Consider the following 62,939-nt stretch of genomic DNA (forward strand, 5'->3'; position numbering starts at 1 on the left):
CATGGAAAAATTGGCATGAAAAAAGACAAAAATGGTAAGGACTAGAGAGAAGCAGAGGAGATTAAGATGAGGTGGCAAAAATACACAGAAGAACTATGCAAGGAAAATCTAAATATTATAGATTATCATGATGGCATAATCACTGATCTAGAGCCAGACAACCTGGAGAATAAAATCAAGTGAGCCGTAGGAAGCATTGTTAATAATAAGGTTAGTGGAGGATGGAATTCCAGGTGAGCTATTTAAAATCCGAAAAGATGATGCTGTTAGAGTGCTACATTACACTCAATATGCCAATAAATTTGGAAACCTCAACAGTGGCCACTGGATTGGAAAAGATCAGTTTGTGCCCCAATTCTAAAGAAAGTCAATGCAAAAGAATGTTCAAATCACTGAACAATTGCGCTCATTTCATGTGTTAGAAAGGTTATACTCAAGATTCTGCAAGCAAGCCTTCAGCAATGTGTGAACCAAGAATTATCAGAATTTCAGGCTGGTTTTTGCAGAGGAAAAGGACCTAAAGACTAAATTGCCAACATTCACTGGATTATGGAGAAAGCAATGGAGTTCCAGAAAAAAAAATCATCTATTTCTGCTTCATTGACTACATTGAAGCCTTTTACTGTGTGATCACAACAAAATGTGGCAAGTCCTCAAAGAGAGGGGAGTACCAGCTCATCTCACTTTCCTCCTAAGGAACCTGTATGCAGACCAAGAAGCAACAGTTAGAACCAAAAATGGAACAACTGATTGGTTTAAGATTAGGAAAGAAGTATGCCAAGGCTGTATATTGCCACCTTATTTATTTAACAAAGTTATTTATTTTCAGAGTACATCATATAAAATTCTGGGCTGGATGAGTCAAAAGCCAGAATTAAAATTGATAAGATATACAATAGATACCACTCTGATGACAGAAAGTGAAGAATTAAGAAGCCTCTTGATAAGGGTAAAAGAGGATAGTGTAAAAGCTGCTTCAAGATGAACATAAAAAAATCTAAGATCATGGCCACTGAACCCATCACTTCCTGGTAAATAGAGAGAAGAAATGGACACATTTATAAACCTGAGCTGAAATATCAATGCAGATGGTACTACAGCCATAAAATTAAGATACTTTCTCCTTGGAAGGAGAGCTATGGCAAATCTGGGCAACATACTAAAAGCACAGATATTATCTTGCCAAAAAAGGTCCATATACATATATATATATATATAATGTACACAAGAAGACAGAGGTAAATGCTGAAATCTAGTAGAGAATAGTCAAGAGGCAGACAAGTGGTATTATGGACAGAGCCTGTCAACACTCTGCCTACAGGTGAATGCTTCCTTTATGGGACTGCATTACAACATGGGAGGGTATGGGAAATGGGAAGGGAACAAGAGAGAGAGAAGAGTAAGAGATATCAGGGGCTAGCAATCAGGGGAATGTGACCTTTGTAATTTCAGAAAGAGATGAGCCTACAGGGAGTAGGTGAGAGAGGTGGTGGGAAAGATTGAAAAGGGGAGGAAAGGAAGGAGGCCTTACTTTGGAGGTAGGATGGGGTTCCACTAATGAATGCTTCTATGGGTGAAGGGAGATGAGGACCTTATGTTTCAAGAGGCTGGGGGATCTGGTGCCTGTAAAGTCTACTTGTCCTGGGAAGAAAGGTGGTGAAACCCCTGGTAGCAACTGGCACCCAAAAGAGTGGAAGAGATTTCCAGGCAAATGTAGATAAACAAAAAGTTAAGAGAGGGCATAGATCATTGAGGCCAGAGAAGATGCCCTACCATGGGATAGTATCCTTTCTGAGTCCTGCCATAATAGGCATTGTTCTGAAAGTAAGGCACAAGGGAAAGGGGGAATCCATGGGGTAAGCCCTACAAGGCAATGGCAGAAAGCATCTAGAAGTCAATGCTTGAAATGGATACCTCAAAGATTGCATGAAGAATACAGAGGAAAAAAAGAGAGAGACCAGATGATTATAGGAGTCATGAATCAGAAAATGAGGGTCTATAGTAAACAGAAAGAGAAGACGCATAATGAAGACAGTGAAAGAAATCCTTTTTTGAAAGCAGTGCCAATTTTTTTTTAAAAAGTAATGAATAGGATGGGCTAAAGAGGTAGAGAGGAAGAGGAAATCTACTTCTCTGAGAGTAAAAAGGAGAAGAAATATGTAAACAGATAAAAACAGGAAAAAGAAACTAATAAACAAAATCCTAAAGGGAAAGTGGTAACAAATGAGAAGACGAGGTCAACAAGGAGAGAAAGAGAGCCAGTGGGAACAGGAACACCTTTAAAACAATTAAAGCAAATGATCGAACACAACTCTGTGTTTATGGCGAAGGAGGGGCAAAAACCACAACCTGAAAAAAAAATCCCAATTTTAGAGATAGATGGTGGGAAATATAAACCCGACTCTTCTACCATTAAATGTGAATCGATTAAATAACTCAATAAAATGAAAAACAACAACAGATTGGATAAAAAAAACAAACAAAAGCCTATAATCTGTTGCTTACAAGAAACACATTTAAAAATCAAAGACATACACACAATAAAACTGAGGGAATGGAAAACATTTACTATTAATTAAATCAATTTTTTTAAAAAGAAGTTGTTGCCATCATTCTATCAAGAAAACAAAAACAAACATTTAAAAAATAAAAAGGGATAAATGCGGAAACTATATTATGCTGAAAGGAACCATAGAAAACAAACCAACATCAGTAATAAACTTATATGCTCCAAATGTCTCAGCGTTCAAATTCATAAAGGGAACATCACCAGAACTTCAAGAAGACATAGCAAAACAATACCGATAGGAGACTTTAATACTCCTCTATCAGTTTTGTGTGAATCCAACAGAAAGATAAAAAAGAGCAGAAATGTGGAACTGAACAAATTTCTGGAGAAATTAGAGTTAAAAGATTATTGGTGTCCTCTAACTGAGGCAATAAAATACATATTCCTCTGCATTACATGTAACTTTTACCAAAATTTACAGTGTACTAGGGCACAAAAATACCACAAATGAAAGTAAAAAGACAGGAATAATCATGCTTCTTTTACAGACCATAACACAACAAGAATAGAAATTGGTTCAGGGACACAAACAAATAATAAAGACCCAAATGGAGACTTAAGAATGAATTCTTAATTAATGAGTGGGTCAAAAGTCAAATCGGAGAAACAACTAATAACTTTGCAAAGCAAAATGATAATGAAACATACCAATATTTCTGGGATATACCTAAATTAGTCCTCAGGGTTTAAATTATATTCTTATAATTATGCATTATTGAAATAGAAAAAGAGATTAATGAACTGAATATGCATTTGAAAATGAGAGAGTAAATAAACCTAAAATAAGCCCCAAAAGGGAGATATGAAAAATTAGAGGGGAAATAGATAAAGTGGAAAAAAAACAGAAATGATAAAGAAAAGTAAAAGCCAGTTCTTTGAAAAGGCTAATAAAATTGGTAAACAATCTAATTAAAAAGAAAGGAACAGAATATCAAATCAATAAAACTGCAAATGAGCAAGGTAAAATCAAAGCAAACCCAGAAAAAATGGCATAATCTTAACATATTAGGCACAATTTTGTGTTAACATATCTGAGAACACAAAAGTAATAGAGTACCACCAAAAATATAAAATATTCAAACTATCAGACATCTTAAACTCTAGACATCTTAAATAACCCTATCTCAAAAAAGAAACAGATCTAGCTATAAAGGAAATACCAAAGGGGGAAAATTATATCCTGATGGATTCATGGGAGAATTTTATCAAACTTTTAAAGAACAGTTAGTGCCCATTCTTCACAAATTATTCTCAAAAAATGAGAAAGAACCCTACTAGAATCATTTTATGAGATGAATATAGTCCTATTGCCCAAACCAGATAAATATAAAACAAAGAAAGAAAACTCTAGGCCAGCAACATTCATGAATACTAAAACTGTTTTAAACAAAATCCTACCAAACAGAGTAAGGCAATTTATTGAAGAAATCATTCATTATGATCAAGTGGGATTTATACCAGGGATGCAAGAATGTTTCAACATTAGGAAAATAACCAATACAACTTATTATATTAAAACCCCAAATATCCCAAACTACATGATCATCTACATAATGCATAAAAAGTCATTGACAAGGTACAACACTGTTTTTGCTAAAACCTCTACATAGTACAGGCATAAAAAACCTTTTAAATACATACAAAATCAAGCATTATATGTAATAGGGATCCATTAAACAAAAAAGTGAAGCGAGGATGTTCACTCTCCTCACTACTAGACCATGTCAACATAATGAAAATGACAATACTACAAAAATTAATTTACAATTTTCATACTATACCAATCAAATCAACAACATGGTATTTTACAAAGCTTCAGAAAATAAGTAACAAAATTCATCTGCAAAAATAAAAGATCCAAAATATTAAGGAAAATGATGAAAAGAAGTAAGTTTGAAGGGAAAATAGTACCTCCAGACCTCAAACTATTTTGTAAAGTAGTAGTCATCAAAATCATCTTGTATTGCTTAAAGATTGAGATAGATCAATGGAAAAGACTAGATAAGAGAGATTCAGAAACAACAGAACCCAAGAACTTCCCCGATAGGGATTTGTATCCAAGATATATAAGCAATTAATAAATATGTATACTAGTAATCATTCCCCAATAGATAAATGGTCAAAGGATATGAACAAACAGTTCACAAGACAATGGCGAAGCATTCACAGCTCTGTGAAGAGAAAACTCCAAATCACTAATAATAAGAGAAGTGCAAATCAAACCTACTCTGAGATTTTATCATGCACCTGCAAATTGAAAAAAATGGTCAAAAAATATAAAAAGTCAGTGCTGGAGGAGGTGTGGGAAGAGATGTACACTAACAAATTGTTGGTAGAGCTGTGAAATGGCACACCTGCTTTGGAAAACAATTTGGAATTATGCAAATAAAGTACCTAAAATCTCCATACCTTTTGAACCAGAGACTACATTACTTGGCATATTCCCCAAGCAATCCACTAGTAATAAAAAAGTAGCCATGTACTCAAAAATATTTATAACCAAATGTTCTGTGATAGTTAAGAATTAGAAACAAAGTAGTTGTCCACTGCGGGAATGGTGAAACAAATTTTAGTATATGGATATAATGGAATACTGTGGTGCTATGAGAAATGATTTGTGTGAATACCAAGAACTATGGAAAAATCTATATAAATTCATGAAAAGTGAAGTAAGCAGAGCCAAGAAAACAACATACACAAAACTATAGCGATTTAAATAAACAACACACACACAAATCAAAAGTAAATATAATAAAATTATAAAGATCAAGTAGGAGTCAAATGAAAAGATAGGAGAAGACATTCCAAATTTATCCCTTCATAGAGGGGGGAGGTACACAGGTATCAAACTTTACACATTTTAAGATTTTATATATTGATCAGTTGTATTTACTCTTTTTTCTCTATATAAAAATACTATTTGTCTTGGGATGGCTCTCAGGAAGGGAAAAGGGGACAGATATACAGGATACCATGGTGATGTAAGAAACAGAAAAAAAATCAATAATTTTTAATGTTTCTAAATTCTTTAAGAATCAATGTTATGCTTAGGCTCACGGTTCCCAAACTATGCCACACCCTGGGAGGCTGCCCCAGAGCACTCCAAGTCATGGCTCATGATATTTCAAATTTTCAAGGGAAACTCAGCAATACTTGGCATCTGTTAGATACTGCATGAACAAGTAGTTCTAGGTATTTCACACTTTTAAAGTTAGAGCATGCTTTGTTCTTTTTGAAGACACTGTTGATATTCTGATGTTTTTGTTTGCTTATACTTTTGGCTATGGCAGTAACTTTTTAAATTATTTATCTGTTTTTAACATTCTTTTCTTTTTAAATTTTGAGTTCCAAATTTTCTCCCTCCCACACCCTCCCACGCCTACTGAAAAGGCAAGCAATATGATATCAATTATACATGTGAAATCATACAAAACATATTTCCATGTTAGCCATGTTTTTTAAAAAGCAAGAAAAATAAAGACACTCTGGATAATGTTTTTTCATCATGAGTTCTTTGGAATTGTCTTGTATCATTGTATTGATCAGAGTAGCCAAGTCTGTCACAGCTGATCTTCATTAAAACATTGCTGTTATTGTACCCAGTGATCTCTTGGTTCTTCTCGCTTCACTCTACATCAGTTCATGTAGTTCTTACCATGTTTTTTCTCAAACTACCCCCCCCAGTATTTCTTATAGCACAATAGTACTCCATCACAACCATATGCCATAACATGTTCAGCCATTCCCCAACTGATGAGTATCCCCTAGATTTCCAATTTTTTGACACAACTAAAAAAACTGATATAAATATTTTGGCATATATGAGTAATTTTTCTTTTTCTCTGATGTCTTTGGGATATAGACCTAGTATTTCTGGGTAAAAGGGTATGCACAGTTTTATAGTCCTTCGGACATAGTTCCAAATTTTGCTCCAGAATGGTTGAGCCGGTGTGCTACTCCACTAGTAGTTCATTAGTGTGCTTATTTCCCTCACCCCTTCCAGCATTTATCATTTCTGAGAGGTATGAGGTGGTACCTCAGAGTTCTTTTAATTTGCATTTGTCTAATCAATAGTGATTTAGAGTATTTTTCATCTTACTATAGATAGCTTTGATTTCTTCTTCTGAAAACTACCTATTGGTATCCATTGACCATTTATCAATTGGAGAATGGTTCTTGTTTTTGTAAATTTGACTCAGTTCTATACTCGGTTTATATTTGAGAAATGAGGTTTTTATCAGAGAAACTTAAGGTAAAAATTTTGGGTATTCATTATCTTTGGTACCTTTTAAAATAATGATGTTTCCCTGATCATATCTTTTAATTATGTCTTTTTGCTTTTACTTTGAGATCATGATTGCTACCCTTGCCTTTCTTACTCTAGCTAAAGTGTATTAGATTCTGCTTCAGCTTTTTATTTTAACTCTGAAGGTATCTTTCTGTTTTAAATGTATCTCTTGTAAACAACATATTATTGGATTCTGGTTTCTAATCTATTCTATCTGTTTCCATTTTGTGGGTGAGCCCATCTATTCACATTCATAGTTATGATTACTAACTGTGAATTTCCCTCCATTACTTTTTCTTCTGTTTCTCCCTCTGTCTCTTTTTTATCCTTTCTCTCCTCAAAAGTCTATTTTACTTCTTACCACTGTCTCCCTTACTTGGCCCTCCCTTTTATCCTAACCCCTTTCTCTTATCCTTTTCCCCTCCTATTTCCCTATTAGGTAAGTTACATTTCTATATACCATTGAGTTTGTAAATACACACACACACACACACACACACACACACACGTGTGTGTATGCATACATACATATGCATGTATATATGTACATATGTATACACACATATGTCCTTTCTTCTTTAAATTAATTCCAATGAAAGGGAGGTTCAAGCATTGACTGCAACTCCCCTCTATTGTAAAAGCTCTTCCTTGTGCCTCTTTTACGTAAGAAAAGTTTTCTCCATTCTACCTCTCCTTTTCCCCTTCTCCCAGTGCATCCCTCTTTTTCACCCCTTCATTTTTTGGAGATCATTCCAAGATAATCAATTCAAATCTGTCTATTTAAACTCCTTTTAACTGTCCTAATAATGAAAAGTCCTTAGAAGTTACATGTTATCATTTTCTCATGTAGGAATGTAAACAATTGAACTTTGTTATATCCCTTATGATTACTCTTTAATGTTTACCTTTTTATGCTTCTCTTGAGTTTTTGGTTTGAATATCAAATTTTCTATCCTGCTCTGGTCTTTTCATCAGGAATGTTTGAAAATCCTCTATTTTGATTAAATATCTATTTTTCCCCTGAAGGATTACATTTAGTTTTGCTGGGAGGTTATTCTTGGTTGTAATCCTGGCTCCTTTGCCTTCCCAAATATCATATTCCAAGCCTTCTTCTTCTTTAATGTGGAAGCTGCTAAATCTTATGTGATCCTGACTATGGCTCTACAATACTTGAATTGTTTCTTTCTGGTTGCTTGAAGACTTTTCTCTTTAACCTTGGAGCTCTAGAATTTGGCTACAATATTCCTGGGAGTCTTCATTATGGGATCTCTTTAAGGAGGTGATCACCGGGTTCTATCAATGGTAGTAACTTCTTGAGTTTTCTTATTTGCAATGTCGTATCTTTGCAAAGCTGAATTTGCAGTGGTTGCTATGGTAAAAAGCAAGTACTGTGAGAAAGTATATGGAACAGGAAGTGAGAGTGGTAGTGTTGATTCTAAGGTTTATGAAGTTGTACAATGCCCAACAGGTTCACACATCCCATTAGTTAGTAATTGTGCTTACTAATAATGAAATAAGAATATTCTTTTTTCCTTCAATTTATGTGTATTTTTAAAACAGCTACTAAGTTGTTAGAACATAAATACTAATTAAATTGTCTTTATCTTATAACTTAATAAAAGAACTAATAGTTATTTCTTTTTGCCTAAGTGTATGATGAAAAAATTACTGAGACAATGAGGGTGCGATGACCCAAGAAAATGTGGGAAGCTCTTGTCTACAAAATTGTGAGCAAGATAATGTCTGAGATAATAGTACAGTTCCAATGCCATTTGTAGGTTGGTTTCTCAAGGAGAGTTTTAAAATTTTATTTGTAACATGGGGATGTCATCTGTTGTATGTGGAAGAAGTCAAACTATCTTAGCTGTCATATTTTCTTTAGTAATCTATATTGCTGCTTAAGGAAAAAAAAACTTTCTATAGTTTCTGGTGGCAATGAGAGATAGGTCGCAGACAGGCCCTGAGTAGAACCCAGCAAGTGAATAGCCTGGAATCCCATGCTGCCACAGCAGAAGACCCCAAACAGCATTTAAGCAACCTGGGCCCAAATCACGGCAGGAGATAAGGCAAAAATTCCTTTAGAAGGTGAGGCGTGGTCATAATCACTAAATTCAGGACCAAGTAGGGACTGACCCAACTATCCAGGAGGTACAGAAGCAGAGCTTGAATATATCACAAGCCCCAAGCTAGACACTGAAGCTGGTGGTAAGAGCAAATCAAAGACAAGACCAAAAACAATTAATACCTTGTTTGAGAGATGACCAAAGGGTAAACTCCACAAGTGTAAGGAAATCCTCAGAGGAAAAGGTGTCCTGGCACAAAGACTGTAAGAATAGATAGAAGAAATGAAACGTAATTAAAAATGGAATTTCTTGGAGGGAAAGATTGGAAAGAAGGATGGATATTTAAAGCAGGCATTGGGAAACCTAACCCAAGAACTGAATGTCTTGCAAATTAGAATGGGGCAAACTAAAACTATGACTCAATGTAAGAACAAGACATATTAAAACAAAATTTAAAAAATGAGAAAAATAACAGAAAAGAGTAGGGAACATAATATAAAAACAACTGACATGGAAAAAAATAAGATCAAGAAGAGATAAACTAAGAATCATCCAAATACCTAAAATTAAGAAAGAAAACTTCTCAGAACTATTAGATCTAGATAGCCAAGTGAAAATAAAAAGATAACACCAATCACTTTTTTGGGGGAAATACCCAAAATGAAAACTTCTAAGAACATACTTGCCAAAATCCAAAGTTTCCTCACCAAAAGAAAAATATATATATATATATACACACATACATACATACTCATACATACATATAAATATATGTGCATGTATACATGTGTGTATATACATATATGTGGCATGTATCTATATGTACATACATACATATACACACATGTGTGTGTTTAGCAGGCAAAAAGAAGGAATCAAAGTACCATGAAGCCACTGTCAGAATCACATAAGACTTGACAGTTATCACTATAAAGAAGATTAGAGCTTGGAATATGGTATTCCAAAAGGCAAAAAAATAATAATGGCTTATAATAAAAAATAACATGATTGACAAAACTAGGGATCATCCTGAGGGAAGAGGGAAAGGGATGGATCTTTAATAATACAGAGAATTTCTGAATATTTCCAATAAAAAGGCAAGAGCTAAGTAAACATTTTGAAATAGAATTATTGGAATCAAAAGAAGTGTAGAAAGGAATACAAATTTGTTCAATTACATGGACTTTGCAAAGCTAAATTGTTTATATGCTAACAGATGATAAGAAACAAGTGTCTTCTTAGAAGTCACACATCTTCAAGGATTATAGAGAAAGTTAAATAAGACAGATGACCTGAATATAGTTTTATTCTGTTTTAATGGTCACAAGAAATAAATGGGAGAAACAAGGGACTATAGTGGGGGAAGCAAAGAGAAGAAAGAGGAGGGAAATTATTGTCTCACATACACATAAAAGAGGGGAATAAGATGAAAAGTATTCAAACACAGAGAGGATGATAGGTATCCCATAAACCTCACCTTCATCTAAATGGGACATAGAAAGGTTGAACATAATCACACACACACACACACACACACACACACACACACACACACACACACACGTTTTGGTACAAATATATATTAAATTCAAAAGAAAAGTAGTAGGGGACCTTGAGAAAGGAGACGAAGAGGGAGGTCAAGTAAGGGAATATTTATAAAAAAAAAACTCCAGCATCAGAGGAGATAGTGTGAAGGGATTAATTAAAAAAATAAAGGGAGAGAAAAACGATCTGAGTTCATAGGCAATGAGAATAGAAAAGGGACAATGGAGTAGAAACAGATGGCTTTATTTATAGATCATAAGTGTTAGGCAAATAACCTTTCTTTTATTCCCCAGCCCCTTTTTATTTGTAATGGGTGGGACAAGGATAAAGAAAGGGAAAAGAACAAGAAGAAAGGATGGAGGGAAATAAACAATTAACAATCATAACCATGAACATGAATGAGATGAACTCATCTATAAATCAAAAGAGGATAATGAAATGGATTATAAAGCAGATTCCAATAATGTGTTGTTTACAAGAAACCCCTGAAACATAAAAACTCTCATAGTGTTAAAATGAGGGGTCTAGAATGAAATCTATTGTACTTCAGCTGATTTTTTTTTAAAAAATCAAATATAATAATCCTGATTTCAGACAAGGCTTCAGTAAATATAGACATGATTAAAATAAACAAGGAAATAATATTATGTTTTAAAGTACCATGAATGATGGATCAATATTTAATATTTACTTAATAGTATAGTATCTAAATACTTAAAAGAAAAATTAATTGAATTGCAAAGAGAAGTAGACATTAAAATTACAGTGGAGGACCTCAATGTACCCCTTTCTAATAGACAAATCTAACCAAAAGATTAACAAGAAAGAAGTGCTGGACTCGAGTAAAACTTTAGAAATATTAAAGATGATAGATCTCTGGTAATTCCTGAATGGAAAATGAAAAGAACTTGCATATGTCTCAGCCATGCATTTCACCTTCACAAAAATTGTTCTTGTGCTGGGGTATATATTCATCACAAAATACATAAAATCAGAAATACTAATCACATTATTTACTGATCATAATGCAATAAAAATGCATTGAGCAAAGGGCCTTTAAAGAAATAACAAAATTAAATAATTTAATCCTAAAGAATCTATGTCAAGACATTTTAGAAAAAACTAGGAAAATTCATCAAAGAAATTGAAAACAATGAAGTGATGTAGCCAAATTCATGGGATGCAGTTAAAGTCATTAGTTGAAAATGTAGATCTCTAAATGGTTTCACCTATCTAAGAGAGAAAAAATAAATCAATGAAATGGGTGCACAACTGAAAAAAAAGGACAACAACAAAGAAAAAACAACTGAACAATGAATTAGAAATTTGGAAAATCAAAGAAGAAATTAATAAAATTGAAAGCAAGTGATCCAATTGGTAATAAAAATAAAATCTTTTTTCAAAAATTTAAATAAAATACTTGAAATTAGCTTAGAAATAGGGAAAAAATACTAATTTCAAAATGAGAAAGGAGAATCATAATTGAACAGAAAAATAAAGAAATTATCAGAAAAGTATTTTGCCCAATTTTGTGGTAACAAAACTGATAGCTTAGAGGAAATGGATGAATTCTTACAAAAATATGAAATATACAGAATAACAGAAGAAGAAACAGATGGCATAAATAAGTCAATATGATAAGAAATAAATTGAATATATCCTTAGTTGAACAAGTCATAACGGAATTCTCCTTCCCACACAAAAAAGCCTCGAAGACTGGATGGACTTACAAGTGAATTCTATCAAACATTTGAAGAAAAATTAACTCCTATATCACATAATCTATTTGCAAAAATAGGAAAAGAAGGAATCTTTTTATGATACAAATATGGTCTTCATATTCAAATCAGGAAGAGGCAAAGCAGAGAAAGAAAACTATAGACCAATATCCCTAATTAACCTTTACACAAAATTTTTAAATAAAATATGATCAAAAAGGCCACAATATTTTTTAAATTACACATTATGACCAGATTGGATTTATATCAGCAATGCAGAGTTGGTTTCATGTAAGGAAGGATATAAACACATTAAGCCAAAATAATAATTATTATATCAATAAATGCTAAAAAAAACCCCTTTTTATAAAATCCAGCATCTGTTCCTTTTCAAAATACAATAAAGCTTAGAAATGAATGGACTTTTCCTCATATCAAATGCTATCTCCTTAAAAAACAACCAAAAATATTATATACAATGGAAAAATTTTATAGACCTTTCCAAAAAAATCAGAGGTGAAGCAAGGATGTCAGTTATCATCAATTGTTGTTGCCCTTCAAATTCAAAGAGCATTAAAATGTTATCATGATGTCAGGGTCAATGCACAGTGTGTCCAATGATAGCTGATCAAACCAATAATAGAAGGCTGTCTCAGAAGTTGGGCACAAATAATCCATATGAACATTTGGGATGAAGAAGTCTCTAAATTTGTGCATCTCATGTTTCTTTTGAGCTACTGCAATTCTGCTTTGTTCATATGGCACAGGGCCTTCCTTGATACAAGCATGTCATGTTGGATGTCCTGTGCCAGTGTCTCCCATGTCTCACAATCAATACTAAGGTTTTCAGAGACCTTGAAAATATCCGTGTATCGTCAGATTTTCGTCAGATTTCCATGTGAGCACTTGTCTTATGTGAGCTCACCATAAAATAATCTTTGAGGCAAACATACATTCTGCATTTGAATAATGTAGGCTATCAGAATTTCACTCTGCAGTAGAGTTTGAATGCTTGGTGGTTTAGTTCAAGAAAAGATCTCAATGTTAGTACCTTATCTTGCCAGGTGATAGAATCTTCCTAAGAAAATTCAAATAGAAACTTTAATTTTCTGGCATGTACTGGTAGACCGTCAGGTTGCACAGGCATATGACAATGAGGTTAGATTAGCAGCTGTGTAGACCTTCAGTTTGGTAGGCAGCCCAATACCTCTTTTCTCCCATATTTTCTTTTGGAGCCTCTGAAATGCTGAACTAACTCTGGCAGTGTATCCATCAACCTCATCATCTGTGTGCACATCCCTGGAAGGTATAATGCTAAGGTAAGTGGACTTATTCATAGTATTCAAAATTTCTCCATTTGCTGTTAACTGATGGTCCCACATCTAGATAGTGTGGTGCTCACTGCTAAAGAATTTTTGTTTTCTTAGTGTTAATTGTCCAGTCAAAATTAGTACAAACGGCTGAGAATCAATTCATATTCTGTTGCATGTTTGCCTCAGAGGCTATGTTGAATGTACAATCATCTGCAAGCAAAAAGTTGCACACCAACTCTCCCACCACTTTAGTTTGTCTTGTAGCATCTTCAAGTTAAAAAAAAGTTACTCCCAGTGTGGTAACTGACCTTGATGATTTTGGCTGAGTGTCATCCTTATTTCTCAAACTGCAGCACTTCAGAATTTTCTGCAAACCTTGCCCAAGTAGAAAGCCCCAAAGAACCTCACAGATAAGGAAAACTTAAGGAGTCTAAACCATTTTTCTCCCAATAGGAAATTATTGTTATTATCATTATCTACATTAAGCAAATATACCCCCATTCAACATCTAACAGCTTTCAAACATTTTTACCACAATCTTTTAACAGATCAGTTCATAATCTAACAGCAACCAGATTAAAGAGAAGTTATTTTTCTGACAATATTTCTGATACAATGGTTTCCCAAATTTCACAAAATTTAGAAACACAATATCACATATGTAAACTATAAAGCAAAATTTTTGCCAATTAAATGACATCAACTTGATTAGTAGGGGGGTGGAGCCAAGACAGCAGCTGGAAAGTAGGGACTAGCATGAGCTCCCTGCCAAGTCCCTCCAAAAACCTATAAAAAATGGCTCTGAACCAATTCTAGAACTGCAGAACCCACAAAATAGCAGAGGAAATCAGGGCTCCAGCCCAGGACAGCCTGGATGGTTGTGGGGTGAGGTCTTTTACACACGGAGCTGGGAGCCAAGCAGAGCCCAGCATGGGCCACGCAGACCAACCAGACCAGAAGCCGGGCAGAGCATGCCTTAGCGCCCTGAATCAGTGAGCTGCGGCAGTTGCCAGACTTCTCAACCCACAAACACCAAAGACAACAAAGCAGTTAGTGGGAAAAGCTGCTGGGGACAGGGGGATAGAATTCTCGGTTCAGCCACTGCCCAGGAGGAGGTGGAGGTGGGGCAGCTACAGAACTACAGCTGCAGTTGCTTCCAGCCCCAGGCCCAACTGGTGGGAGGAATTAAGTGGCAGATCAGAGCAGGAGTGAAGAGCCTGCTGAAGATCTAAGTCCAGTCTGGGTTGGGGGTTCTTGGGGAAGGAGGAGTGCTGGTGTGGCAGAGCTGGCTGTAATAGCTCTGAAATCAACAATGCATCCTCCCAAGCTTGGAACATAGTACTCTTTACTCTACAAGCAGTCATACCCCAATGAAAAACTCAAGGGTCAAGTAAGTTGGCTGGAAACATGGCCAGGCAGCGAAAATGCACCTAGATTCAGTCTCAGACTTTGGAATCTTTCTTTGGCGACAAAGAAGACCAAAACATACAGCCAGAAGAAGTCAACAAAGTCAAACAGCCTACAACAAAAGCCTCCAAGAAAAACATGAACTGATCTCAGGCCATGGAAGAGCTCAAAAAAGATTTGGAAAAGCAAGTTAGAGAAGTAGAGGAAAAATTGGGAAGAGAAATGAGAAGGATGCGAGAAAACCATGAAAAACAAGTCAATGACTTGCTAAAGGAGACCCAGAAAAATACTGAAAAATATACTGAAGAAAACAACACCTTAAAAAATAGACTAACTCAAATGGCAAAAGAGCTTCAAAAAGCCAACGAGGAGAAGAATGCCTTGAAAGGCAGAATTAGCCAAACGGAAAAAGAGGTCCAAAAGACCACTGAAGAAAATACTACCTTAAAAATTAGATTGGAGCAAGTGGAAGCTAGTGATTTTCTAAGAAATCAAGATATTATAAAACAGAACCAAAGGACTGAAAAAGTGGAAGACAATGTGAAATATCTCATTGGAAAAACCACTGACCTGGAAAATAGATCCAGGAGAGATAATTTAAAAAGAATTGGGCTACCTGAAAGCCATGATCAAAAAAAGAGCCTAGATATCATCTTTCAAGAAATTATCAAGGAGAACTGCCCTGATATTCTAGAGCCACAGGGCAAAATAGAAATTGAAAGAATCCACTGATCACCTCCTCAAGTAGATCCCAAAAAGAAATCTCCTAGGAATATTGTCACCAAATTCCAGAGCTCCCAGATCAAGGAGAAAATATTGCAAGCAGCCAGAAAGAAACAATTTGAGTATTGTGGAAATATAATCAGAATAATCCAAGATCTAGCAGCTTCTACATTAAGAAATCGAAGGGCTTGGAATACGATATTCCAGAGGTCAATGGAGCTAGGATTAAAACCTAGAATCACCTACCCAGCAAAACTGAGTATCATGCTCCAAGGCAAAATATGGATCTTCAATAAAATAGAGGACTTTCAAGCTTTCTCAGTGAAAGGACCAGAGCTGAATAGAAAATTTGACTTTCAAACAGAAGAATATACATATACATATACACACACACACACACACACACACACACACACACGCACACACACACACACACAGAGAGAGAGAGAGAGAGAGAGAGAGAGAGAGAGAGAGGACACAGGGTGAGTTGCTAATCAGGCCACAGGAGGAAGTTAGTTTAATTTACCAAGATACAAAGCACAGATAATATGATAAGACAGAAGACACATAGAAGCATGTGCTGACAAAGTCCTCCTTTTTATCTCCCACTGCAAGTTTAATCAAAAAGTCTGTAATAGAAAATCACTGCTTGATATTATTGACCACTGGGAGAAATGTTTTAAAACTCCACCTTTCTAAGCTCCCGGAAGAAAATGCCATGATCATTTTTTTTCTTACATTATGCCTTTTGTTGAGGTCTTCTTAGGTCTCTATACTTGATTATCATCTTCTGAATGGAAAGCATCTCCCATTCACAGACCAATAAGAACTTCTCTTACTAGCTTACTAGACTCAGCACACACTCACCTCTAAGGAGGTGCCCATCTGGATGTGTATTGGTGGGATTTGGGGTTCTGCAGATGGGAAGTCCTTTACCAAGGGTCCATCAGTAGAAATCTTACCAGAGTACCCTTGTTCCTCTGGCAAAGGTCTGGTTATCATATGGAGACTTGCTGCCTCAGTCCCTTCTGGGTCACCATAACAGCTATAGTAGAATAAAGAAACCAAGTTTCATCCAGAGGAACAATTTATTTAGCAAGGTATATAGTTGCAGAAGCAAACTATTTCCAAGACTCCCAATAAATGTAAGAACCCTGGCCCTTGGTTTTTACAATTGTAGATGGAAGCTTGAAGCAGGTAAAACAACATGTAGGGATTAAGTAACCTTATTTCTTATTGGTGGAGAGCACCTGGACTTTCCCCAAAATCAGGTAAGTGGAGAGAGGGGAGCAGGTTTACAATTTTCCTAAAATTTGCTGACAGTGGGGAGGAGATAGTTTTATGATTCCTCCAAAGTCATTTGGTTCACAAGAAACTTAAATTCACAAAATGGTGGATTTTATATATGTATATATATATATATATATATATATATATATATATATATATATATATATAATATTTATACATACATATATACATACACATATAAACATATATACTCATACATGTACATATTATATATATATATACATACACACATATATATGCAATGAAAGTAGTATTTCCCTTGTGATATAAGCTATAAATGTTTTGTATAAAGTGCATAAATATAACTGAGCTATATTTGGAAGAGTCATTGATGTTTTCATCCTTTGCCAGTAGGTAATCCATACATTATGAATTTAATAAGCTTAAGCCACTACATTATGAATCCCCACAATTTTTCAGTTTTTCAGAGTTTCAGTTACTCTTCTTGATGTAACTGTTCTGTTGCTCATTGTACTGATGGACCATAGACTTCCTGTTCTTCATTTGATCTTACTTGTATTCTTGTTATGTTATGAGGGGCTGGCAAACTATGGTCTGTGAGCCAAATCCAGCCTCACTCCCATGTTTGTGTGGCTTGCAAGTTAAGAATAGTTTTTACATTTTTAAATGGTAGGAAAAAATAAAAAGAATAACATCTCACAGTACATAGAAATTATATTAAATTGAAATTTCAGTGTCCACAAAAAAAATTGATTGGAACACATCAATTATTTACAAATTTCATGTGGCTTCTTTCTTGCTACAATGACAGAACTGAAAAGTTGCAATAGAGACTGAATGCACTGCCTTTATCACTTTTCACTGCTGTTCTGGTACACTATAGATCTCAGTGATGTAGTTATAACTCAATAGCATTTCAAGTGCTGTAGTTTGACATTTTTTATTACCAGTACATAACTATCATGTCGAAACACGAAGAGACAAAATGTTTTATTAATGATTTTTTGTGCTCAGGGTCAAGATTGAATTTTTTATGAATGAGAGGACTCACCATTAACCACTATTATTAAACATAGAATGGCTTGGAAAATAAGCTTCTGCTGCAGATTTGATAATGTTTTTCAATGAACTCAGCTTAAAATTACAAGGCAAAATAGTGCTTGTTGGCAAATTTACATTGTGGTAAAGTCCATTCAATAACATGTAATGTTTGAATGACAAGTAATGGAGAGATACTTTGTATGCCTCCTATATTGTCAAAAGTTAGAGGAAGGAGAAAAATCTCTATTTCCAACCAAATTTGCAGAGGATGTATTTCTGAAGCTCAAATTACAGTTCCAGTAGCAGTTTTTGTATTTTGATGCAAGTGCGAAATAAATACCTATATTTTAAAATCCATTTAACTATGTAATTGAAGAGCTTCCATGTAACTTTCAATTGGAAGTGATTAGTCTGTACTATAATTACATGCTAAAAGACAAATATCAAAAGAAAAATTTAATATAATTATATAGATGGCTTCCAAACAGTGAATATGATCAGTAAAAATCATATGCTCATGGACTGATTTTAGTATTTGGCACTACCTATCTTTGTGAAGACATTTTCAAAGAGGAATTATGTAATATCTTATTACAGATCAGCATTAACAGGTGAACATTTGTATTCAATTTTGATGATAGAGAACAATAGCTTTGAAATTATAACTCAATCGAGCACAATGTTATCTCTTCTCCAAAAAGAATTCCTTTTTTCTTATTAGTTTCATCAATTAAAAATTTGTGGAAATTTGTTTTTTTTTCTCTCATTACATAAGTGCTCTCATGAGATCCTCTACTTTGCCTCATGATCCACAAAGACTAAAATATTTACTATCTAACCCTTCACAGGGAAAAAAAAAAGGTTGCTGAACCCTGATATAGATGATTAGAAATTTTCTACTTCCTCCTTCTTTGGTGGTGTTGTAGAGACTCTGATTTCTTTTCTTTTTCTTTTTTTTTCATAGAAAACTCTGATTTCTTTACTTCTGAAACTTCTGAACTGGAGGCACACTCTTCTCTATAACACCTCACTCTCTGGGTAGAGTGGGTTCCTACCTAAAGTGATGGCTACAAAATATTTTCCCCATCAAGTTCCCTTTTGAATGTAACAGCCAGAAGGATGAGGTTGCTCACTTGTTCAAGCAGTTAGAGTTGGAGGCTTCATTTCTCTCAGAGCTCAGCTTCCTGAAAACTGGCATAGACTCCAGTTCCTGGAGCTTTGGTATTGTTTCAACCTTTCTAAAAAGTTTCATTAAAGTCTGTTCTGTTTCCAATACTCCTTCATCTAAGGCAAGAAAGAATTGATGCCACAGGAATGAAAGCAACAGCACAGCCATGTGCTTATAGCTTCATGTTGATCCAGAAGGGGAAGGTAGGCTGCCAGGATTCTCCCTACCCAGAGACTGGGATGTATGAAGAGCTAAGGGAGGATTAGCACCTCTAGTGTGAAGGCTTGCCAGCCCTTTTCAGGGTTACTCATCCACTTTAGGAAAGTATCAGTTCAGAAGTGGCAAATACAAAGAAATTGAAATGTAAGAAAGGAAGCAATCTGCATCTCTAAAGTGGTCTGAGACTTGAAAAACTCAACTGCCCAAGAAGAAGCCAGCTAGACATTGACTAACCCTCAGGCAATTGACCTAATCATTCACTTTGTTCCCAGCTTGTTGATCAATAGCAATTTACCAAGCACATCTATGTTCAGTCATTCTGCTAAGCACTGTGGTTGCAAAGAGAGACAAAAACAATTCCTGATCTCTAGGAGCGTATATTATAATGAAGAAAGTAACGTGTAAACTACTAGATATACAGAAGATGTATACAGTGGAGATTGAAGGTAATCTAAAAAAGTGAGGCACTAGGAGCTGGAGGGACAGGGAAAGGACAGAGAAGGTAGGACTCAATCTTGAAAGTAGCCAGGGAAACCAAGAGGCAGAGATCAGTACAGAGAGCATTTCAGGCCTAGGTCTTAGCTAATGCAAAGGCACAGAGATAGGATATGGAGAGCAGGGTGACAGAAACTGCTAGATCTTTGAGTGTATTGAGAAAAGTAAATAGAAAAAGACTGGCAAGGTAGGAAGGGGCCAGGTTAAGAAGAGCTTGAAAGGCAGAACAACGGACTTTATATTTGGTGCTGGAGTGGGGGCTACTGAAACTAATTGGGGTGGGGGGGAGAGGTATCAGAAATGGCCAGACCTATCCTTTAAAAAGTTACCCTGCAACTGAGTGGAGCATGGATTGATGTGGTGAGAGATTTGAGAGGCAAGAGATGATTTAGAAGGCTTTTGTTATAGTCCAAGTGAGAGATGATGAGGGCCTGAAAATGGGTGGCAGCTATATGAATGGGAAAGGGGGGATTTGTATAAAAGTTGCTGTAGAGGTAGAAATGACAAGATATGGCAACAGATTGGATATGTGGGGTGAATTCAAGTAAGGAGATTGTGAGCCTGGGTGACTGAGTTGATGGTGATATCTTTAACAGTAATAAGAAATTTTGAAAAGGGGAAGGTTTGAGGGTAAAGATAATGAGTCTATTTTAGAAATGTTGAATTTCAGATATTTTCAGAACATACAGTTTGAGATATCCTACAGGTAATTAGTGATATGTGACCCTAGCTAAGACGAGATGTTAGAGCTAGATGCATAGATCTATGAATCATCTGCATAGAGAAAATAATTGAACCTATGAGAGCTGACAAGATCACCAAGAGAGGTAGTATAGAACAAAAAGAGAAAAGGGCCCAGGACAGAACCTTAGGGGACATTCATGGCTAATGGGCAGGACATGGATTAGGAACTAGCAAGGAGACTGAAAAGAAGTGGTTAGACAAATGGAAGAAAACAGGAGAGAGCAGTAACATGAAAACCCAGAAGGAAGAGTGTACTCAGGAGGAGAGGCTGCTCAACCTTGTCAAATGCTGCAAAGTGGTCAAGAATGATAAGGATTAACAAAAGCCTCTTTGAATTGGCAATTTGGAATAAAAAAATAATACTGGTTCACATAAAGCCTTTGGCATCACAGGAGAGTCAATATGAAAAATTACTACTGAGAAGTTCTACATTAATTGCATTATAACCATTGAGTCACTTTTTCCATCTGATGACTTGTGAGAGGAGAGGTTTTTGTTTGTTTTTATAAAACCTTAACAGGAATCTAGGATATGTAGCTGACCAATCACCATGAATAAGGGTAGAGTACCTCATTGAGGGAACCTCCTTTGAACCAGGATGGACTGTGGAACAAGAGAGGCTAGAGCTCTCCTACCTCCTGCCTTCAGATAACAAACTTCAAAGTGAAGGTCCTGGAGGAGTCAAAGAAGGAAGGCTTCTTCTAATCTTTGGCCAAAGATTGTTGCTCTTGCAGAAAGAACACAGTAGCACTCAAGCTAAAAAGAGTATTGTAACACTTACAGCACTGTAACACTCGAGCTGAAGAAGACACAGTAATACTCCAGCTAAAGAGTGTCAAGCCAGAGGCAGAAGGGTGAAGAGTACAGTTGTCTATAGATGAGTAAGTCCAGGGAGTCCACTGGATCAACCTAAGAAGTAGAGATGACATACCTTGTGAAGAGCCCAACAACTTCAGACTATGATAGAAAGATAAAAAGTATCTATGATTACATTTTTAAGTATAATGCATGCAAAGAATGATTTCTATAAAGAGATGGAAACCTGGGCATGTTTGTAGGCAGCATGGAAGGAGTCAGTAAATTGTTGTTGCTCATTCAGTCATGTCCCACTCTTCATGGCCCCATGGACCATAATATACCAGGCCCTTCTCTACTCCACCATCCCCTGAAGTCTGTCCAAGATCATGTTCATTGCTTCTATGACACTATCTATTCATCTTAAACTCTGCCATTCCTTCTCTTTTTACCTTCAATCTTTTCTAACATCAGGATTTTTTCCAATAAGTTCCATCTTCTCATAATGAGGCCAAAGTACTTAAGCTTCAGCTTCAATATTTATCCTTCCAACATTGAGCTGGAATTAATTCATTTTAAGTGCTTACTTATTTGATCTCCTTACTGTCCAAGGGAATGTCAGAAGTCTTCTCCTGTTCTACAGTTTGAAAGCATTTATTCTGCTTTCCTTATAGTTCAACTCTCACAGCCATACATTACTACTGGAAAAATCATAGCTTTGACTAAGTGGGCCTTCCTTGGCAAGGTGATATCTCTGCTTTGTAGTATGTTGTCCAGATTTTCCATAGCATTCCTTCTAAGGAGTAAGTAGCTTTTGATTTCATGGCTGCAGTCCCATCTGTAGTGATTTTTCAGCCCAAGAATATAATATCTGACACTGCTTCCATTTCTTCTCCCTTTATTTGCCAAGAAGTGATGAGATTAGTTCCCATGTTCTTAGTTTTGGGGGTTTTTTATGCTAAGCTTGAAGCCATCTTTTACACTCTCCTCTTTCACCATCATCAAGAGACTTCTTAATTCTTCACTTTCTGTCATCAGAGTGGTATCGACTATATATCTAAGATTGTTGGTATTTCTCCTGGAAACATTAATTGTGGTTTTTAATTTGTCCAGCCTAGAATTTCACATGATGTACTCTGCATATAAGTTAAATAAGGTGACAATATGCAGCCTTGTCATACTCCTTTCCCAATCTTAAACCAATCAGTTGTTCCATTCTTGGTTCTAACTGTTGCTTCTTGGTCTGCATACAGGTTCCTCAGGAGACAAATAAGATGAACTGGTACTCCCATCTCTTTGAGGACTTGGCCCCATTTTGTTGTGATCCACACAGTCAAAGGCTTCAGTATAGTCATTGAAGCAAAAATAGATGTTTTTTTCTGGAACTCTCTTACTTTCTTCATAATCCATTGAATGTTGGCAATTTGGTTTCTAGTTCCTCTGCCTCTTCAAAAACCAGCTTGCATTTCTGATAATTCTTGCCGAAGCATTACTTGCAGAATCTGAAGCTTAGCATTGCTGATGTCTGAAATGAGTGCAAATGTTCAGTAATTTGAATATTCTTTGGCAATGACCCTCTTTAGGATTGGGATGTAAACTGATCTTTTCCAATCCAGTAGCCACTGTTGAGTATTCCATGCTTACATATTGAATACAATACATTAACAACATCATCTTTTAGGATTTTAAATAACTCAGCTGGAATCCCATCCTTCTACTAACCTTATTGTTAGCAATGATTCCTAAGGCCCAGATGACTTCATTCTCTAAGATGTCTGGTTCTAGATCAGTAAGCACACCATCATAGTTATCAACGATGTTAAGATCTTTCTTGTATAGTTCTTCTGTATGTTCTTGCCATCCCTTCTTAGTCTCTTCTGCTTCTGTTAAGTCCCTAACATTTCTGTCTTTTATCATGTCATTTTTGCATGAAATGTTCCCTTAATATCTTTAATTTTCTTGAAGAGATCTCATGTCTTTTCCATTCTATTGTTTTCTTCTATTCCTTTGCATTGCTCATTTAAGAAAACCTTCTCATCTCTCCTTGCTCTTCTGGCACTTTGCATTCAGTTGGGTATATCTTTCCTTTTCTCCTTTCCCTTTTGCTTTTCTTTTTTTCCTCAGCTATTTATAAAGCTTCATCAGACAGCCCTTTTGCCACCTTGTTCATCTTTTTCTTTGGAATATTTTATTGTTGTTGTTTCTGCCTCCAGTACAATATTGCAAACCTCTGTACATAGTGCTTTAGGCAATCTTTCTAATGGATCTAATTCCTTAAATCTATTCATCATATCCACTTCATATTCATAAGATATGTTATTTAGGTCATACTTATGTAGCTGATGGTTTTCCACACTTTCTTCAGCTGTAATCTAAATTTTACAATAAGAAGCTCATGATCTAAGTCACGGTCAGTTCCAGATCTCATTTTAAATGACTGTATAGAGCTCCTCCTCCTTTGGTTGAAAACTATATAATCAATCTGATTTTGAAATTACCATCTGGGGATGTCCAAATGTAGAGTCACCTTTTGGGTTGTTAAAAAAAAGAGTGTTTGCTGTGACCCATGAGTTATCTTGACAAAACTCTATTATTCTCTGGCCTGCTTAATTTTGTACTCCAAGGCCATAATTGCCTGTTATTTCAATTATCTTTTGATTTCCTATTTTAGCATTACAATTCCGTATGTTGAATTTGACATCTTTGGGGAGGGGTTGTTGTTTCTAGAAGATGTTGTAGGTCCACATAAAACTGTGCAGCTTTCATCTCTTCAGCATCTGTGGTTGGAACATAGACATAAATTATTGTGATGTTAAATGGTTTGCCTTGGATTTGAACAGATATTTGTCATTTTTTTAGATTATACCCCAGTATTGCTTTTCTCACCCTTTTATTGACAATAAGGGCTACTTCATTTCTTCTAAGGAGTTCTTGCCCACAGTGCTAGATGTAATTATTACCTGAATTAAGTTCACCAATTGTCATCCATTTGGGTTCACTAGCACCCAAGATACTGATGTTTAAACTTTCCATCTCCTGTTTGACTACATGCAGCTTAATGTGGCTCAAAGATCTTACGTTCTTGGTTCCTGTGCAATATTGCACCATTTTTGCAACACCAAACTTTCCTTTAGTCACAAGACACATCCACAGCTGAGATTCCTTTCAGCTTTGGCCCACACATGTCATTCCTTCTGGGGCTACTTGTAGTTGTCCTCTGCTCTTTCCCAGTAATGTGTTGGATGTCTTTGGACCTGATGTGCTCATCTTCTGATATCATATATTTTATCATTTTAATACTGCCCATGGGGTTTTCTTGGTGAAGATATTGGAGTGGTTTGCCATTTCCTTTTCCAGTGGATCACCTTTTGTCTGAACTTTCCACTACGACCAGTCCACATTGCGTAACCCTGCCAGCTCATAGTTTCATTGAGTTATGCAAGCCCCTCTTCCATGACAAGGCAGCTATCCAGAAAGGGAGTCAGCAAGTAAGGAGCAATTTAAGATGGTATAGCGATAGCATAAATAAAGTTAAGTTTCTAGAGAAAGGGGAGGCTGAGATAAAGGACACAAATAGTGGTGATCCTTAGAGCAAGAAGGGTCAACTCTTGGCCAAAGAATAGAGCAAAAGAGGAGAGGAGGGGAAGGGGAGAATGAAGTTGTTTTTTTGAGGTGTTGAGAAATGACAAGTGGAAGCTCATGGCCTCTCTATTTTCTCAGTAAAATGGGTGCATTTTGCTTAACCATACTTATTTATTACAAGGGACAGCTTCAATTTTGGAGGTGAGTGAAGTAGTGTGAAATAATAGAAATGCATAAAGAATAGAAAAGAGTATTACCCAATCATTAGAAAAATACACAGAAGGAAATGAAGAATGTGCAGAAAGGGACACAAAGAGCAACTTTGTTATTACCTTGTGAAATTTATTATGCCCCTTTAAAAAAACACAATTTTTTTATAATGAAAGTGCATGGATTCATATACAATCCCTCTTTTGTGTTTATTGATGATTGCTAAATTTATGGTAAGGATTAAAAGAAAAAATAGAAGGTGAGGTCATTTAAGAAGGAGGTGGGCAGGAGTGGTGTAGAGAGCTTGAGGAGAGAAGAGAAGATTTAGAACTGTTTCTGTGGTAAATGAAATAGAGTCAATCAAGAAAGAATGAAATGATTGTTGTATGGTGATAAGGGCCCAGCTAAGATTAGAAAATCTCAGTTTGTAATTTGGCCCCAAGTAGGTGCAGTAGTGACTTCTGCCAGTGATATTCAGCAGCACCTGAGAGGTTGGAGAGACCATTTCTCTTCTGGGAGTGACTTCTGCCTACCCAGTGCAGGCAGTTTGTGGCTCCTGCAAGATTCTGAATCATATTCAGAGACGCCACATTTTGTCTCCCCTGACCACCCCCTAAGCCTGAGCTCCCACATCTGATCTGATGACAAGAGCAGGGATTTCAGCCAAGAACATAGCTTTGGGAAGTAGGGGGGGGCAGTGAGCAGTAGTTAGAGTCAGGACTTTAGGGGAAAATATTTATAGGGAAAGGACTCAGCAAATTTGCTGACGGTAAGGGATGGAGAAGCTCTCTTCAGGAGTCTCTAAGGGAAATGGAGTGTTGCCCTTGGGGGCACTAGTAGCAGAGGGGTAAAGAAGCTCGGCAGAAAATGTAAGGATGTGTCTGAGACCTGGGGATGGCTTAGGGTGAGTTAGGAAAACAGATTACCCTGACTGTTTCCCTTCCCATCTCCTACCAACCCAAATCCAAAGCACAGAAAGACCCAGTTCCTGACTTTCAGATCAACTATTATCTTTGATTCTAAAATCTGCCTCTTGGGAAAGGTGTTTGTCCCTCTGACAAAGGGCTTGTCTTTTCCTGCATCATAGCACTGAAAGAGCCCTATATGCCCAGTTAAGGCATAAGCACTCTCTTTTACCTCCCCCTCATATATACTGTCTACCGCCCTTTCTAGCAAGGTGCTCCTTTGGGCTGGCAGAGCATTGGTGGTCAGTCCAGTCCAGATGAGCAGCCCTGTTATTACTAATCTAGAGGTTCCCAGAATCACTGGCAGAAGAAAGATCCATCTCAGTGTTCTCTGAGCCTCAGTGTAAGAATCTTCCTGGGCTTCAGTTTCTTCATCTGTAAAATGAGCTATATATACTAAATATCTTTGAAAGGTCCCTTTCTTCATCTAATGATCCTAAGTGTCTGTTTCTGTGGACTTTAAGGGGTAATAATCCTTCCCTCAGCAACTCTAAGGAGATACGGTGTGAAGAGGCGTTTTCTGGGCCTTCACCTCAATTTTGTAGGTGCTAAGGTGTTTGGCTATATTTCCCAGAGCCCACCCCCTGGGGTTCTGGATTGTCTGGGTCTGCCTCAGCCTTGGGACCTAGGCTGGGCAAGAGAGAAGTAGACCCAGTGTGATACTAAATTCCTGCCAGTGTTCAAACCCTTAAAAAGACATTCATTTGTCTGTGAATCTGTTTATATGCCTGGCTCTCTCTCTGTGTTAGATAGTACACTGTAGAAGAAAAAAGCATTAGACTGAAAGTAAAATGATTTGGATTCACAACCCCACTAGAATGACTAAATAGCTATAAGCAAATTAATTAATCTTTCTGAGTTTATATTCTTTAATTTGTATAATGGTGCAAAACTCCATGAAAAAAAACACTAATGTTCTATCCAGGTTGCCCTATGGTTGTGAATCTTTGAACATCAAAATCTCCAAAGAATCAAGGTTACTAGTGACCAAAAGGCCAACGGGAAAATGTATGGCAGATACCAGTGAGCTACAGCATATTTCTCAATGACAATAGATGCACAAGGAGTGACATAAGGGACATATCATTGCAAATGTATAATCAGAAAAGGAGGTGGGCTGGTTATATGGTGAGAGCATAATATAAGAAGGTTTGAATGAGTTGCAATCTGTCCCACTGGAGGGAGAACACAGAAAAGATCACAAATCATTGAATAAGTTGAAGTAGAAAACGAGTTTAATGATACTGACACTACATGCGTCATAGGGTAGTTATGAGGGAAGCACTTGCAAACCAAAAAGCCTTACAGAAATCTGAGCTATTTTATTGCTTTTTGACTGTTTTTCAGTCACCACTGAGTCGGAGGTAAGACTAGAGGAAGAGTCAAACTCCAGTCCCATTCCAGCTGCCACTTACTACTTTGCCATGTCTCTTTCATCCTTTCTCTCCACATCTTTAACTATCTGACACCATCTTTTTCCATTGCCATGCCTTCCCACCCATCATTATTCTTGATGCTTCTTTTCCATCTCCATTTCTCTGATTATCCTTCTCTATCTCTGATCATTTGATTATCTCTCCTAGTCTCTCCACACCCAAGGCTAAGTCCTCCTTTTCTTGCCCTCTACTCTCCCCAACATCAATCACTAAGTTTCTGTCTAGTAAAAAACTTCAGGACCAGAGATTACAAAGGTCAACCGGTCCAGATGTTGAGGGGTGGGGGAGAGCAACATGAGGCATGTGGGACCTGGATTGCAAACTGACGGATAGGGCCCAAGGGTATGGTCACGAAGACTCTAGGGAAGCCAGCTGGAGGGGGTAAGAGTGGGCAATGACTCGGGTAGGTGACGGACAGGGGAGGGAATTCGCTCTTCCCTCCCCCGCAAGGCCAGAGATTTGACTGCTGTTCTCCCAACTCCCAGCCCAGCCGGCCACATCTGGTAACTGCCCCTTTCCCATGTTTCCGCTGGATCTAGACTTCCTCTTGCGGTGGCTGGAGGCTGCGCATCTGGGGGTTTAAACATACAAAGGAATTGCTGGGACCAGCAAAAGGGCAGGCGGCGCGGAGCGGAGTGGAGTAGAGGGGAGGGAAGGAGAGGGGAGGGGAACGAGCGAGCTAGCTGCTCGGGCTGGAGACGGCGTGCGGGCTGGAGACGATGCGCGGTTGAGAAAGAAGGCGGAGACGTGGACTGGAGACTCATTGAGCCCCCCTCTTAGATCGCGACAGCACAAACACTTTGAGGAACGACAATGATGACTCCAGCGGCCCCCGGGGTCCTGGGATTCCTCCTCCCGGCCCTCTGGCTCCACTCCAGCGTTTTCCACCAAACTTGGGCAGCCCCGTCCCCAATCATCAAGTTTCCGGGCGATGTCTCTCCCAAAACAGACAAAGAGTTGGCTGTAGTGAGTGCCTCGGTTGGGCTTCATCATGGTGGGGGTTGGGGGGAGGGGAGGGTAGCTGAGGGGGTCCTGCAAACAGCTGTGGGGAGCTGGCTCCCTCAGCTTCCCGGGAGGTGAAGAGGGGGAGGGGGAGAGGAGACAGCTGGAGGGTGGGAGGTCTGCTTGGGTTGGGGAGGGGCAGGGTGTCCCGAGAGAAGGGAATTGGCAAAGTCAGCCTTTTGGATGTAGAGTCTACGGCCAAAGAAAGTTTCCTAGGACTTTAGAGAAGTGAGGCTGGCGAGCGGCAGGAGGGACGATAGGGGGAAGGAGAGAGGAAGGGAGGAGGGATGGAGGCGCGAGGCTCGCTGGGGTTTCCTGCAACTCCTAATGATCACCAGCACACAGCTAGGGGAGAAAGAGGGAGGGGGAAGCAGGGAGCCCCCGAACGATTCCTGGGGAACTGAGCCGGCCGGAAAACCCCTCCCCCAGAGCCTGGACCGCTCCTTGAAGCAGCTCAGATGTTGTTTTCCGTGCATTCACCACATCGTTGCATAAGCAGAATTGGAGGGACAATTACTGTGCGGCTCAGGGACTGCTGAGCCTCTGGCTTTAATGAGCACTTTGGGCTTGGAGCACTAGTCCCCGCGGTCAGAAAGGGATCTTCTGAAAGTTGCCGGGGTGGAGGGGGGGTGGGGGGGTGTCGGGGGGAAGGGGAAGGGGAATGTTACAGGGGGTTGGGAGGGAAAGTTTAAATTGAGGGTCTTCTTCCTGACCCCGGAGCCTGTTTCTCTTGGAATTCGTTTTAAAGAATTAATAAAACCCAGCCCCAGGGTTGAAGGAACTTTCAGAGGCCACCTACTCCAATCTGTACCGAACAAGAATCACCACTATAGCATCTCAGAAAAGTGGTCATTTTAGTCTCTGCTGGAAGCCATCCAGGGATAGGAAGGCCATTCATCACCCACTAAAGCCACCCATTCCAGTTTGATCTTGCTCTAATTGATTTTCCTTTCATCAAGTCCCAAACTGCCTTTCTACAACTTAAGTCCGTTTGTTCCTAGTTCCACATCTGGGACCAAGCAAAACAAGTCCAACCACTCCACCCCACTAACAGCCCTCAAATATATGAAGACAGAAAACACATTCACCGCCCCCCCCCCACCCGCCCCAGGACTCTTGTCCTTCATACTAAAATATCACTTCATTTTTCAATTGACCTTTTCCAGTCCCTTTATCATCCTAGATGTGTCCTCAGGAAGTTCTTCCATCTGTCAGTATCCTTTAAAGGTGATACCCACGACAAAACAAAGTGCTCCAGATGTCATCTGAGCAGAGTAGAGGCTCTGGGTCTAGTTTTCTTATCTGTAAAATTAGGGTTTGGGCCTAGATGGCCTCTGAATTCCTTTTAGTTCTAAATATATGATCCTCCAATCCTATGACTAATCCATCTTTTATCCTAAACGCTTTCTTTTGTCTGTTGATGGAGCCATCTTTTCAAAAGGACAAAAAAGTTAGGGGAACCCTGAACCACATCAGAGGAAGGACTAATTTGGTTTCCTCGATTATTTAGGATAACCCCCAGTTCAAGAGGGCTTGGCAAGAACAGAACCAGATGCAGAGTCCTCCCAAGCAGAAACAGCTGAGGCAACATTTTTTCTGGGTCACCATGCTGGCCTTGGGTCATCAAGAGAGATAGCTCAAAACTGACCATAACACATAATGACAAAAGAGTATCAAGGGTTAGGGTGAGATGGGAAAGTGAGGGAAGTTGAACTAGGTAGTCTTTAGGATTCTTTCTAGCTTGGATATTTTGTGGTGTCATCTTTACTAATCACTATCATTCAATATTAATTACAGTCATAGATTTAGAGCTAGAAGGGACATCCATCACAAATCATCTAGTCCAACCCCTCTTTTTGCAGATGAGGAAACTGAGGCTTGCTCAAGGAGGTTAAATGACTTTCCAGGGTCCAAAAGTGATCAACAGAGTTCAAATCAAGTCTTTTGAATCCAGAGCCAATATTCTTTCCACTATAACGTTGGAACTCAGGAAGTACTTATTAAATGTCTAATATGTATCCAACAATGCAAAAAACAAAAACAAAAACAAAACAAGAAGGACCTAATCCTAGCCTTTGAAGAGCCTCTATTAATGACAGAACATCACTACTACCACTAAGAAGGTACTAGTTAACATTTGTAGAATGCTTTTAAGATGTGTAAAGCATTTTACGTTCTATGTCATTTGATGTGAAATAACACAGAGAGAACAATGAGCATAGTAGGAATGTTATTTACTTAATAGTGCATGACACTATGCTAGGTTCTATATGAAAAAGGCTAAAGACAGTATATGCTCTCTGGAACTTTATGAACTAAGACACACAGATATATAATCAGCCACTAAGTCAATAAACATTTATTAAATGTCTACTATAGGCCAAACTAGATTCAGCAGATAGAGCAATGTGCTTGGAATCAGGAAGACTCATCTTCATGAGTTCAAATCCAGTCTCAGACACTTACTGGCTGTGTGACCCTGGACAAGTCATTGTTTGCCTCAGTTCCTTATCTGTAAAATAATCTGGAGAAGGAAACGGCAAACAATTCCAGTGTCTTTGCCAAGAAAACCCCAAGTGGTGTCACAAAGAATTGAACATGACTAAAATGAATCCACAACAATAACTATGGTTGTTATACTGTGCTAAATGCTGGGGATACAGAAAGAGGCAAAAGACAGTTCCTGCCCTCAAGCTCACAATCTAATGGAGGAGACCACAAGCAAACATATATACAAACAATTAGTAGGATTAGTAGGAAACAGTTAAAAGAGGAAAACACTGAAATTAAGGTACTTAAAAGAAGTCTGTGACACCAGTCAGCAGAGAGGAGACTGAGAGCATTCCAGGCACACAAAGGTATGTGGCTGTTATTCAGGCAACTGAAAAGAAAATACATCACTAACTGATCAGAGAAAAGTGTGCTCTGTGGATCTAAGTCAAGTTTATTAAGTATCTACCTTGTGCCCAATAGAGAGTGTCAGGAAAAGTGGACATATGAGAGTCCCATTTAGGATCAGTTCTTATGTATAATTTGCCTTCTGTAAGATTTACAAGCACCAACAGCATTGTAGTAACTTTCCCACCTCTTCTTAACCCCATGAGCTTTGTACCAAATTTAATGCTGTGCTTAGATTGGGTGCTAAATGAAGGACCCCATATTGCTTTCCTGATCGGTCCAGGAAGGCTTCATTGAGGAAGTGAGAATATAAGAGCTTGTTGAATTGAAATGAAATACTGGGACATAGAACCAAACTTGGCAAGGTAGGAATCCAGGACAACTTGGAAAGGGGCTGTGAAGAGTAGGTTGTAGACCTTTATGTTATAGCGGAAAGAGTACAGATTTGGGTGTTAGAAGTCCTCTTTTAGAATCTCTTCTCTGTAGCTTTCTAGCTTGGTAACCTTGGGCCAGATATCAAATTCTTTGAGCCTCAATTTCATCTGTAAAATGAATGAGATTCTAAATCTCTAATTTTTTTTTCCAACATGAGGGTTCATGATCCTGTTATTTAATTCACTTCAAATCAACAAGTATTTACTAAATGCCTTCTACGTGCAAAGCATTGTGGTAGGTCTTGGAGATACAAAAATAAAAATCAAACATTCCTTATATTCAAGGAACTATATTCTACTGGTGGTGATGTAGCATGTGTATGAATAATTATGAAGTATACATAAAGTAATTTCAAGAAGGAAAGAGTGTTAACAATTGGGAGGGAGGATCAGGAGCCTCCTACGGGAAGAGACAGCTGAGTTGTGCTTTGAAGAAAGCTTGGGATTCTAAGAGGCAGAGATGAAGTGGGAGATAATGTGAAATAAAACTGGAAAAAATATGTAGGACCTAGACTGTGGAAAGCCTCAAATTCTAGCCTGTGGAGTTCACATTGTATCTTAGAGGCAACAGGGAATCATTAAAGAATTTTGTATGGGAGAAGGCTGACAAAGCCACATCTGTGTTGCAGGAATAGCAATTTGTGAAAGAAGGGTTGGAGTAGGGCAATCAATGAAGACTAATACAAATCCCAGACAAGAGCTGATGAGGACTTAAAGATGGGGGAAGCATAGTTAAAATAACAGCTGGAGAAGACCTTGGAAGGAATAGTAAGGTCAAACTGAAGGGAATGGACAGGACAGGGTGAAGGCAGGGAAAAAGTAGGTAGGATTGTTGTCCTGTGGGTTGAATCTCTGGGGGATTTTTTCTCCCAAATGGAAGAGAAGTTGGGTGTAATAAGCTTGAGTTTATGAGATGGCTTGGGGCTGGTTAACTTTGTAGTTGTAGCGAACTTTGTAATAAGACCATAGTCACGAGTTCAATTCTCAGGTGAGTCAGTTAGCATTACTATGCTCTGTGGCTGCTGGCAGTATCCTTTACACCAATCAGCTGTTTTGAAAAATTGGTAACTTGTGATCAAGCAACGAATGAATTGCTCAATGCAAAGTTCTCCTTACTATTATAAACAAAACTCAGAGTCTCTGCTCTACAGATGGGAGGATCAGTGCACCTTTGCATTTAAAAGGATAACATTTGTTTATTTTCTAGAAATTGCAAGTCTATGTAGGAGGTCATGAAAGCAGCTTGACAGGGAATTGAGCTCTGGGAATAGGAGAGGAAGTGATATCATTCTTTATTGGCCCTTGTTCCTTCTCTAGCCTTTCAGCCAGGGGCATTCCCTAAGACTCTGTCCTTAGTTCTCTTCTCAACTTGATTTCAGAGAATTCATCTATTCTTGTGACTTTATTTATCTTGTGGCTCTATTTTATAAGGGTAACTCCTTCACATACATTGCCAGTTTTGCCCCTACTTCTGAGCTTCTGTCCTGATTATACAACCGAGTACTAGACATTTACACTTAGATGTCCTACCCATGCCTGGAATTCACTCTCTCCTCTTAGAATCCCCTTTCTCTTTCAGAATTCAACTTAAGCACCACCTTCTACAGGAAGCCTTTCCTGACAGTCCTCTCCCTCCTTTGATGTATTTTTTCATATATATTATATGTATTCACATGCATTGTCTCATGTATTAATATACATTGTCTCTCCCCATACAGTGTAAGCTCTTTTAGGGCAGGGATTGTTTGATTTTTGTTTTTGTACCTCTAGCAGCATCTGGCAAGGTGTCCATATTGGGCACTTGCTGATTGATTTTAAGAGACAACAGTAGGTTCTTTAAAATATTTGTTGATTGATTAATCGGTTGCCTACTCCTAAAATCAAACCCATCATCATCTTTCCTCAAACCAGCTTTCTTTCCTAACTTCTGATTTCTGTCATGATACCATCATTCCAGGCATTAGGCTTTAAAAACTCAGAATTATCTTTGACACATTCCTTTCCTCTAATATTTAGTCAGTTATCAAGTCCTACTGAGTCTTCTTTCCTGATATCTCTTCTATATATTCCTTCCTTTCCATACCAACTATACCCATTCTACTCCAGGGAAATAAGATCTTATACCTGGGGTATAGTAATAATCTTTCAATTGGTTTCCTTGTTTCTGATTTCACTCTCCTTTAAATCATCCTGCATACTGCCATGAAATGGCTCTTCTTAAAACATGCCATGATACTTCCTGCTCAGAAATCTTCAGTAATTCCCCATTATCCCCATTCTTTTGCTTGGCATTTACTTCCTCCATAGTCTGGCGTTAACCTTTCTTTCCAAAACTCTCTTTCGCTATGTAACATTTTATGAAAACAACAAAATTTGCTAACCCCTCCACTCTTACGAAATTCATCTCCTATTCATTTCTTTTTTTCTTTTAAAAATGTTTCCCTACTGTTTCAAAAGTATATTAATTTCCTTTTCATTCTTAACCTCCTGCTTTAGTGTTATTCATTGTTTTAGAGAGACTGGTATTCTGATTGGCCTCCCGAACAGACTATGCTTCCCTCCCCCCTCCAAACCAGTGCCTGTGTTTACATCCTTCTTCACTTCAATCCAAATACTACACCTATCTTGTCCACGGAGTTGGCTGTGACTACTCTATTCCTCAGTGACCTTCCCTTTCCCTGTGTCCTAATGCACTTGTCTGTATGGCCCATTGGGTGCTTAGCATACACTGTCCTGTGTACAGATCTTCCTCTCTTCCACTTAGACCATAAGCTCCTCTATGGCAGGAATCATCTCTTGTTCCTCTTTTGCTTCTTCCTTAGCACCTGGTACAGTGCCTTGTACATTGTACTCAAGAAGTGGTGAGATGAATAAGTTATTCTAAATGTGGTCTAGTGTACTAGGAGGTCCTGTAGGGGGAGTCCTTTCCCTATCCAGAACTGACCTATGTCCCTGAAGGCACTAGGGTTATTTTTTTCTAATGGGCCCAGCATTGAGCTAGACAAAGAATGACAATTAATTAGAACCAAAGGAAACTTAGTGACTTTCTAGTCTAGTGTCCAAATTCATCATTTTATACAATAAAACTGAAGCCCATAGAAGTAGATTTACTTGACCAAGGGTAAAGAGCCAGCAAGCAGAAAAACCAGGGTTTGAACCAGAGGTTTGTTTTCTTTTTTATTTATTTTTTTTCCTTTTTTAAAAATTTTTTTTACCAGAACACAAATGCAGAATAGAGAAAAGAAACAAAAACATATTGTAAACTTAAATACAAATTAAGAAAGGAAAAAAGCATGTCATGTGCATAGCAGAACATAGGAGAGGATTCAAAATATGTAACAATAAATTTTCATTTCAAGAAAGCCTATATGATAAATAATACACTTTGTATTGAGAATTGTCCATCTTTTCTTTGCTTCCTTCTGTTTTCTTTTGTTCTCTGCTATGCACTTTTTAACTTTGTTCTTTTTTTTCCCTTCCCCCTACCCCCTAGAAGGCTACAATAGGTTTAGTTTCATAAATGAAACCAGAGATGGGCTGGTAGATGTTTAATGACTGGATCTCAAAACAAAAGTGCGGGACACATTTTTCAGTTTAATCTTCATGATTATTAATATTTTCTTCTTCACCATTTAAGTCTAGACATCAACAAAAGAATAAATCAAGCCTTGATCTGTAGCATTTGCTGATTGTTCAAACTGAAAATTTAACAATCTGCTTGCTAGAAGCTATTTGAGCTGGCTCACGCATACCCCTGGCTTCATCCCCAAGCTTCTGAATTCAAATCCAGATCTCTTCCCTATACTATGCTTTTATAATGAGGCAGCCATGGTCCAGCCTTAGAATCAAGAAGAGCATGGGTCAAATCTCAGTTCAGACACATGCTGGCTTGTCATTCTATTCCCAGAAACTAGCATAGTATGTGGCACATAGTAAGTGATAAATATATTTTTCTAGATGGCAGAGTGGGTAAAGCACTAACTCTAGAGTCAGGATGACCCAAATTCAAATCTGGCCTCAGTCACTTACTAGCTGTGGGACCTGGGGGTGGGGGTGGGGAACCTCTGTTTGCCTCAGTTTTCTCAACTGGGAAATGAAGATAACAGCATCCAACTCACAGGCTTGTTGCAAAGGTCAAATGAGATAACATGTTTGAAGTGCCTAGCACATAGTAGGTATTATATAAATACTTATTCCCTTCCCTGCTCCTTCCCTCTATTAATTGATTGACTGACGGTGGGACCCAGAACAAGTCACTTAACCTTTGGAACTCCTAAGGACTCTCTAAACCTGAATGATAAGGGCAGTAGCTGATCTTCATTGAGAGAGGGAGTTTTTTTTTTCAGTAAGAGTTCCCTACACATATAAAATCACAAGACTGCACCTCCTCCATTGCTTACTCCAAAAATGTTTCTATAAACACTGGTTGGAGGATTTCCATTACCTCTGGCAGTTTTTCCAGGGTTCTCCTGAGGATAAAGACCTTTAAAAAGACCTGGATCTGGATACGGGTCAGCATATGTCCAGGGCATTGGTCAGTCCAGCTTCTCTTGCACTATGATCGGAGAACATGAATGGGCGCAGAGGGACTTATTCCTACACACTTATATATTCTAGCAATACCTGAACACATTCTACGGCTGCCCTAAAGAGAGCTGCAACCTGTTTGTGCTGAAGGACACCCTGAAGAAGATGCAGAAATTCTTTGGACTGCCAGAGACAGGAGAGCTGGACCAGAACACTATTGAGACCATGAAGAAGCCACGATGTGGGAACCCAGATGTGGCCAACTACAACTTCTTCCCCCGGAGACCCAAGTGGGAGAAGAACCAGATCACATACAGGTGCCCAGGGAAGGGGAGAAGATTTGGGGGAGGCCTAGAGCAAGAGACAAGGCAATATGAGATCCTAGTTATATGAGGACTGCAAAGAAATAAGGTTGCAGGCCTCTGGGACATGAGGCCACAGATCAAAAGGAACTGCAGTCCTCTCAGCCCTGCCCTTATCTTCTCTCTGGGACAGGATCCATGGGGATCTTGGAAATTGGTAGGTGAAGTGGAAAGGTGAGGAAGTGGGAAGTGTCAGGGCATGGGAGATTATAGGAGGTATTGCCCCTTGGTAGTAGGAATGGCTCATTTTTGCCTTTGACTCTAAGTTCTTAGCATAGTAACTAGCATGTAGTAGGTACTTAATAATGTTTGTGGATTGATTTGGGGGGGGAGGGGCTGGAGGATTTAAATCATAGGATTTAGAGCTGCAAGAGACCTTAGAAATGATCTAATCTGGGAGTTCTTAACCTGCAGTCCAAGAATTTAAAAAAAAAAATGACTGCGTTTCAACATAATTTGATTTCCTTTGCATTCCCATTTTATGTATCTAAAAACATTCTGAGAAGGGTTTTATCAGCCTTATCAGACTGCCAAAGGGGCCCATGACACACAAAAAATGTTAAGAACCTCTGATCTAGCACTGTCATTTAAAATTAGTTCAACAAACAGATAAGGAAAAGAAGGTCTAAAAGATGGGTGGGGAGAGAAGTGATGAATTAACACCAAACAATAAGTAGCAATGCCAAAATTAGAGCCCAGAGCCTCTTACTCCAAAACCAGGGCTTAAAATCATTTTCAATATTTGTTAAGTACCTATAGTGTACAGAGTACCTTGCTGTCCCTGGAGAAGATAACAAGGCTTAGATAAGTCATGGCTCCTAATGGAGCTCACAGTCTAGTAGGGTGATGCTACAAATAATGATATGACATAATATATGACAAATACTTTTGAGAGTTGCAAAGCATAAAGCTTTGAGATGGCATTACTGTCATGGGTCAGAGAAGATGGCAAGGAATTTTAAGATATCATCTGCTTCTTATGACTACCTGATTAAATCCTACTCATTTTATTTCAATTTAATTTAATTAACAAAGATTTTTGGGTAAGGCACTGTAGTAGGTGGTGAGGATACAAAATGAAAAATAAAGCACTCAGTGAAAAGGAACTTACATGCTAGTAGGAATATGTACCTTATACATAGGAGAAGTGAATAGCAGGTAATTTGATGAGAGAGAGAGTGAATACCAACAGCTGGGCTAGGGGGAGCAGGGAAGGTTTATAAGGATACTGCTGAGAGATGGATTTGAGGAAAGAATTCATTACTGACATAGATTCATTACAAACATTTGCTTGTGCAAATACCTGGTTGTATGGAATGGCGCTTTGAATTTGGGGAATAACTAGTCGTCTAGTTTGGCTGGACTGAAGAATGTGTGAAGGTTGGAGTCAAGGGAAATCTAGCTGCGAAAGTATACTAGTCATACTAGAAGGGGCAGATCAATAGGTCTGAATTGCCTAGAGGCATTGGGGAACTACTGAAGTCTTTTTTGTCTTGTTTTTGAACAAGGGAATGATGTAGTTATACACCTGTGCTTTGGGAAGACCATTTTGGAAGCTGTGTAAAGGAATGATTAGAAAGGAGGGAGATAAGAGAGGCAGGAAGACCAGTGAAATAGCTGACCTACATCTGTCCAAGTGTGACAAGTGATACTGGGGGCCATGTGAGTGGAGAGAAGGGGATGAATGGGAGAAATGTTGCAGAGGTTGTGGAGAATATCTTCAGAAGTAATTTCTACTTCTGAGAGGCAGCATGGTATAGTGCATAGTAGTTTACCTCAGAATCAGGATGACCTGGATTCAAGCCCTGCCTCTGACCCATGCTGGCTGTGTGATCCTGGACAAGTCTCAGTGCTCCAGATAGATCTCTGAGATTGAAGGTGGCAAAGCACGCACCGCTTGGCATTTAAAGGGACAATTTCCTTATCTATAGCCCCCTACACCAATGAAATCACAGGCTGTAGGCTCTGGTTTCTACCATATAAGTCACATTTAATAGTTCCACACTCCTCTGTACTGTTACTTGAGGATAAGAGTGTATCATCCCAAGACTTCAATGAGGTGTGAAAGGGTATGAACTAGACCCATGATTCACTGGAATAGAGAACTCCCGAGAGAGGAAACTCCCTGTATTAATACCGACTGGCACCTTCTCTACAACTTATAGAGAGCTGCCTAGAGCATTGAGAGAGGCAATTGACTTGTCCAGGGTCACACAGACAGGCTGTGTCAGAGGCAGGACTTGAATCAATGCCACTTTGGCTTTGATGCTAGCTTTCTATTCACTACATGATGCTGACACCCATGGAAATTAGGCTGGAAGAAAATTGGTATGGAACTCCAGTGCATTGTGGGAGACATGTTCCTGTTACAATGCTTTCCCTAACCTCCATTCTCTTTGTCTACCTCAGGATCATTGGTTACACACCTGATCTGGACCCTGAGACTGTAGATGATGCTTTTGCTCGAGCCTTCAAAGTCTGGAGTGATGTGACACCTCTCAGATTTTCACGTATCCATGATGGGGAAGCTGACATCATGATCAACTTTGGTCGTTGGGGTAGGTGCTATAGATGTTGGCAATACTCAGGAACAATATAGAGCTGGAAAGGATGTTACTGACCATCTAGATCTACCTCCCTCATTTTACAGATGAGGAAACTGAGGCACAGAACAGTTAAGTTACTTTCTCAGGGTTACACACCGAATAAGTATCTAAGATAGGACCTTTATATAAATTTTTTTTGTTTATTTCAATTTTATTTTATTTTCCATTCTGAATTCCCTCCTTTCCATCTCCCTTACCCATTGAGAAGACAAAAAGAAAAGGAAAAAAGAAAACCCTTTACAGATATGTATAGCCAAGCAAAACAAATTCCCACATTAGCTGGAGAGAAAAGAAAACAAGAGAAAGGGGAAAAAAAGAAAATGTGCTTGAATATGCACTCAATCCATCAGCTCCCTATCTGGAGGTGGATAGTGTATTTCATCAGGAGTGCTTTAAAATTCTGGTTGGTCATTATGTTGATCAGAGTTCCTTATTCTTTCAGAGCTGATTATCTTTTTTTTTTTGGAGGGGGGAAGGCAGGGCAATTGGGGTTAAGTGATTTGCCCAAGGTCACACAGCTAGTAAGTGTGAAGTGTCTGAGGCTGCATTTGAACTCAGGTCCTCCTGACTCCAGGGCAGGTGCTTTACTCACTGTGCCACCTAGTTGCCCCCAAAGTTATCTTTAAAAATTTTGTCACTGTATAATTTGTTTCCCTGGTTCCACTCAATTCACTTTTCATCAGTTCATACAAATCTTTCCAGGTTTTTCTTTCAGAGTTCATTATCTTTATTTTTTTTTAACTTTATGAAGTCTTCAACTTTTCTATTGAAATGAAGCAGACATTGAATTTCAACATAAGCTACACTGTTTTTTTAAAGTTGTTCTAACAGATGATATTGACATACATTCAAGCAAAAAGAAGTTTGATATTTTTAAGTTGGCCTATCTAGAGAATTATCTGCTTTCACTTGCTAGCATACATAAGTCATAATTCCAACTACAGTTTTTTATACTTGCATATGTTTATGACAAATTCTCATGTTATTGATTCCTTAGTGTATTTTCCCCACCCCTCACCCCTTCTACCTCTAATTTTATGTCCTCTCTAACTTCCTTTTTAAAAGTAATATTTTATTTTCCCCAATTACATATAAAAACAATTTTAATATTTTTTTAAGTTTTGAGTTCCAGATTCTGTCCCTCCCTCACCTACAGTTCATTATCTTTACAATATTTTTGTCATAGTATAATTTTTTTCCTGGTTCTACTCACTTAACTTTTCATCAGCTCATACAAGTCATTCCAGGTTTTTCCAAAACCATCCCACTCCCTTCATAATTTCTTACAGCACCATAATAATCCACAAACTTCATATACTTCATACCTGTTCAACCATTCCCCAACTGATCGATAACCCCTGTTTCCAATTCCTTGCCACCATGAAAACAGTTGCTATAAATAATTTTTACATATGATAAAGACCATATTTGAGCTCTGTTCTTCCTGACCCCTATTCTAAAACCCTATCCACAAAACAAGGCTTCTGGAGAATCAGTATCAGCAATCCTTTCCTGAGTACCTACTCTGCCCAGACTTGTTCTAGGCTTGGGCTAGAATGGAGGGTATGATGGATAAATGTCTGAATGGTAGGGCAGCTTTGACATGGACCAATGACATGGCCCTCAGACCATATTAAAGATAATCAACTTTGAAAGAATTAGGAGCTTTGATCAACATAATGACCAACCAGAATTTCAAAGCACTCCTGATGAAATACACTATCCAATCCCAGAGAGAGAGAGCGCATATTAAAGCACATTTTCATTTTTTTCTTTTTTCCTTTTCTCCTGTTTTTTTTCCTCTCTGGCTAATGTGGGAATTTGTTTTGCTTGGCAATATATATACATACATACATACGTACATACATACATACATATATATATATATCTTAAAGGATTTTCTCTTTTTCTTTTCTTTTTGTCTTCTCAATGGGTGAGTGAGATGGAAGGGACAGAATTCAGTATGGAAAATAAAATAAAATTGCAATAAAAAATTTATAAAAAGGTCCTATCTTAGATATTTATTAGGTGTGTAATCCTGATAAAATCACTTAACTATGCTGTGCCTCAGTTTCCTCATCTTTAAAATGAGGGAGTTGGGTCAACGATTTCAAAACAAATTAGAACCCTAAATAAATATGGGTTGTCCTAGATATCCTAAGCTTCTCTTTGAGTGGTGGGCAAGGTAAAGCTGGGAGCTAAGGAACTGATGGCAACATGTGTGTTGCAGAGCATGGGGATGGATATCCCTTTGATGGGAAGGATGGACTCCTGGCTCATGCCTTCGCTCCTGGAACTGGTGTAGGAGGAGACTCCCATTTTGATGATGATGAGTTATGGACCCTGGGAGAAGGACAAGGTAGGAGCCTGGCTCTCCCCATTCCCCCAGGGCTGCCTTTCCCTTTCATACATCTTGGACTTACCTTTACCACTATATCCTTACTACTTCTCTTTACTCATAGATTTCAGGTGCATGTAGAATATCTCTCCTTTTCCTCATCACCCTGCAATAACCACTGTGTAACCTCTCCCTCAACTGAAAACACTGTGCTTTCCCATTTGGCAGCAAATAGTTGGAGCATAGGCTATGCCACAGACATCCCTCAGCAGCAGTGACAGCAGCTAACACTTATTTAGGGCTCAAACTTTTCTGATCACTTGACATACGTACATTATTTCATGTTAGCCTCAAATAACCTCCTGAGATAGGCAGAGCAAGTACTATTATCCTCATATATCAGATGAGGAAACTGAGTCAGAGAAGTGAAGGAATTTGCATAAAGTCACTCAACTAGTAAACAACAGGATTGGGATTCCAACCCAGGCTTTCTGACTCAAAATCCAATGGGCCTTCTAGAGCTACAGTGCCTATGTGTCCTCCCTTGAAGCTGCGATGTGCTTGTCACCTGTCACTAACTCAAAAGGGTCCTCTTTTTTGAGAAAAAAAAATGGTGATTTTGTTACGACTGATAAATCATAAGCCCAATGTCCAGAAAAGACACCAATTACCACTTTAAGGATTGCTAAGTACTTTTGTCACAACACTGTGGGGTATGTAGTCAAGTACAGCTGATGGAACACAGGTTCAGTGACTTGCCTAAAGTTACACAATTTGTTAGGTTTCAGATTAAGCCAGGTCTCCTGATTCATTGCTCTTTCTGCTCTACCCTGCTGCCTTAAGTATATTAAATACTTCCCCGCTTTCCAAGCTTTCCCCTATTCCAGTTTTACCCCTCTTCTACAACCCCATTGTTCTTGATCTTGAGTAAGGTAGTAACATCTTTCCTGTTGCCTACAGTGGTCCGAGTGAAATATGGGAATGCTGACGGTGAGTATTGTAAGTTTCCCTTCCTGTTCAACGACAAGGAATACACCAGTTGCACAGATGCTGGCCGTAGTGATGGCTTCCTCTGGTGTGCGACCTCCTACAACTTTGACAGTGATGGGAAGTATGGCTTCTGTCCCCATGAAGGTAAGTTCCCCTCTTCACCAAAATTTTCTTGTACCCTTGATGCATATCCTACCATCCCCCCGATAATGGCAAAAACTGTCTAGTGCTCCCTCTCAATTTTGGACTTTCATTGGATGTGGTTTCCAGGTATAGAGGAGGTATGAGAAGCACCATGCCTTTCTAAGAACTGGTTATTCAGTCTGAGAGTGGAATCCAGGAGACTGGTGAGAAGGTTTAGGATGGTCAGGGGCCCAGTTTATGGGACAGAAAGCAGAGCTCAGAGACTGAGGCTAGGTTGACTACCTGGCTCTGGGAGGTGAATCCTCAAGGGGAAAAGGGAGTACTAGCAATGAGTCCTTCTTGATTTGACCTCGTGTTAGCTCTAATTTATGTCTGTGTATCCTGAATGTGGAGGGTGGGCAGCTAGGTGGTGCAGTAGATAGAGCACTGGGCTTGGGGTCAAGAAGACTCATCTTCATGAGTTCAAATCTGGCCTCAGATATTTACTAGCTGTGGGACCCTGGGGAAGTCATGTAACCTTGTTTGCCTCAGTTTTCTCATCTGTAAAATGAGCTGGAGAAGGAAATGGCAAACCACTTCAAGATCTTTGCCAAGAAAACCCCAGAAGGGGTCATGAAGAGTCAGACATGACTGAAACAACTGCACAACAACAACAACAAATGTGGGGATACTAGTCTGTAAGGACTGGGGCTATCTAAAGTTTGTATTTTCCTTCATGTCTAGCACAACTTATAAAGGCTTATAAAGTGCCTTAAAAATGTTTGTTGTATTCGTTGTTGTTGTCTCTCTCTTTGTCTCTGTATGTCCTGATGGTTCTATGTGTGGCTAGATCCATACCTGTCCTTGGAGATAAGGAATGACTGTGTGTGTGTGTGTATGTGTGTGTGTGTACATGAACATATATGTGCTAGCATATAAAATTTCTGGACTTTTTAACATCATAGGGAAGTTATTTTTCTTTACACATTTTAGGATACATTTACATTTTATTTCACCTTATGAATCTAAAGCCTCTTTGTTTACCAACAAAACAAAAAGAGATCTATCATCTGTAACTTGGTTTGCTCATAAATTCACAGTTTAGAAATGTGAAGGTCTATGCCTGACATATATAGACACGGGAAGACCTAGGTAGGAAAAAATAGAACAATTAAGTAATGAGGGAAACATTTTCTCTTTCTTTAATTCCCTTTCCTGATGTTCAAGGTTAAGAATGATGACAATAAAGAGTTTTCTGGGTTGTTTTTCCTGGTAATTTACCAACTCTAGCCTGCATCTCTAAGCTTATGTAGTAACTATCTGTTTCTGTTTCCTTAAAGATACACTTTCATCACAACTGAAGATTGAATACCAACTAGTCTTGGCATCAAGGAAAATAATTAGCAAATTAATCCATGTTTCAATTTATGCTTCTTTTAACCAAATTAGTCATTGTTTTACATAAGCATACCTGACTTCGGTTCATGGGATCTATTAGTAAATTAAAGTGATTGGTTTTACAAAAGAATCATTTCACTGATATGTTTGAATTTTCTGTATCATGTAGTTCAACCATCACTTTCACATGCTGACACTTCTAATCAAATTAGAAGACCTTATTAAATAAATCATTAACTTTGAGGATAGAAGCAAGAATAGAAGGCATCTATTTGGGGATTGTTTTTCCTCTGCTTTTTGGTTTTGAGACGGACTGTACATATTTGGGATAGAAGTTTCTATTACTCAGTGCCTCCTGACTGCTGATTCAGTGTCTCCTTCAACCCCTTTATGTAGGAACATGGGGTTGAGAGATCAGTGAAGAGCTTCCTGGGTGGGCAAGGGAGAAAAGGGGGGTGGGGTTGGTGTTGGATGAGGAGGCTGGGGCCGGTCAAATTCAGGTTTAACTCTTTGACACTTCCCAAAATTAAGACCTGGGAGCCTCTGGCCCCTCTCCCGATCCCTGTCCCCTTGATTCCTAATGTGCCTAGGGAGCAGGACAGGAGTCTCATGGAATGTATCCAGGAATGTAAAGTCTGGTGTTCTTGAGTCCTAGACTGGGGGGTGAGAGTGGCATTAACCCCATTCCAGTTATAGTAGAGTTAAAGCTGGTGGGGGTGGGGAGTGAGATCACCTCTGGCCTTGCTCAGCACAGATGGTCCTCATTAGACTGTGTGGTTTTGCTTGTTGGCAATTCCAGAGATACAACATTTTGCAGATTGGGGGTGGGTGGGGGAAGTAGAAGAGAGACCAGGGAAAGAAAACCCATAGCTTGGGCTCTGTCTTCTGCCCTACACTCTTGGGTAATGGTTTCCTTCTTGAGGAGTCAGAGTGGGAGCTGTAAATATTTTTAAAGACCTCCTCCCTCCAAGGTATCTGTCCTTCCTTCTACTGCCTCTGTCCCTTTTATTTCTGTCTTAGGTAGGGAGTGGAAAGCAATCTACTAGGGGAGAAACTGGGAAAGAGGAAGGGTAGGGAATAGACAGGACCATGGTGAGTTAATCTGATCTTGACTTCTATCTCTTGCTACACACGTGTGTGTGTGTGTGTGTGTGTGTGTGTGTGTACATATGTATGTTTATCTCATCTATCTCTGACTCTCCATAGCCCTGATTACCACCGAAAAATCTGTGTATTAGGGAGAATAGGAGGGTACACAGCCAACTGTTATGATGTATGTATTTATAAGTATGTGCTTTGGGGAACATATGTATGTATGTGTATATGTGCATGCACTAAAATGATTTCTCTCTCTCTCTCTCTCTCTCACTAGCTCTGTTTACCATGGGTGGGAATGCTGAGGGGCAGCCTTGCAAATTCCCATTCAAGTTCCAAGGTACCTCTTATGACAGCTGTACTACAGAGGGCCGAACAGATGGCTACCGCTGGTGTGGCACTACCGAGGACTATGATCGTGACAAGAAATACGGTTTCTGCCCTGAGACTGGTGAGAGTCATTGCCTTGTACTTTGTCTTTCCATATTACCATGATGGAGAATTTGAGATCATCTCTCCCTACCCCTCCCCACTTCCAGCCTCATATTCTGGGTTTTGTCTATTTTTCTTTCTCTCTTTTGTCTCTTCTACCTTTCTCTGTCTACTTCTATCTATGTTTCTTTCTCTCTGCTTCCTGTTCCCCTACTAGAATTTTCCCTCATTAATTCATTTATTTCTTCATCCATATATCCACTCAATAAATATCGAGTACCTCTCCTGCTTAGCTCAGTGGGAGCTACAAAGATCTCAATTACCTTGATGGTTTCCTCAGCTCTGCCCTACTCAAATTTCCTTTATTTCCAGCACAACCACCCATCACCTTTAATGGAAAATTCTTGACTTATTTGGGCAAAGGCATACAAGGAGGAGTGGAGAGGCTGCTACTAGACACCCTGACCATCTGAGATGTCTCTCCTATAATGTCTTCCTCTTGTCCTCCTTCCCTGTTCCTTCTCCCCATTGTCCTATACTATTCCCCTTCACCTATATGCTTTCTTCTCACAGCCATGTCAACTGTTGGGGGGAACTCTGAAGGTTCTCCCTGTGTCTTCCCCTTCACCTTCTTGGGCAGCAAGCATGAATCCTGTACAAGTGCTGGCCGTAGTGATGGCAAAATGTGGTGTGCCACAACAGCCAACTATGATGATGACCGCAAGTGGGGTTTTTGCCCTGACCAAGGTATTAGGGATGCATGGGAGAAACAAAGTGGGGGGGGGATACATCAACTCTACTGAGCCAAGATATCATCTTACCACAGGCAGATATAACTCTCCTATGGTCTTTCCTTCCTCATCCCTACTTTAAGCAGTCATATTAGCCTCTCCTGAACCAAAGACTACTTTGGGAAAGAGAGTTTCCTTCTCAATTTAGCCCTTTGCCCCAGGACAAAAATCAGACTTTTGGGAAATGTTAAAAAAATTCCCTCAATTATGCTCCTAATTATCATAGCGTGATAGGATTTAGAGCTGGAAGAATCATAGGATAGTTCCCCTCCTCTCCCAGATAAGGAAACTGAAGCCCAGAGGGATAATTTGCACAAAGTCACAAAGATAGGAAGAAACAGAGCTACTATTTTAACCAAATCTTCTAACACCCAACCCTTTTCCAATGTGCCATATTGCCTCCATCATTTGGGTATTTACTATATAAAGGGTATTGTCCTAGGCATCAGAGACACAGAGATTAATAAATATAGTCCCTGTCCTCAAGGAGCTTATAATCTAGTTGAAGAGAAAGAGTTACACAGAACTGTAGAGGAGGATCAGGATTGGAAAAGGCCTCATGGGTTGCATAGTTCAACCCAATCCACACAAGAATTCTCTCAATAATATCCCCAACAAATAGTCATCTAGTCTTTTCTTGAAAACCTCTGGTGAGAAGGAATCTACTGCCTCCCAAGTCAGTCAATTTCAGTTTAGGACAGCTGTAATTTTAAGGGAGTTTTTCTTATATCAAACTAAAATCCAGGCACATAGTGAATAAGGTAAAATATAAGGTTACATATGCCCAGTGCCAGATGAGGGACACAGAGAGTGAATGGTATAGACAGAAACACTTATTTTCCTCTTCAGCCCTTTCTTGTCTCCATTCCCTTTCTATTTCATTCCTGTCCTTCAGGGTATAGCCTGTTCCTTGTGGCAGCCCATGAGTTTGGCCATGCTATGGGACTGGAGCACTCAGAAGACCCTGGGGCACTGATGGCACCAATCTACACATACACTAAGAATTTCCGCCTATCCAATGATGACATCAAGGGCATTCGGGAGCTGTATGGTAAAATCCCATCCCCAGGATGGATCATGAGCACTAAATCTTTTATTAGCCCTACCAAAGTAAAAACTCTGAAAAAAATATAGCCTTAACAAAACAGATCAGTAAGAGCAGCTTCAGTTTTTCTGATAAAATACTGGCCAACGATCCTGACAAATACTAGTCAGATGGCAGCCTTGCTGTCTGCAATCTACAATAGTTACTAAAGCTGCCAGGTTGTGAACAGAGAGACTTCAGACTGGACAGAAAATTAAGCTGTGCAAAGATAGGACATAATGGTGGGAATTGTTGGAGACCTCTAGCTTGGGAGTTAAAGGGCTTATGAGATGAGACTCCAAAGCCAGTTGGAGCTTGCTCCTGTGTATGTGTGGGGTGACAGTGTAGGTAGGAGCCATTCTGTTTGAATATGACATGTATTGGGTTGTGGGGGGGGGAGGTGAGGGTCATAGGTCACCCCTGAATTCTGGGAAAAGGATCCAAGATCATGAGTACTTCTCCTAGGGTCCTCCACTGACACCGACACTGGCACTGACACTGGCCCAACCCCCACCCCGGGGCCTGTCACTCCTGAGCTCTGCAAACCAGACACACACATCGTGTTTGATGGCATCTCACAGATTAGAGGAGAAACATTCTTCTTTAAGGACAGGTGAGCGATGGATCGATCCTATTTCTGTTCTCTACTCCTTAACCCCTGCTCCCTATCTTGTGTCCATTGCCCCCTTGTTCCTGCCTTACACTCTGACCTTTCCACTGGAGCCAGGACCCAAAGAGGCTCCTCTATACAACTCCAGTCCCAGGCTAAACTGTCCTGATCATGGGAAGTAAGTGACTACAGGAGCAAGGGAGAGATAAGTGCCCTCACTCAGGCCTGCAGTATGAGATTCATAACCATCTACACCTTTTGGTGGGTGAGACCAGATTCAGGGAACTACATTGGAACATCTAGAATGTTATATTGAACCTGCAGACCAGAATGTATTTATTACAGTAGGTGTAAATGTTGGCTTTGCAGCCATTAGCTTGCAAGGAGATCAGTCTTCTCTAACAGAATTGTTAATTTTATAGTCAACAGAAAAATTCATAGATTATTAAAGGTGGAATGAAACTTTGTGATTGAGCCCACTCATGACTACATAGGAGAGCAATTGAAGCCCAAAGTGACTTCCCCAAGGTAAAAAAAATTAGTTGAGTTTGGACTCATCAAGAGAGCTTTCAACCTGAGATTCTTTCTTAGCCTTTTGATGGGGAACCCAATGTCACCTGCAACGTAAGAGTAAGTAAGAGAAAGGCTCTTTCCACAAGAGGCTCAAGCTCTAGGATGAAGTATATCCCAGAGAAATTAGAGCCTTTCTATAGTTCTTACAGCCTTTGGAGGTAGGAAACTTCCTCTGGATTCTGTATTCAGTTATCTGCAGTATGCTTTAGTTGCAGAAACCAAGGGATCAGTCAGGAGTTTCTGGGTCACAAATACCTTTCAGCTAACAGCCAAAGAGGACCTTTCAAAAAAAATGCCAGAGGACATGACCAACTCCAAGGGAAGTGCCCCAGTCTGGAAGCTCAGAGAAGTTTCCTTGATGACTCTTATTTCTACAGAATTCAAACTGACTCTGAAGTGCAGAGTATGGAGAACAGCACAGTGCCAAGAAGCTCTATGTGGTCCTTACAATTGAGACATGAGGACTCAGAATGTTCTCTACCGTAAAGAACCCTGCTACCATGAGTGGACTTCACTGAATTGAGATGATCATGATCTTTCCACTAAACAAATGGCTACTGGAATAGGTCAACAACAACTTGCCAGGCTCCCACTATGTGCAGGACACTGGTAGAAGGCAGAGATATAAAGGTGTAGAAGATACAATTTTTGCTTTCAGGAAGATTATAAACTAACATCGGATATATTATAAATGCATGTGAACAGAAACTAAAAAATGCCCAAGAGTGTGTGCTGAGTATCTTTTAAGGAACCTGGGGGTATGATAATATTTACTGTAAAAGTCACTGTGGACTGGTGTGGATCAAGGAAGCCTTTCTGAAGTGGGGGTAATGCTAAGGCTGCCCCATGCAGCTCAGGATACAGTGAGCACACATCAGGTCCTGGCATCTGGGCAAGCCTAACTTCTCTCCTTCCAGTTCATTCTCTTCTTCCTTCCCTCTCCTATGTAGCTGATGGATACCATGGCCTGTGGCTTCCTTTAGGGAGTCTGACTGGGACAGGCCAGGTATGAGGGAAGAGTTAGTTTGGGGAGCTTTGTGAAGGGGAGTGGGAAGTAGCCATGAGGGTGAATCTCCCCAGACTTTTTTGTCTGCCCACTCAGGTTCATGTGGCGGACGGCAAACTCAAGGGAGAAGCCCACAGGGCCCCTGCTTGTGGCCACGTTCTGGCCAGAAGTTCCTGAGAAGATAGATGCAGTATATGAGGCCCCACAGGAGGAAAAGGCTGTGTTCTTCTCAGGTACTGATGGATGGAGAGAGAGAGGAACAGGGGGACTGTGGTGTTGATCTCAGTGACCTTGGGCAAGTCACTTCACTGCTCTGTGCCTCAGTTTCCTCAGCTGTAAAATGAGGTTCATTGAACTCCAAGGACTATGAGGTCCCCAGATCTAAATATATAATCCCATCTTGATAATATTAAGTGAAGACTTCATTCATCATACGCACTTGACCTAAGGCTTACACATACAAACTCAAGCCAGCCCCTCTCCCCATCCCCTCAAGTCCTTTTCTTTCAAACCACTTTCCTATTGAACCTCATGCTCCTTTCTCTGAAACAAAATAAAGACAAAAAAATACCTGCCCTCCTCCTCTCCTGCTCATTTCATCCTCTGCCTTTCCTTCTAGCACCACCTTCTTAATATCCCCAAACTCTTTCCCTGGCTCTTTTCACTTTTATCTGCTGTGCCTGGGCTAACTGTGGATCCACTGTCCACCTCCATCCTTCTTCTGCATAAAACTATGTGTCCTGAGGAATTGCTCCCATGATTGAACTTGGGGCTTGAAAAGAGATCTTCCCATAACACACAGTTCCTGTTCTCAGGAGGCCTCATCGCAAAGAGTCCCCTCCCATCCCCCAGACAGATGTGGAGTGAGAGTGGTCGATTGGTGGGGGGTATTCTATGTGCCTGGATCACTAGAATGACCTTTGTCACCATTTCAGGGGATGAGTACTGGGTCTACTCAGCCAGCACCCTGGAGCGGGGCTATCCAAAGAAGCTGACTAGCCTTGGGCTGCCTCCAGATGTTCAGCGCGTGGATGCTGCCTTCAGCTGGAGCAAAAACAAGAAGACATATATCTTTTCTGGAGACAAGTTCTGGAGGTGGGTTTTGCTGGCTCTTCTTCTTAGGCAATTTGCTAATTTTCTAAATACTTTCAAACTGATTTCATGTTGATTTCCTACACAAAGTCTCCTGGAACTGCTCCTCAGATATTTTCTTGTATCAGGCCCACAGACATGCACAGATGTAGGAAGTACAGGAAAGTTTTCTCCAGGGCAGTGGTAGAAGGAAGAACAGAGAGATTGATTTAAAGGGCAGACATAAGAGTTTTGTGTTTCTTGATACTGTGTCCTAGCTTTGCAGAAGAGACAGAGAGAGATCTATATCTCACTGTTTCTGTCTTAATGAGTTTGAGAAGATGGCTTGCCTGCCATGTAATGATGATCTTAGGAAGTTAATTGATCGGATCCTCTTTCCATTTTACAAGTGAGGGAGATAAACCCTGAAGATCATTGGATTTTGAGGTAAATGGGACATTAGAGATCATCCAGTCTCCACTTATGCCTACAGAATAATAACAACAATAATAATGAATAGCTGAAATGCATTTGGAGCTAAAAGTTTTTAAAGTGCTTTATGCACATTACTGAGTGTATGAGTGTGTGTGTCTGTGTGTATACATATATATTGGGGGCAGAGAGAGAGACAGAGAGACAGAGAGAGACAGAGAGAGACAAAGAGACTTACTAGCTGTGTGGCCCTGGACAGTAAGTCACTTAATCTTGTTTGCCTCAGTTTCCTCACCTGTCAAATGAGCTAGAGAAGGAAATGGCAAACCACTCCAGTATCTTTGCTAATAAAATCCCAAAAGGGGTCATGAAGAGTCAGATATGACTGAAAATGACTAAACAATAGAAAATATATATGTTAATATATATGTATATATACACATATATGCATACACACATATGTGTGTGTATACATTTATACATTTAAGCCATTGGAGCTTAAAACTGCACTAAGATTTTGGGGACATTTTCTATCTAATTTAAGCCTCACAACAATCCAGTGAAGTAAGTACTACAGGTATAAATATGACCATTTTACAGATGCAGAAACCGAGGCTCAGAGAGTGAAGTGAATTGACCATGATCAGTCAGCAAAGGCCAGAACCCACTAGGCGGAGCAGTAGTTAGAGCAATGGACTGGGAATAAGACAAGACATGAGCTGAAATCTAGCCTCAGACTCTTAATATCTATGTGACACTGAGCAACTCATTTGACCTTGTTTACCATGGTTTCTTTATCTGTAGAATGTAGATAATAATAACACTTACCTGCAAGGGTCTTTGTGAGGATAAGAAGAGCTAATATTTATGACTCTAACTCTAATCCATAGGACTAGCCAGGGGTGGGGAACCTGCAGCCTTGAGGCCACAGGTGGCCCTCTAGGTCCTCAAGTACAGCTTTTTGACTGAACAACTTTGTTCTGTGAAGTTTGGATTCAGTCAAAGGACTGCACTTGAGGACCTAGAGGGCCTGTGGCCTTGAGGGTGTAGATTCAGCACCCCTGGACTATATCCCCCAAGCATACACATCTACCCACCACCCATTTTGCAATAATAAAACTTGAACCCAAAGAGAAAAGGTGACCTATGCTAGGTCACAGGAGTAATGAGAAGCAGATCTGGAGTAGAAGCTTTTTCACCCCAAACTGAGGCTAAATGACTTCTCTCAAGTCCCAGTGTGGGTTTAACATCAGAGTGGTTATAAGGTCTATTGACTCATGGTCTAATGTGCTTTTTAACTCACTACATATCACCTTTCAGTATTTGGACAAGAATAGGTAGTGTGTTTAACAGCTTTGCTTATCTAGGCCTTTCTCCAAGGAGGTTCTCTCTCCTCCTCCAAGGCTCTTGGAGCCAGCACCAACCTCTCTCGCTGGCTGCTAACATATACTGTTGTTACTACACCCAAAATGTTTCTTTGGAAAACAGCTTAAAAGACCCAAGAGGGAGGTGGGGCAGAAGAGGGGCATCTTTCCACTCCCCTCTCCCATGTAGTTCTCTTAATTCCTTTCCATTCCTGCCCTGTTCTCAGAGGCTGGTTCTGTCTTAAGCCTGTATTAGGATAGGATTCCAGATTTACTATTAATTCACCTAGCAGCTAAAATGATTTATATCTCAGTCAGGAAGAGAAAAGCAAGGCAGACACAGACAGGATTAGAATCAGACACACCCAAATAAACACACACATCCCATAGGCAAAAACATGAAGACGCATTAACGCACACCGGAGCACAGGTGTGCTCATGTATAGATGCAGAAACACACTGGCAGATCCCCTACCCACATATGCAATGATAACTAGTGACATTTGTATGAGAGTTCAAGGTTTGCATGGCAGAGTGGAGAGAGAGAGAGAGAGAAAGAGAGAGAGAGAGAGAGAGAGAGAGAGAGAGAGAGAGAGCGAGCTGGCCTTGAAGCCAAAAGATCTGAGTTCAAATCCTGCCTCTGACACATACTGGCTATGTAACTCTGGTCGAGTCACTTAAACTCTCAGTGCTCTACACAATTCCTCAAGACCACAAATTGTAGAAAAAATGCGGACCTTCCTTGGTAGATGAAATCTATTCACTTGGGAGTTCCCTGTACCAGTGAAATCTCAGGTACAATCCTTCTCCTTTATATACCTTTTCTTACTCAGGCTTCACAACAACTCTGTGAATTACATACTACAGGTATTATGCCTGCAAGTATCATTTTAAAGATAGTGAAGATCAGAGAGGTTAAGTTACTGGCCCGTAGTCACATAGCCAGCAAGTTTCAGAAGCAGGATTTGAATCTACATCTATCTCATCCCAGGGTTCTGCCTGGCTAAATTTCCACACAAAATATCCAGGAACTGCTTCTCAGATCTTTTTATGAGGCCCCCAGACTTGAACAGACAAGGGAAGTACAGGAGAGTTTTCTCCAGTTGGGTAGTAGTAGAAGGAAGAACAGAAAGACTGTGATAAAGGGCAGTCATAAGAGCCTGTTGTTTCTTGAGGCCGCATCCTGGGTTTATAGAGGAGACAGAGAGAGAGAGAGAGAGAGAGAGAGAGACAGAGAGACAGAGAGACAGAGAGAGAGAGAGAGAGAGAGAGACAGAGAGACAGAGAGACAGAGAGAGAGAGAGAGAGAGAGAGAGAGAGAGAGAGAGAGAGAGAGAGACAGAGACAGAGACAGAGAGACAGAGACAGACGGAGAGAGAGACAGAGACAGAGAGACAGAGATAGAGATAGAGACAGAGAAAAACAGAGACAGAGAGGAAGAGACAGAAAGAGACAGAGAGAAAGAGACAGAGAGAGAGACAGAGAGAAAGAGAGAGAGAGAGAGAGAGAGAGAGAGAGAGAGAGACAGACGGAGAGAGAGACAGAGAGACAGAGATAGAGAGAGATAGAGACAGAGACAGAGAAAAACAGAGACAGAGAGGAAGAGACAGAAAGAGACAGAGAGAGAGACAGAGACAGAGAGGGAGAAAGAGAGAGAGAGAGAGAGAGAGAGAGAGAGAGAGAGAGAGAGAGATATGCATATCTCACTGTTACTGTTCTAATGAGCTTGGGAAATTGGCTTGCTTGCCATGTAAACGTGGCCTGGGAATCATGTCAACTTTTGGTTGTTTAGTCATTTTGCGTTTATTCCTGACTCTTCATGACCTTTTTTGGGGTATTCTTGGCAAAGATACTTGAGTGGTTTGCCGTTTCCTTCTCCGGCTCATTTTATAGATGAGGAAACTGAGGCAAACAGGGTTAAGTGACTTGCCCAAGGTCATGTAGCTAGGAAGTATCTGAGGCTGGATTTTAACTCAGGAAGATGAGTCTTCCTGACTTCAGGCCCAGCATTGCATCCATTGTGCCACCTAGCTGCCCTATATCATCAGCAGTAATCCCTTAATGTTCATGCTATAGAGACAGCCCTAGAGGGTTAAACAGGATCGTAGATTTAGAACTGGAAAGGACTTAGTCCAACTCCCTAAATATCTGCCAGGCAAGCAGGCAGCCTGCTTCTTCCTGAGCATGCCCTGGGTGCTGGGAGAGAGGGTACAAATTTGATAGCAATATCTTTTATTCCTTTGTTTATGGCATTGATAAAAAAAATTGGAATGCCAAGGATGAGCAGAGGAGTTCTAGGGCCTTCCACTAGAGACTTCCTTCTAAGTTAACATTGGATCATTAATGTCTTCGGGTTCCTTTGGCCAATTCAGAGTGGTGCGGTGAAAATAATAATAACTTTAGAGTTAGAGGACCTGGACTTCAATCGTACCTCTGTCATATTCTACCTGTTTGACCTTAGGCAAATTATTTTGGCTTTACGGGCCTCAGTTTCCTCATCTATAAAACAAGGAGGCTGGACTAGGTAACCTCTACTATCCTTTCCAGCTCTAAATCTATTTTTATATGATTAGGAAGAATAGACACAGTTTTTAGTTTGGGGATATAAACCAGCCTAATGAGAGAGATATAAATTCTACATACGTAGCAGATAGAACACATAGGAAACAGCAGAACACTTCCATAATAATATACAAGCAAGTATAAAATGATGTGAAAGTACGAAAACCTCTGGTATGTGTATAGTAGTTCTTGTAGTGAAGTAAAAGAACACTGGATTCAGAGGACTTGGGTTTGAATTCTGAATCTGCTATTTAATACCTGTTGTGACCTTGGATAAGTCACTTAATACTAGCTGACATTTATATAGCATTTACTATGAGGGTGATCCACAAAGTCTAGGTTTTATGACTTCGACTCTAGAGTCAGGACGGGAGGAAGGGTAGAGAGGAAGAAAGAGCATTTCATGGATGAGGAGGCTTTGGAAGACTATTATACTTAGTGGTGGATTAGAGAGGGAGAAGTAAAGAATGACTCCAACATTATCTGCCTAGTTAGGGAAGATGGTAGGCAACCTAGTTTTCTTCCTGTAAATTTATTCAAAAGACCTAGATTGACAGCTAGCACACCCTCAAACTAGCTTGAAACCAGTAGCTATTACTCAGGCACGGGAAAGCTTGTCTAACAGCTTTTTTATAATAACATTATTTTATAAATTACTCTCCTATATATTATTGCTTCTGAACTTCACAACACCCTGATGATCTGGGCAGTACAGGGACTATTATGGCCATTTGATACTCAAGTTAATTAAAGACCTTGGGTGGGGAAGGGGAGAATGATCAGCCATGACATCAACTTGAGGGGATTGTCCTTGGCCTGGTGCTCAGCCTGGAATCATCACTGATTTAGAGCTGCAAGAAACCTTATAGGCTATCTAGCCCAATGCACTTATTTGCATAGGAAGATACTGAGTCCCAAATGGTGAAGTACTTGGCTAAGTGCATATAGCCAGGTAAGTGGCTGGACACCAGTTCAAGCCCAGGTTCTTTTGCTCCAAATCCAACACTTTTTATATTAAATAAATCATTTTAATCAAATAGATATAAGCATGCTTAACAAATAATAGTTAGTTAGTTAGTTAATATTACTAATATTATATATTACTACATGTATTTACATCACCTACTTTTCCAAATGTATCTCTCGCTCTGTTTTTGTAGCAGCATAAGTGGTGTAGTAGAAAGAGCACTGGCCCTGTATTCAGAAAACCTGGGTTCAGATCCCACTCCTGATGTTTCCTATCTGTTTAACCATGGAGCAAACCACTTAGATTCCCTGGACCTCAGTTTCATCATTTGCAAAATGAAGGAGTTGGTCTAGATGATCTCTGACTTCCCTTCCAGCTCTAGATCTGTGGTCTTAAAATGGCTAGAAGAAATGATAAAAAGGGGGGAGGAGCAATTTAACTAGCCTGTAGAAAAATTCTAATAATGTATGAAAATTTACCCCACCAAGAGTCTTCTACCTCTACAAAAAATAGAGGGGTGGAGAGACACTGATTTCCCTGAGAATTTTCAGAAAAGGGCAACCAAGATGGTGAAAGGCATCAAAATCATGCAATAAAAGGACTGGTTGAAGAAACTAAGGTTATTTAGTCTGGGAAAAGATGGGGTTGTAATGGATGGCTATCTTCAAGTATTTATAGCAGGGGTGGGGAACCTGTGACTTCAAGGCTTCATGTGGCCCTCTAGGTCCTCAAGTGCAGCCCTTTGGATTCAGTCAAAGACCACACTTGATGACCTAGAAGGCCACATGTGGCTTCAAGGCTTCCCATCCTTGATTAATAGAATTGTTATGCAGAAAAGAGATTACCCTTATTCTCCTTCGCCCCAGAAAGCAGAACTGTGAGCAGTGAATGAAGGTTGCTGAGAGATAGTTTTAGGCTCAGCAAAAGGATAAACAACATTTAGAGCTATCCAGTAAGAGAATAGGAGGTCTTTGGTGATTGTGGGTTCCCTTTACTTGAAGTCTTCAAATGAAGGCTAAATGATCGTTTTACCTATTGGAGATGTCACAGAGAAGATTCTCAGACAGGTTCAGGTTGGACTAGAAAGTCTTTGAGATACCTTCCAACTCTGAGATTTTGTGATTCTTTGATAATGTTGCTGACCCACGGCCATATGTACAGTTAGTGGCAGGTTTCATGAGGACACAGGTTTTTTCTCTTCAAGTCCCATACTTTTTCCACTATACTGTATCATAACATCTAAAGATCTTGGTCTAGATTGCAAGGTGCATGGAGGAGTCTTTGGCCGTATTTTCTACCAATGGGGTGTATGGTAGATATGGACTCCGTGGAGATCTTACTGGATCCAGGATTAACTGCGTTCTCCACTTCCTGATACCTGCCCAATCCTGTTTCATCTTAGGTACAATGAAGTTAAAAAGAAAATGGACCCTGGCTTCCCCAAGCTTATTGCTGATGCCTGGAATGGGATCCCTGACAATCTTGATGCTGTGGTAGAACTGCAGGGAAGTGGTGAGTTGTTTAGGCCTTTCCTGACTTTCTAGGACTAATCGCCTCCTCCCCCCCACTCACACCTCAATCCCAGGCTCCCTGTGGTTCCCCAAGTACACACTCATTCATTGTGTGGGGAGGCATGAGTCTGCCTAGAGAAAACAAACCAGTCCCTTCAGCCCCATGCTGGGAGAGATTCCAGAGCAGCTGACCTCTGCTCAACTCAGCCTGGCTTCTGTCAGGAAAACCAAGAAATGCTTCACTGGCACCCTCATAGCTTCCAGGCCTAAAGAAAGAGTGGCCCTAGAGTTGGGGTGGCCCATGCATACCTTTTTTCCATGTCCCTCCCCTCCCAGCTCCTCAAAACTATCATGATTTATAGACCTGCCCTGTTTGAATTTATATTGGCAATCCTGCACCAAAGGACAACATTACATTCAAGGAATGACTCATTTTAAGGTTTAATTGAGATGTTACTGATTTATTCATGATTTTCTGCTGAGAACAAAGAGCCCCTGAACTGCTTCAGTTGTTCCTGGCCCCCTGGTGATGCTTAGCCAATATTGAACCCTGGGCACTGATCCCTATTCCTGAGGTGGCTTTGAGGGATCCTCCAAGGCATGGCTAGTGAATTAAAGCCATTTGGGAATTGCAGTGAGAGCTCAGTTTATGTCAACAGGGATCTACCACGAGCCTGCTCTGTCTAGCACTGTGCTAGGCATTATGGGAGAGTGAAGTAAAAGTATCTAGCCTCTTCCCTGTAGAAGCTTGCAAATCTAGTCCCAGAGACTACATCAACACAGAAGAAATGATTATAGATCAACATAATGCAGCATCAGATTTCTTGCTAGATCATAGAGATCATAAGGACTATAGCTCGGGAGCTGGAAGAGAGCTTAGAGATCATCTCTCCCAACATTCTCTTTATGAATGAAGAACTGTAATTAAGTGTAGTTAAGTGACTTGGCCAAAGCCACACAGGTAATAAACAAAAGAGGTGGGATTGGAATTCAGGTGCTCTTGACACCAATGCCAATGTTCTTTATACTGTCCCACACTGCCCCCCTCAAATTTAATGTCCAATGGGAGTTCAGAGAAAGGGAAGATCAACACTTATCCCTGTTTCCTTTCTCCCCCAGGACACAGCTATTTCTTCAAGGACTGGTATTACCTTAAACTGGAGAACAAGAGTCTTAAAATTGTAAAAGTTGGAAACATCAAATCGGACTGGCTGAGCTGCTGAACTTTGTAAACTCTCTGTAACCCAATATTTACATCTCTTATCCCTCCCTCCCTTCTCTGTCACTAGCTAGATCTGAATACTCGTTACTAGCCCAGGCTGGTACTGGTTGCCCCAAGAATTAAGGACCTATTGGTCAATTCTATCACATTTTGGTAATTTAAGATTTTGTACAGTGGCCTCCCCTCCTACCCCAATTCCCTAACCCAGGGATATAGATGTTTATTATATATACCCTCATCTCCTCCCTTTCCCTCTCCTGCCCTACCTCCAGGCCCCCAGTAAGTGTTGAGTGAGCCACGGAGGGCCTCCTGGTGTTTACTCCCTGCCTCCGAGGAGATACTTGGATATCTTCTGGGTAGTCCTGCCCAGGGCTGCTCTGGTGCTGTCCCCACTTAAGGTCTTTCTCCCTCCTCTGCTCCCTCAAAAGCCCAGCAGAGACTATCTGGACTGGGCACTGGTGGCCCTGACAACCTGCCATGGAGCCCTGGGAGGGAGTCATGGTCTAACGGCAGCTGTGTTAATCTGCTTTAACACCACTAGCTGCCCTAGTATTAGATTCACTAGCCATTTGCTTCAATGCACTTTGGTCTTTTTTTGTTTGTTTGTTTTTTGTTTAAAATTCATTTCTGGACAGAAGGACTCAGGTTTTCTGAAGTCACTGCATGATGTGCCCGGGCCACATAATAACGTTTAACTGGCTCATGTTTTATAGAATTTCCCAACCATCATGACCCCTTTACATCTGGCAGAGGGGAGAAAAAAAAAGCCACAGTTGTTCCCCTTCCCACTCCTTCCTTCCCCGTGAGAAATGTCAACAAGTATGAATAAAGAAATCCATTGTGCCCGGGAGTGCTTGAGGAACATTTTAGTAGTTCATGGGTGAGGTAGGTAGCTGCAGCAGCAGGAAAGAGAAGGGGACTCAATATGAATAAGCTCTCAAACCCTCTCCCCACTGATGGGGGAAGATGATCTAGGATGCCTATATAAAGAAGCTTCTCCACATAGAAGTAGTTCACAAACTAGAAACCTTAAGTATAAGCGTAGGGGAAAGCGCACCAGACTAGAAGGAAGGAGTCCTGGATTCTAGCTCTGGATCTGCAACTTGGAACACTTTACTTCATATCACCAGGCCTCAGTTTCTCCCTGTATAAAATGAGGGGATCAGACCAGGTCACCTCCAAGGTATTTTCTAGTACTTCCATGCCTGTCTTCCCTCTTTGGAATAGATTGTTTAGAACAGGGAAGTGAGTAGGGTGAAATGGGAGTTATGAATAATGAATATAACATATATTATGCTCTTAACTATGTGCAAAGCACTGTGTTAAATGTTGGGGATACAAATAGAAAAATAAGACAGTCATTGCTTTCACAGAGCTCACATTCTAATTGAGGCAACAGCACATTTAGATGGTTTTGCTTGTAAGTCAGATGGAAAACTCCCATGATCCCAAGGGTGCAATGGCAAAGCCAATGGTGATACCTCTTCTTCCATGTCATTTTCCACTGATGAAATCATATCAGTATTTGAATGAATCATTTGACAAGTACCAAGGATTTTGGTGACAAGAATTTTCTTTTGTGGGTCTTCAAAAAACATGGCTTCAACACCCATATGAGCAATTCCCAGGCTGCGTCTTTATGGAGATTGCTTCTCAGGATGATGAGAGTACTGGGTTAGAAGTATCAGTATTCCAAAAGTTTTGGGATTCCAGGTCCTGGGATGCCTCCATCAGGGTATGGGGGGTGACGGTGGTGGTTTGATTTGCTTGGCACGTGCTGCTTCCCATCTCTCCCTCAGTCGCTACTTCAGCTATGCTGGCTTGCCTGCCTTGTGTGTGTGTCAGTTGGCTGGCAGTTATTTAGCAGAGGTGTTCCCAAGATGCCTTAAGTCAGTACATTCCCTTTCTCTACCCTCTCACTCTCAGTTCTACCTCCCCCCTCCAATAAGTCCTAGAAGGTGAGAAACGAAGCTGCAGAGGCCAGCTGAATGTAGCCAGAACTGAATGCTCATTGATGGAATCAGGGACAGGAATGAATATACAAAGCAGGCTGGGGAAAATCCCCAGCCCAGCAGACAGATTAGGATGAGAGGATTTAGAGCTGGAAAGAACTTTAGAGGACACAGAGTCCAACCCCCTCAGCGTTGAGTTGAGAAAGCTTAGGCTCAGAGAGGCCAAGAAGTGACTTGCCCAGAGTCAAAATGGCAGCAAGTAGCAAATCTGGGAATAAAACCCAGGCCCCTTGACTCCAAATGTAGTGGTTTTTCCATGACACAAATCTACTTCTGTTGTTTCTGACTCAGGAGAGCACTTCTGACTCTCTGGAAGAATATTAACAGTGCGGTTAATATGCTGAGATGTAGTTATAGTGAATTGCTGGAGTCTCTCTATACTGGATTCTGTAGGATGCAGCTTCATGTCTATCAATCAACAAGCATTTATTCATTATCAAATGATAACCATTTGTGTGCCAGCTGGGGATACAAAAATAAAAAATGAGAGAGTCCCTGCCCAGAAAGTTTTGATATTAAAATAGGGGGATGCAACACATATAGGGGAGTGGTATCCAAAGAAGGGTATTTCAGTATATGCCAGGAGTTCTTAATCATTCCTATGTCATGGACCCTTTCTTTGACAGTTTGGTAGCTTATGGACCCCTCCCAGAATAATGCTTACCACCTATATTCATAACGGAAGGAAATACTAAATTTCAGTTGGAGGCGAGTGAAAATAAGGATGTGACTTTTTCCTATCCAAATCTGAAATTTATTCACATATGCTTTGGGGTGCCCCAGATTAAGAACTCTTTGTCTAGGCAGTCACAGAGATTATAACTGATAAGGCAGTAGTAGACTGTTGAATTCTTTCTAGTGGCAATGATATTATTATTTTTTTCAGAGCAAAAAGTGGAAAAGGGGCAGTACTTAGCAGGACAGATGTCAAGATGCCCATGGTGGGTAGACCCTGGTGTCCTGGTGGATATCAGGATGAGATGTTAAACATGGTCTAGCACTGACTAGATATAATTGCTTAGTCCCTGAGCTAAATACTGCAACCCAGCAATGGACATTTAGAATCCAAAATCTCAAGTTGAAAGAGATTTTAGAGGCCATCTCGTACCAGCTGTACCTTTATTTGAAGCATAACCCTCTCTACAACATCCTTGACTTGACAACAGCCATCTAGCCTTTGCTTGAAAAGGCCAATGTCAGGGAACTCACTACTTTTTGAGGCAATCCATTCCTACATTGAATAGTTCTCATTGTTAGGATTTTTTTTCTTAACAGCTTGGTATAATGAATAGAGAGACAGCCTTGGAATCAGGAAGACCTGGGTTAAAATCCTGTCTCAGATATATGCTATCTATGTGACCCTGGACAAATTCCTTAACCTTTAATCCCTTGAGGCAACTTGCTAAGTCTGTAAATGGCAAAGAAGGTGCTAATGTATGTAGAGGGAGTTTTCTCATTGGGGAATTCCCTATACTAGTGAAATCCCAGGTCTAGTCTCTAAACTTATCTCTATCCAATCTTAATTTGTCTCTTTTCATCTTCCCTCCATTGTTTCTAATCCTTTTCTCTGTGGCCTAGCAAAATAAATATATCCTCTTTCTCTGAGATGGTACAGCCCCTTTAATACCATGATATAGCAGATTAAGTCAAGTCAAATCAACAAGCATTTTTTTTCTTACTACTTTCCAGGTACTATGTTAAGCCTCAGGGATATAAATAATGGCAATAAGTTCATACTTTCAAAGATCTTACAGACTAATGATGGAGACAACATGCAAACAACTAGGGACAAGCAAGTCATATTATAAGACACCTACAACAAGGAGGTCAATGTCACCAGGATAGTAGAGGACATAGAAGAGAGTTGAAAGAGGACAGGTTATGAAGGGCTTTAAAAGCTAAAATGAGGATTTTATATTTGATCCTGGAGGCAGTGTGGAGGGTTGGCATTGGGGGTGTTAACATAGTCAGACCTG

The 62,939-nt window shown here is 39.7% G+C and overlaps 1 protein-coding gene across 1 annotated transcript; it reads left to right on the plus strand.

Moving 5' to 3' along the window:
* Positions 1-28,126: 28,126 nt before the first annotated feature.
* On the plus strand, positions 28,127-59,801 carry MMP2 (matrix metallopeptidase 2). The gene is made up of 13 exons (XM_036753061.1): positions 28,127-28,519; positions 36,505-36,731; positions 39,186-39,334; positions 41,613-41,741; positions 42,681-42,854; positions 45,604-45,777; positions 46,332-46,505; positions 47,445-47,600; positions 48,099-48,246; positions 49,919-50,055; positions 50,758-50,917; positions 57,621-57,730; positions 58,849-59,801. The coding sequence occupies exons 1-13, from the start codon at positions 28,367-28,369 to the stop codon at positions 58,950-58,952; spliced, it is 1,995 nt and encodes a 664-aa protein (XP_036608956.1). The 5' UTR covers positions 28,127-28,366; the 3' UTR covers positions 58,953-59,801.
* Positions 59,802-62,939: the final 3,138 nt, after the last annotated feature.

Source organism: Trichosurus vulpecula, chromosome 3 (genome assembly GCF_011100635.1).
Source record: "Trichosurus vulpecula isolate mTriVul1 chromosome 3, mTriVul1.pri, whole genome shotgun sequence".
In the NCBI taxonomy this organism is placed as follows: Eukaryota; Metazoa; Chordata; class Mammalia; order Diprotodontia; family Phalangeridae; genus Trichosurus; species Trichosurus vulpecula.

Excerpts from the sequence above, each read along its gene's own strand:
- MMP2 (XM_036753061.1), top strand. The coding sequence starts at position 28,367 with ATGATGACTCCAGCGGCCCCCGGGGTCCTGGGATTCCTCCTCCCGGCC. Across the intron at positions 45,778-46,331 it reads CGGTTTCTGCCCTGAGACTG|CCATGTCAACTGTTGGGGGG; the intron begins GTGAGAGTCATT and ends TTCTTCTCACAG. Across the intron at positions 57,731-58,848 it reads GGTAGAACTGCAGGGAAGTG|GACACAGCTATTTCTTCAAG; the intron begins GTGAGTTGTTTA and ends TTTCTCCCCCAG.